The sequence below is a fragment of the Rhopalosiphum maidis genome, chromosome 4, assembly GCF_003676215.2.
Source record: "Rhopalosiphum maidis isolate BTI-1 chromosome 4, ASM367621v3, whole genome shotgun sequence".
NCBI classification, from domain to species: Eukaryota; Metazoa; Arthropoda; class Insecta; order Hemiptera; family Aphididae; genus Rhopalosiphum; species Rhopalosiphum maidis.
In genome coordinates, this window is record NC_040880.1 from 29,193,391 (window position 1) to 29,265,479 (window position 72,089).

At 26.0% G+C, this 72,089-nt stretch overlaps 10 protein-coding genes across 15 annotated transcripts in view; 5 read left to right on the forward strand and 5 right to left on the reverse strand.

Annotated features, from left to right (window-relative positions):
- Positions 1-11,599: 11,599 nt before the first annotated feature.
- LOC113552575 (4-hydroxybutyrate coenzyme A transferase) lies at positions 11,600-17,907 on the reverse strand. The gene is made up of 8 exons (XM_026955436.2): positions 17,736-17,907; positions 16,115-16,267; positions 15,907-16,055; positions 13,326-13,416; positions 12,853-13,257; positions 12,643-12,780; positions 12,414-12,563; positions 11,600-12,352 (listed from the first exon to the last, which is right to left on the reverse strand). The coding sequence occupies exons 1-8, from the start codon at positions 17,905-17,907 to the stop codon at positions 12,168-12,170; spliced, it is 1,443 nt and encodes a 480-aa protein (XP_026811237.1). The 3' UTR covers positions 11,600-12,167.
- A 250-nt stretch (positions 17,908-18,157) lies between these two features.
- LOC113552553 (exosome component 10) lies at positions 18,158-24,442 on the forward strand. Of its 3 annotated transcripts, none has more exons than XM_026955427.1 (15): positions 18,158-18,363; positions 20,201-20,479; positions 21,023-21,156; positions 21,238-21,349; positions 21,410-21,681; positions 21,747-21,933; positions 22,003-22,146; positions 22,209-22,399; positions 22,509-22,665; positions 22,727-22,875; positions 22,932-23,094; positions 23,171-23,374; positions 23,456-23,659; positions 23,878-24,117; positions 24,299-24,442. In XM_026955427.1, the coding sequence occupies exons 2-15, from the start codon at positions 20,477-20,479 to the stop codon at positions 24,353-24,355; spliced, it is 2,217 nt and encodes a 738-aa protein (XP_026811228.1). In that variant the 5' UTR covers positions 18,158-18,363; positions 20,201-20,476; the 3' UTR covers positions 24,356-24,442. The 3 variants fall into 3 exon arrangements, with proteins under 3 accessions (XP_026811228.1, XP_026811215.1, XP_026811221.1); XM_026955414.1 differs by having other exon boundaries at positions 18,159-18,363; positions 23,168-23,374; XM_026955420.1 differs by having other exon boundaries at positions 18,159-18,363; positions 20,212-20,479; positions 23,168-23,374.
- Positions 24,443-25,554: 1,112 nt separating this feature from the next.
- On the reverse strand, positions 25,555-29,455 carry LOC113550299 (heat shock protein 60A). The gene is made up of 10 exons (XM_026952026.1): positions 29,286-29,455; positions 28,547-28,705; positions 28,142-28,394; positions 27,920-28,068; positions 27,713-27,836; positions 27,473-27,641; positions 27,139-27,346; positions 26,766-27,078; positions 26,517-26,695; positions 25,555-26,025 (listed from the first exon to the last, which is right to left on the reverse strand). Exons 2-10 carry the CDS (start codon positions 28,703-28,705, stop codon positions 25,852-25,854), a joined length of 1,728 nt encoding a protein of 575 aa, XP_026807827.1. The 5' UTR covers positions 29,286-29,455; the 3' UTR covers positions 25,555-25,851.
- A 5,364-nt stretch (positions 29,456-34,819) lies between these two features.
- On the forward strand, positions 34,820-35,748 carry LOC113550913 (60S ribosomal protein L32). Its single transcript, XM_026952870.1, has 4 exons — positions 34,820-34,936; positions 35,137-35,236; positions 35,332-35,484; positions 35,548-35,748. Exons 2-4 carry the CDS (start codon positions 35,144-35,146, stop codon positions 35,701-35,703), a joined length of 402 nt encoding a protein of 133 aa, XP_026808671.1. The 5' UTR covers positions 34,820-34,936; positions 35,137-35,143; the 3' UTR covers positions 35,704-35,748.
- A 36-nt stretch (positions 35,749-35,784) lies between these two features.
- LOC113549919 (MOB kinase activator-like 3) lies at positions 35,785-38,593 on the reverse strand. The gene is made up of 5 exons (XM_026951436.1): positions 38,413-38,593; positions 38,171-38,321; positions 36,914-37,141; positions 36,721-36,836; positions 35,785-36,059 (listed from the first exon to the last, which is right to left on the reverse strand). The coding sequence occupies exons 1-5, from the start codon at positions 38,452-38,454 to the stop codon at positions 35,925-35,927; spliced, it is 672 nt and encodes a 223-aa protein (XP_026807237.1). The 5' UTR covers positions 38,455-38,593; the 3' UTR covers positions 35,785-35,924.
- Positions 38,594-38,736: 143 nt separating this feature from the next.
- On the forward strand, positions 38,737-41,208 carry LOC113548118. Its single transcript, XM_026948803.2, has 3 exons — positions 38,737-38,771; positions 38,985-39,134; positions 39,253-41,208. Exons 2-3 carry the CDS (start codon positions 39,021-39,023, stop codon positions 39,958-39,960), a joined length of 822 nt encoding a protein of 273 aa, XP_026804604.1. The 5' UTR covers positions 38,737-38,771; positions 38,985-39,020; the 3' UTR covers positions 39,961-41,208.
- A 3,825-nt stretch (positions 41,209-45,033) lies between these two features.
- Positions 45,034-51,744, forward strand: LOC113548348 (sedoheptulokinase-like). Its single transcript, XM_026949189.1, has 7 exons — positions 45,034-45,461; positions 49,629-49,870; positions 49,947-50,212; positions 50,271-50,396; positions 50,464-50,601; positions 50,972-51,164; positions 51,462-51,744. Exons 1-7 carry the CDS (start codon positions 45,243-45,245, stop codon positions 51,658-51,660), a joined length of 1,383 nt encoding a protein of 460 aa, XP_026804990.1. The 5' UTR covers positions 45,034-45,242; the 3' UTR covers positions 51,661-51,744.
- Positions 51,745-51,896: 152 nt separating this feature from the next.
- LOC113548349 lies at positions 51,897-58,033 on the reverse strand. Of its 2 annotated transcripts, none has more exons than XM_026949190.1 (4): positions 57,678-58,032; positions 54,655-54,740; positions 53,514-54,588; positions 51,897-52,037 (listed from the first exon to the last, which is right to left on the reverse strand). In XM_026949190.1, exons 1-3 carry the CDS (start codon positions 57,751-57,753, stop codon positions 53,515-53,517), a joined length of 1,236 nt encoding a protein of 411 aa, XP_026804991.1. In that variant the 5' UTR covers positions 57,754-58,032; the 3' UTR covers positions 51,897-52,037; position 53,514. The 2 variants fall into 2 exon arrangements, with proteins under 2 accessions (XP_026804991.1, XP_026804992.1); XM_026949191.1 differs by having other exon boundaries at positions 51,933-52,054; positions 57,678-58,033.
- On the forward strand, positions 55,109-56,480 carry LOC113548350. The gene is made up of 2 exons (XM_026949192.1): positions 55,109-55,919; positions 55,996-56,480. The coding sequence occupies exons 1-2, from the start codon at positions 55,789-55,791 to the stop codon at positions 56,393-56,395; spliced, it is 531 nt and encodes a 176-aa protein (XP_026804993.1). The 5' UTR covers positions 55,109-55,788; the 3' UTR covers positions 56,396-56,480.
- A 3,773-nt stretch (positions 58,034-61,806) lies between the features above and the next one.
- Positions 61,807-72,089, reverse strand: part of LOC113553044 (transcriptional activator protein Pur-beta-B) — an 11,725-nt gene continuing 1,442 nt past the window's right edge. For 2 of the 3 annotated variants that reach the window (XM_026956167.1, XM_026956183.1), the window contains 5 exons: positions 63,848-63,966; positions 63,587-63,689; positions 62,420-62,538; positions 62,096-62,335; positions 61,807-62,017 (listed from right to left, as the gene is read on the reverse strand). In XM_026956167.1, coding sequence (XP_026811968.1) covers positions 61,862-62,017; positions 62,096-62,335; positions 62,420-62,538; positions 63,587-63,689; positions 63,848-63,966 — 737 coding nt within the window. In that variant the 3' untranslated portion in view covers positions 61,807-61,861. The remainder of the gene's footprint in view (positions 62,018-62,095; positions 62,336-62,419; positions 62,539-63,586; positions 63,690-63,847; positions 63,967-72,089) is intronic. The other variant, XM_026956175.1, reaches the window with a different exon arrangement.

Consider the following 72,089-nt stretch of genomic DNA (forward strand, 5'->3'; position numbering starts at 1 on the left):
CCACATATATGTGTGAAACGGGGTTCTCCACCTATGTATTAACAAAAACAAAATACCGCAATAGACTTGATGCCGAACCTAATATTATAATACAATTTTCATCAATAAAGCCCAATATTAGGAATATTTGTTAAAATAAAAAGCAATTTCACTCATCCCATTAAAATGTATACTTAGTCTAATTAAAGTTATTATTATTAAAATATTATATATATATACAATTATTATTATTTTGATTTCTATTTTACCATGTTTTTTAAATTAAATATCTTTAACATAATATTATTATATGATTATAATTTATTTACAAAAAATCCTAAAAAAAGATGAAAAAAAGTAGGGGTTCCACAATAAAAGTGGACATCAAAAAGGGTTCCATGGATAAAAATAATTTAAGAAACCCTGGTATAAACTATTATTGCACTTGGACACAAATCGCGAATTCCACCGACCACCGCCAGAAATATTGCGATCTGCGGAGATCATTATTGTAGAATCATTTATCATAAATCATAATGAACTCGTTGAAAATTTTCATTTTATGCTCTACCATTAAACATCATTTTTATGTTTAGTTAATGTTTTTACTTGATGTATAAAACCTGAATTCAAAATAAACAAAAATACATAATCACACAAATACGGGATAGTTAAAAATTTCAAAAATTTCAAATTCATCACACAGGCGTTCAAGCAAAATAAAAGATTATTAGGTAAAGAAAATATAGAATATTTGGGTATATACTTAACCGTTAAAGTGGAGTAGGAATTATACCAAAATTCAAACCTTAACGCACCATATTATACTTAGGTACATCAATCTAATAGGTTTACTCTGGCTTGGGGCTTCATTTATTAATCGAAATTGAAATTTCAAAGTCGGCATATAAAACTCAGTTGTTTAGGATTTTATTTGATCGTCATTATTTCACATATGATCTGAAAAATCGATCTCCGACAGTTGCGTATTTAGGGGCGAGCCGCTAAGTGGTTCGCCCCCCCCCCTTTATTCGTGTTTATATAATATAACAATACTATATTATAATTTATAATATATCAATGATGTATATTTTACCAAAGGAAATAATAATATATATGTTGTTTTACGATAACGAGAATCTACAAACAAATAACAACAGCTAGTGCATAATATGTATAGAATTTTTTCACAAGATGGGCGGGCAATTGATAAAAACGTATTTTTATCATACCTGTGAAATTATAGGATTATTAGGATTTGAATATGGTCTTGATGAATTTCTTCTCGAATACGGTAAACAAAGTAAAGGATTTAGGCTTTCTCTGTATTCTTTCGTTTGATTTTCAAACTCACAGCAATAGCTTTCATACTCATTCATTTTTAAAGCGTTACACCTTCGTAATTTAATTGGATAACTTTCGTCGAATTTTAATCTCTTAAATGTTTTTCAACGTTTTATAGAGCTTTAGTCAGGTTGTTATTAAAATAAAGACGTAAAGGAAATGTGTAATATAACTATAATATACACTTTTAAATTGTACGATATTACAAAAGCCAGAAGGCTCTTTAAAAAGTTCTATACAAGGAGTATAGCTGGTATATGAAACTTTACAATGCTGGTAAAAATAATAGATCAATAGGTACCTACAACTTATTTTTTTAATAATATTTTTACAGTTAAATTAATATGTTTTTTTTTATTATGATGTAAATATATATATTCAAATGCAATGGTGTCGTTTATATATAATGTATATCACTAGTGTGCACCGCCCTCTTTTGATATTTCTACATAGCCGCACCAATGACCCCCAAGCCCTCATACATGTCGCAGAACGCAGCAGTAGGACAAACCCGCCAAGTATAATATTATAGTATTATTATACAAAACGTCAATACGATTTTGTTGACAAAACGTTTTGTACTAAAATCCGCACGCGTCTTGTATGTTTGTCCTACAGCGGTCAACAACGTAGGTAGGTATAATATAAAAAGCATATATTATAATAATAATATAATAATAACGAAGTACAATCAAATATCCTCACATTGTGTATATTTGAATGTAAGTATATAGTAACTGATGGCGAAATATATAATATGATGTATACAAATAACAAATATACGGTGTGATTCACCAAGCATGTGGTAGTAGCGACCGGCTGTTTCTTCTTTATAATATATACCATACGTACGTATGCAAATCGGAGTGTAAGATAGTTTATGAATTGTATGACTAAAAGTTTTTTATTGAAAAATTTGAATGTTTGATTGGCTTGATATTTTTGTAAGTTATCAAAAATATAAGTAGACATTAAACCACTAGAATACATTCAATATAATATATTATACCTAATTTTTGATTTCCCTAACAACGTATTACTTTGTGAGGTAAAAACTAACAGAATGACATGTTCCCAAGTACACATTTAAACATTTCCATGATGAACAATTATATTTCGTACCTTTTCTATCATAAGCCATAACGCTTACATACTTGTTGATATAAATAAACCTCAAGATCAGGATGTAAGATCAATAATATGTTTTATTATCTGCCATAAGACATATTAATGATTTTATGTTTTTCCTAAAAGGGAGAAACTAAAGGTTTTGTGTAAAATATTATTATTAATAAAGATTATAGTCTTATTGATACTTTAATACTTGCATTCGGTTTTATAGTTGAGAAAATATTCGTTAGAATATTGATTAAATGCATTACATCTTCAAAAAAATCGTCTGAGAAATGATTTATTGTAAAACAAGCGCAGTGGTAATTGTTTGAAAAAAATGAGTTTGATTTCACCACCAGACACTTCTTAACTAGTACAAAAAAATCTAATTATTTGGAAATATGATTTTTTAGAAGTACCTATAATAAATACTATTTTTAAAAAATCGCAGAATTTGAATAAATCAGTGGCGTATTTACGCGGGGTCCAGGGGTACTGGACCCCCCAGAACATTTAAAAAAACTAAAAATTCTTACATATTAGCAAACCCCAATTTATGTAGGCACGCGCGGACGATGCAGTTTTTTCCGTGAATAAAATATTTATACAAAATATAGCTTAAAATTAGCCAATGTACACGGTCGAACACTCAAAAACCCGCCTCCGCGCGTAACTTTTAAATACAAAATCATATTATTTATTCTTAAAAAATCTATCTGTAGCTTTATCTGTACATTATGTCTCTGTGATATGTGTCCGTTCATAAATGTCTCTGATAGAAAATGCATAGGTATTCCATAGAATCGTCTTGCAAATCGTCAAATGCAATGATTTTTTTTTTAACTAACCTTTTGTATATAATAGAATATTTATTTTTAAATAAATTGGTGTCTGATTTGTGATATTATAAAAACATACTTGACAAAACTTAACATTTAATAATTATTTAATAAATACTTTCAAATTTATTTTTTTTTATAGTTGTGTACTCGTATTTATTTATTGTTTGGAATTGAAATAAATATGTCTTCAAATAAAAAAAATAAAACAAAGTTCATTGAAATCATTTATTATTGCACCAGTTGCGTGTCCATCAGATCAGACCGTCTAATCTCCAACAATACAAATTCTTCAACCTCATACAACAAAAAAACGTTCTTTATCGCCCAATATTGATAAATCAAATACATTTTTATCGGATTTATTAGACCCCTCCTAGAAAAAAATGGAAAATACGCCACTGGAATAAATTCATTATTGAAGATACAGTACGGGAATGAGCATATGTTTGGTGAATCACCCTGTATGTAGGAAACAGTACACGCACACGGATGGTCTATGCATACGACCGCTGCAGCGGTATATAACTGCAGTTTGCAGGTAACGGGAGTGACGAGGTGACCCCTTGATGAATCTTTTGTCGGACTCGGACGCGCGTTCGTAAATATGTATATAATAATAATATGTATTATTATATTAGAGAAATATGAACAGATTATCGACGGACGACCATCGGCACATACAGTGACGACACACAAAAGCCAGGTGTGACATTTCGTCTTGTCCAAAGCTCTTTTGGTGTAGCGGTTTCGGACACGGCCCGTGGTCAGGGAGCCGATAGAGTCGTGCTGGGAATCGGATACAGCGCACTAGCGTAAAGGTAAAGGTAGTACTGTATTACTACATACACATACACATACACAAACACACACGGTAGTACACAAATCCTTTCTTTCTCCCTTCGAATCCTTTATGTTATATTGTGATGTGTCCGTCGCCGCCTTGCGCCGCTGCACGCACAATAAACCGCCGCCGCGTGTCAATAATACACACGGATCGACCACACCACGCCACACCGTATACCGTGTTCGCGGTGTGAACCATCTGCGCGCCGGAGGGTGGTCCGAGATGGGGCTTGACCGGTCGATTGACTGACTAATGACCGCGGCGACCGTCCGTCAGGTGTGTACCTATACCTATCTATAGATATTATAATAATATACGTACAGCACTCGTATGTGTGTGCGTGGTACGGCAGCAGATGCTTGCGCGCACTACATTACCATAGATCGGGGTCAATCTGCCGTCGACTCAGTTTTCTTTACGGCCGTCAAAACCGTTTCAAAGGGTTGTCAAATCAACAAGCCGCCCGCCCGCCGAGACCGCGGTCTGTAGATCATCGTCTGCTGCAGCGCCGTCGATGCCCGGTGTTCGAGGAGCGCACGCCCGTCTCGTCCTGCACGTATCTATTATATAGACTGTAATATACAAAACGATTTAACGATATGTGACAATGTGACAATAATGTTGTATAATATTTAGAGTTAGGACGTGTATGATCTTTAACTCTTAAAAATCCACGTGATTAATAAGTTTAAAAACAATTATTTAAAAAAAGATTATTATGTCCTTAATTTGGCTTAAGAGTTAAGAAAATAAAATAAAATTAGACATTATAAAATGTATATGATTTCTTAGTGTTATAGTGTTGATATTATGATTTCATACTTGAATTTCAATTCGGTTAAAAATAAGTAAATTTAATAGCCAATTTGCGTCCAACTAGCACTGCAGCTATTAGCTAATAATTAATTTAAGTTCCTGGTTGGGTTTGGGTAGCCCTGTTGTGAGTTATGACCATTAATTGCATTATTTTTTTCATTTATATATTTTAGTCATGATGTATTCACTATTGTTCACATTTTATTATTGTAAATCCATTTTTAAATAAAGTAAAAAATATTATGCTATATATGTAATGTATATGAAAAAAATATGATAAACAAAATACCGATGGCGCAAATAGTGTATGAAATGGAATGGCTTGGCCGCTTGGGAAGTAAATCAGACAATCTCAAAACTATGATAAGTCCCTCGTGCCAAATAAATTCCTCATCAAATAAGTACCAACTACGCCAATTATCATATTTTTCTATAATTTTTAAATTAAGTTCATTATAATTAATTTTAAATTTTATTTTTGTAGTACAATTTATTACTGATAGGTATAGTGTCAGTCAATAAGAATTGTTATTGTCTCAGTAGAAAAATGTTGTAAGAGAATAATACCCAACCACATACAATTTTACAACAAATATCACCACATAGATATACGTATACTTGTCAGCTACTTTGTTTGTTTAATAGATATATATTGAATGTAAATTATGAGACTTGATTAAATATAATAATTTGTATTTTTATGTCAAAAATTATAGTTTTTATTTGTATAGACAAAATGCTCTAGGTTTTTTTTTTTAATTTACACTCTGAGAGATTTAAGTCCCTCTCAAAATTAAATTTAAAGCATGTTAGCAGAAAATACGAAATGTGGAGCAATATTCAAAATAATTACTCATAATTTAATTTTTGTATGTTAAGATTAGATTTTCTTTAAAAAAAACAACAAAAACCATAATTTTTCGATAACCATAATATAGGTAACATACTTTCATACATTTCACATGCGATCAGTGCCCGCCGGATATTTTTACCAATTCATCGGAATTGGGTTTCAATAATATCAGCCGATGGCCATTGACTTCAAATATAAAGCATTCGGGCATCGATTTCATGTGCGGGAGGTTGAAATGTTGAAAACTATTTATCGGTTTTCTCGAGTACCTTACCTAATACCTATAGAGGAAAAAAATCAGATCATCTATATATTTATCTCTAATTATTATTCATATCATGCCATAATTATATAATCTAATATTCAGCTATGTAACTATGTATATACACGTAAATGTTAATTGAATAATTTTTAAAGCATTTAGTATTTATACTGCAGTATTAAGTCAGTATATCTGCTTAATGTAATCTTTATATATTTATACAATATTAAATAATTAACATGTGTAACTATAGAATATATAGAAATATATAATAGGCATAGGCGTGTAGACTGTTGTAGACATTATGACATTATATAAATACATCGCTAGACGTATAGCGTTGTGTATAGTTTCATCAATATGACGTTTTATATACAAGCTGGTTGCATGCAGGTGATCGAATAACGGCAAAAAGCCCATTATACATATTTCTCTGCGATTATTTTAATGTCTATATAGCTTACTTATTATTATAACTGTTACACAATCAAATACGTTTGTGTCAGTAAAATACTAAAAAAAAATTTATCTGTTTAGATGTATATAAAAATCACTTACCTCGTGGTTCTCGAGTCCAATATTCCGTTAAACATAAAATAAACGTTGGTATACACGAAATTCGCACGCTGCTCCGTCTACGATGAGAAAGAAAAACCGTTACTCATTAGAGTCACATTTAGTCTCATTAAGAATATAAAAAAAAACTGTCAAATCATTCGGCATAAATAAAATAAATAGCTATCAGAGTTGTCTGGCGTGTCCGGTGATTTTTTTTTTAACATTTCAAATGTATGGCGAGATTGCAGGTGCATATAATAGAGGGTTTTTGCGTCAATAACGATGCAAATTTAAACGCCGAACTGTGAACATTGTTCGATTATTAAAAGTCATCTACTCGTTTTGCTCGAGTGCAGCTATAGTAGCTACTGCTAGTTGTTGTGCACACGTGTGTAAAATAAATACTTGTATGACAACTGAGTGTCATTTGCAATTGCAGTACTATATAGTCATAGTCTATAGCTCTTGTTTAGTTTATGCTAGTTCAGAAAGTTTATTTGATGACAGTTACCGCTGCAAAAACACAATTACCATTATTAAATTAGTAGCAGTTCTTGTTTCGACTATAATATACATAATATTATAATATAAAAACATAAATAAAACAAAAAAATTAAATTTATCATTTATAATATATATTTTAAACAATTTATTAAATTATGCATGAAAATTGTACAAAAACTTTATACAACTTACTAAGGTATTAAGCATTTATCGCTAAGGGTGATATATAAAAGAATTATTTTTGTTAAAAACTAAAAAGATATTATATTTTATTAAATTTTATTAAAAAATTCAACGTAAAACTAGAATATTATAATAAGTAACTAAATAATAACACAAAACATCTATTCAATTATATTTTTACTATAAAACAATAATAATTTTATTAAAACTTTAATTTTACTTTAACAACTAATTATTTTATCCGAGTCTCCACCGTTTTATAATCGACAATTTCGGGAAACTTTATCAAAATTAGAAATAAAATCAAATTGTATTATTCTCAAGCTTTTTTAACTAATGAAAGTTTTATCAAGCATATAAATTGAATAAAAACTAAGAAAATATGAGAATTTAAAATCTGTTTACTTCAAAAAGAGCTTAAATATTTTTTTAATTGAATTATACATATCTAGAAAATTTCTATTATGTGAAGATTTTAAATCTAAGAATATTCAATTTTTTATCTTGTTAAAAATATTGGTTGTAGTTTTTTTTAAAAACACTGAAGAGTCTATAGTTTTATTCTAATGTTCAAACTAAATACTGTAGTAGATCCAATTCGCTACAAAAACCTCCGTGGAAGCTGAAAATTGTTTGACAATGAGGACATCGTTGTTGAACATTTTATTCATCCCTCCGATTAAAACAAAAAATAGTAATATTGAATACTGAGTACCGACATAAACATTGCGCTCAAAAAAGTGGAACCATATTTATCGATTCTGTCATAGATTTCGGGAAAATAACCACAAAAAAGAATCATTTTAATTATTTTTTTTTATGATTTTTTTTTTAATATAACACTATTATATACTTACCCCATCTGGCCCATCTGTATTATTTCTGAGGCAGATAACCTGTTGGCACTAGGTCAGGCCATGGCCTGTCTAGCCCAAGTGCTTGACCCATAGTTTCGCTTATGGATATTAGTATATTACTAATATTAGCATTTTGCAGTTTATAAGAATGTGTATAATCATTATAGTTTATAATATATTATTTTCCCGGTAAAAAAGGCAAGTCGTTGGTAAATATAATTTACAGAACATTTATAATCTGAAACATACAATATGCAATAGCATAAAGAGATTTACGTATATATATATAAGTATAACGCGTAATTGGTAATTACACAGTGACGACGGTGTTCGTCTATAATCTATATACATAATTTATTATATTATTACACAATAATGAATAAATATATCTTTACATAATATTTAAGAGAATAATATTTTTATTGTTTTTAATGTAGACATGTAGATACCTACTACATTTTTAATGATATTATTCAATTTTTTAAGATTTTTTTTCACGAAGTTCTAAATTATTCATAAATGTCCTATTTTCCATTTTTGGATAAGGGAGCATATTTCAAACAATTTTTACAAAAACATCTCCTACTAAAAAAAAAAAAAATTTCATATAACGATTACCTATTTTCATTTTTGGTCATGACTCATGGGAGGCTGTGGAGGTTCACATATATTTAAAATGTAATTATAGGCATTTGCAGCTTTTTGATGAAGCATTTTATAATAATTTCACAATTTTTTTTTTATTTTTATCACTAGAGTTATTCAATTGGTACATTTCAACAATCTATAAAGAACCAAAAATATTAGTTTTTTAAAACATACAACTATAGTAATAATACTATAAAGTATTAAATATCAACAATTATTTATTTAATCCTAATTCGTGCAAGGCCATGTTATAGGTAGAGGTGCCTATAATCCGGTATTTATGTTTCAAAATATTGCAGTGTACAACATATATAATACATGACATTCGAATAAATATTTACCCGATTAGGAGGAGTATGCTCGTTACAAAGGGTGTTATTTATGCACACGTATATTATATAATATAATATGGTTCAAGTGCGAGCCAATAAATCGTGTGATACAAACGTGAGAGGGACCGTCGCGTCAGTACTCAAGACCTCTCGAAAACCAACCCTCAATCCCTCCGGTGCCCGCCACCCCCGCGTAATCGTGTACATGATGTATACAGTATTATATTAATAATATACGCGTTATTTTACCTATACAAATATAATCATATTGTGGGTAACTAAGATCGGGTACTTTAAACATATAGTCATGTACTCATATTACTATATATGTATTATACCTACCTATATATAGTTACTATACCATACAATGTTATTATACAATTCTGTGCTTTATCCGTTGTATTCCTTATTATATCCACGAGAAATGCAATTTTTGTTCCACGTATAGGTTACTACGTTAGGTTAGGTAACCTATAAAAGACCATAATATTCCTATTTATATAATATATAATTATCAATATTAGGTATATTATATGATATTATTTTATTATATATATATATTACCCATAATTTGTGTTGAAGCCGGACGCTTAAATATATGATTATTAATTATATTAATTTAACCGCCATACCATTATTTTAGCTTGAGGAAAGGTGTGCTGATGACTTATTACGTAGGGGAGGTCTTACTGGAATCTCTCCTAAGTTTGGTATGCTGATGGGATGGGTATAGAACGAATCACCAATCATACTCGATCCAATGATTTACTTATTAATAATTAATTTTTTTAAATTTTGATTATTTAAGTAGATATACATTAAAATATCCAGTAAACAATCTATACAGACAATATTTTCAAATAATTAGATTATTTACCTGGATCCGCGCCTAATAGTCCTGTATGGGCTGTATAATAGTCGTGCAATTAATTATATTGCACAAGTATGATACATAAACAAATAGGTTAGGTACTCGGGAAAAAAATGTAGACTAAGCAAGTCTGCAAGAGTTACGAGGGTCCACATCGAGTGGGAACCTGCATGTTTATACGAAAATAATCAAGATGCGTCGTTACCTTAAGGTTACTATTTATAAGAAACCCCGGGTTATTACTTACGGACACCCTAAAACTAAAATCTCACCGTTAATGTTTGTTTTTATATATTATATTAGGTATTAAAATAGGCCTCCTGCAAAAACTAGCTATACTAAATCTACCAACCTATCTTTATAATATAATCAGATCATTCATCACAAACCGCTCCTTCCAAGTCCGAATAGGCACTGATACTTCTAAATACACCCAGTAAAAGCTGGAATCCCACAAGGATCAGTCTTAGGACCCATACTGTTCAACATTTTCTGTCATGATATCCCAAACCCAAAGCCACAGGAATGTCATTAGCAATGTACGCAGATCATACTGCTATCATAACGCAGAATAAGAATCTTGAAACCTCTATCGTAGACCTAAAAAACTCACTAGACCAAGTATCAAACTGGTTTGCAAAATGGAAACTAAAATTAAATCCCGCTAAAAGCGAAGCGAAGATCTTCACCTTAAAAAGATATAAAAACCCAACCGAGATAAAAATAAATAACCAAACCATAATATGGAACAACAAGGATCAGGCAATCAAATATCTTGGAGTTTTTTTTGATGAAAAATCTACGTATGTATAGATTTAGTTGTTCAAAAGTACCTATAGGCTATATTATAACTATTTATAGTTTATTTTAGTTATAACATTAGATTAGTTTTATCTAATAAATATTATGTGGGATCATAACAGTCACCAACCAATTTTCAAACTCCAAGTATCTAATTCTGACTATAAATAAATATGGTCAAATGGTGTACTGTTGTTCTGAGATTATCCATGCCTAAGCGTTTGTATGCAAATAACATACTATTGGGTCAAGTATTATATCATTTTAGATTTTTAGAGATATAGTATTCTCTATAGTAATGTACTTATGTACTTACTACGAGTTACAACCATAGGCACAATTTGAGTTTTAAATTTGGGAGGGCTATTATAATTTGCATATATGTACTGTGTGTATGCTCCCTGGGATATATAAAGGTGGAAAGGGATACAAACCATTTTGTGGGGCTATGGTTGATTTTAAGAGGGCTTAATACCCCCAAGCCCTCCTCAAATTGTGCTTATGGTTATGCCGCCAAATGACTTTTTGGTAGATCTTCTAATATTTATTCTCTTTCAGTTGAGTTGAATCTAATAATGTATTACATTTTATTACTTTATGAAATTGTATTAAATATCAATAATACAAATCTTTATTGTTACCTTAATCCTTTAGTAATGATAAATAATATAAATGAATATTATTTCAAGAAATATACAAATTTTATCTTTATCTTTATTAACTTTAATCATTACTTGATAATCAATTTTTGACAAGCACTGAATATATTATTTCAAGAGATATGTTGTACAGAAACATCCATCATACTTTTCATTTAGGCTATTTTTAATACAATAGTGAACATTACAATTTTAATTAATGCTTTACACATAATAGTCAAAATAAATTTATTACATATCTATAATTATTTGTTTATATGAAAATAGAATAATTTACTCCTTGATTATAGCAATATACTAGGTATAATCTGTATAAACAGACAAAATTATACAATTTTAGATTTTTTTTTAATAACATTATTGAGATCCATAATACTATTTCCATACTACATAGAAATATACATCATGTTTATAAAATAATTTTTATCTCATACATTTCTTTATGGACAATATTGATTTTTAAATGAATATTATATTAACGATTCAATAACAAATGTGTTTTGGTAAAAAAAATAATTAAAAAATAAACCAATTACGAATTACAATGTATTATCTATCAATTTAATCTTGATATGAGAGGTATTAAGCAAATAAATAAGAATAAATCATGTATTAATATGATTAATGAATTATTCGGATAATATGGTTATTAATTAAAAAAAAAAATAGTAATACATTGAAATTTTAAATACATATTATACTCATGCACTCGGCATAACTTTTAAACGGTTAAATGCTTCTTTTTCTAACCATTCTCTATGGTCAGGATGGGCTATATTTATCAAGGCATGTGCTCGTTGTCTCAAACTTTTTCCAAATAATGAGGCAACACCAAACTCAGTTACAATATAATGGGCATGTGCACTAGTAGTAACAACCGTAGCTCCTATAAAACAATTTTATTAGATCAATGATAAAAACTTATATATAAAAATCTAATATTTTACCTTCTTGAATTTTTGGCACAATTTTACTACTAGGTAAGCCTCTGGCGTCTTTAGTTTTTGGATTTACAGAACCTAGGGCAATAATAGGCTTACCCTTACCGTCAAAACCTTCAGCAGCTCCTCTAATGAAATCTACTTGACCACCATACCCTAAAATAAATTTTAGTTTGCTAACATTCATTAATATGTATTAGCTAATTTTCCAATAACTAACTTAAATTTTATTTACCCGAGTATAATCTATATCCAATAGATCCAGACACAATTTGTCCAGTCAAGTCTACTTCAATACAGGAATTAATTGCGGTCATTTTAGGTTGTTGAGATATTATATGTACATTATTGGTATATGACACTTGCCTCATACCTATAAAACATTTATAAAATTAGCTATATACATATTTTATTTAATTAATTAATCAACTAAAAAATGTATTACATATTAATGGATTGTTATCAACAAAATCATACAACTTCTTGTTGCCCATTAAGAAACTTGTTACAATCAATCCTTTGTCAAATGTTTTATTATGATTGGTTATAACTCCTGACTTTACTAGATCAATAACACCAAGACTGAACATTTCTGAATGGATTCCTAAATCCTTATGACCTTTAAGACAGGTGAGAGTGGCATCTGGAATTGCACCAATACCCATTTGTAATGTGGCACCATCTTCAACAAGATTATCAGCAATATGTTTGCCAATAGCTGTTTCAGTAGGATTTGGATCTTTGTGTTCATGAGCTGGTAACTCACGATCACATCTGACGGCATAATCAATATGTGATTGATGGATAATGGCTTCACCAAAAGTGCGTGGAATACAATTATTTACTTGTGCTAAATTAAAAAAATAAAAATACAATAAAAAAATTGGAGTTAAAATATAAAATCAATATTTGACTTACCAATAATTACTTTTGATTTCCCTAAAGCTGAACGAATGCAATCCACACTTGTACCAAGACTGCAAAAACCATGATGATCAGGGGGTGATACCTAAAATAAATAATTATATTAAGCTGTTGCATTAAGAAGTTAAACAATAACCAGCATATAGTTATTAACAGTGGCGGCTTCAGAGATTTGGTTGGAGAGGGGTCTTAGTTATAATTTTTCTTATTATTCTTGGTATTTCCATATAAAAATGCGTGCTAAGCAATTAATCTTTTAAATATAATAAAATAATATCATAGTATATTTTATACTAATTTATTAATATAGTTTATTTATAGATTCTCCATAATACATAATATAGATAGCAAATATATACCATTTACCTCTATCTACATACATATCTATGATAGTATATCCACTATCGTATAATATGTGTTTTTGCTTATAATTTTTTAAAAATACAGGTATAGGGATGTACGGCCCTTAGGGCCTTCCTTGGATTCAAGGGGGCCTTGATAGTTATATTATATATGTAAGGCTTAAAATAAAATCATAAATATTGTGTTTACAAAATGACAATATGAAAAATTTTGTCCCCCCAGAAAAAATTTTTAGATCCACCACTAATTATTAAAAATATATTTGAATTTGTTTAAAGAAACAAATAACCAATATAATGATAAAATTATTACAGAAAAAAAAATTGTTGTATAATATTATAAACGTCTCAACAAATTTACATCTGCTACTTAATAGAACTAAAATAAATTCTTTATTTTATCTATAACATACTACTTGACTAACAAAATATATTATAAAAAATATGATTGAATGTATAAATCTATCAATTTTTATATTTACAATAAATAAGCTGGGTACAAAAAGAAAAACTTTAGTTTACTATAATTAATTATATTTTACTTGAACTTAACTTAATATTGAAAATCAAAATATATTATACTATATGCACTAACAAATTAAATAACTTTTATTTGAACAATCCTATTTATTAAACAAAATAATATTCCTTCAAAAGCATTTTTAAGTTCTTCTTAAAATAAAACTACTACATAAATCTAGTTTTGATTCACACTAAAGAGAAAATGTATAATTAATTATTGACTTGAAATTTAAAAAAGCAGTACTGTTGTATACTAGTAAAATTTTATATTCCGACTTACGATCATTGTTTTTCACTACCTATATCAAACAGGATAGATATCAAAAATTAATTATTGGTAGGGTGGAATAATAAGATATGTAAGATACACATAAAACAAATATAGAAAAAAAACTTTTTAATATTGATAAGTTGTAATGATATGGTTATAATTAAAAATGTATAACCAATTATTTAAATAATTAAAACGATATTGATATTATTTGTAATTACATAAAAACGTTTTTATAAGTATTTATAATAATTAACAACTAAAAATAATAAGATTAAAAACGTTTCTGGCAAAGCAAATAATATTGTTCTTAACAATATTATTTGACTGTACTATATTATTGTAAGACAGGGAAAAATGTTTTACTATTACATTCTCTTAGTCTAAGTGAATGAATAAAAAAAAGATGCATAGTATATTGTGTAAAAAGTAGAGTTCATATATCAAACAAATACGAATATACAATATACATTTTATTACTCATTGAATTTCAAGTGTAATAACAAAATTTAATTTAAAACCATAAGGTGTTCAAAGGTTAATACTTATTATAAGGTAATCAAAAAATTAATTTGAATTTGATAAAAATGTGCATATTATTTATTTTAAATAATTAATTGACTATTGTTTATGTTTAGTTTTTAACTAAAACAACATTTATCAATATTTATGGGTTCAATGTTTAATTTTAAAAACTTTCTCACATTTAATAAAGAAATATCTAAATCTATAATAGTCTATCTGGATAGTAAAATTAATAAGATAAGTGTTTACTATAGACTAAATATTATATTGCACTATCAGTTATTACTTCACCTCCAATACAATGTGTATCTATTTTTTAAGTTAGATAACTTTTCTAACCTAACTATTATAATTATCAAATTATTTAATAATTTATATTAGATTTATTATAAATCTTATATAACTATATAGTAAATAGTAAAACTATTTACGTATTTTTAATAATTGATGTTTGTCATAACAAAGTAGAAAGATGGATATTTTTACTTTTACAGTATGCAAATCAACAGTTATTTATAAAAATAAATTGATAAAATCAATAGAATACTAAAATCAAGAAATCACTTTCAAATGAATCAAGATAACTTATGTAAATATAAATAATATTTACTAAACAATCATACACGGAAAAAAATCTTCCAACAACATAGTATATTAAATTATACTGAAAATAAATATAATTATTATTATGTTAAAATAAACAGGTTTTAAATTCCAAATACAAAATAAAGTAATTTTCTTTAGCTATACAAATAATAACTATAACTAGCTTTGACTATTGATACTATTTGTATAGCTTATTAAGGTTATAATTAAATTATGATGATTGGTTAAGGTCAAAATGGACAATGAATAACACTATGGTCGTTGAATAAAAATTAGTCAATTTCCTTACCGAAATAATTGATACATCTACTGGTATAACATTTCTTTCAAATACATAGGGTATATCATGTAAAAATATTGGCACAGCATCACCACGACCTTCATTTATACACTTCCTCATATTCGAACTAATAAAAAAAGCCATTGGTCGAAATATTCCTAAAAAAAAAATATTTGAATTTTTTTTTCAATTGAAAAATTATAAAAAAATTGCACACCTTCACATTCTGGAGATGAATAAGGTGACTCAAATTCAGTGTGAATGCTACATACGCGTATATTTTTTAATTGCTTTTGTTTTCCATGATCAGTCATACTACGGAGAATTTCAATTGGTGTAGTAGCAGCACCACTCACAAAAACTGTATCATCTGTAAATAAAATATTTCTTTATAACTGAAATTACCATAAATATGTAATTACTACAATTTACATTATTGTTCTCGTTTTTAATCTATACTATAAAGTAATTAAAAATTAATATTATTTAAGATAAAAATATAAGTACTTACAATTGAAATATTTAATAGCATACACTAACTATTTGTACAAATATACAATAGCCACTCTAGTACTTTACTACATTTTTCATATTTGTAATTTCTATTTTTAATGAGAAAGTAGAATTATATCCTTATTATAAATCTTGATAAATTTACAGAGGAATTTATTTATTAATATCAATATTTTTCAGGCATCTAGTAGTACCATACATTTTATTTTAATTAAATGCAAATTATAAAAAGCAAAAATAAACTGTATAGCTATTAATTTTATTTACTATTTTTTTATTTATAATTTTGTATACTTAAGTTTAATTTTCAATTATCTTCATTAGAAAAAAGCATATATTTCCAGTTTAAATCTCAGTATATATAATAATTTCATATTGAAAAATTTCTAATTTACACAATACAATTTTATTGTTTTAACTTAGAAAATGTATAGATCCGACCTTAAATAAAATAATTTCAAACTCAGGATTGAATTAATAAATTTAACATGTATCAATTTTGAGTCAATTAAAAAGTCTTGAAAATATAAACAGGTAAAACACAAGTAGGTACTTAATAAGTATATTATCTATAAAAAGCATTATCTAAATATTTTTTTTATAATAAATGAATGCCCATAGGATGTTTTAAAAGGCAAATTATTACATGAAAAAAAGAATATTGCTTATATAGTCTCAGAACCAAATACTTTAATTAGCATATGTAATAAATGTGAACCTTTTTTTTAGGTAAGGTACTTGTATAACTACCAATGTTACTTATTATGTAAAAGTTCAAAAGGGCAAGGAATTAATATTTTATCGTGAGCAATATAGTTGCATGGCTGGTAAGTAATATGAATTAAATAACTTCTCAGACTTTTATAAACATATATTGTCCATTGCCAGAAGAGTTTATGTGTTGGGAAATACCTAAAAGCCTATAACTTAAGAGTAATATAATTTAATATATTATCTTAACTTGATGACAATTGAATTAATTAATTTTCAGATACACCTCTAACCAAAAATATGTTGATTTCAGACGTATCTGTGCGATAAGCAGTGCCTCAAATTGGGTGGTACTTACTCATTCTTTCCTTGCCAATTTTAGCAAGCCAATCACAAATAATATAACAATAGTATAGTTACTATTGTTTACTTAATACATTCATCCTGACTTACTTCTCAGCGGAATCATAGATATTACTTAAACTTAAATAAAAAAACAGTAGATCAAATCGTCCCCCCCCCAGAAAATATTTGCTATTTGCGATATTTATGTTGTGACCCATCGAGTTCACTAGGCGATAAGTAATAGTCGAAAACGGAAAACACTCAATTACCGGACTTGATACATTGGACGGCTTCGTCGGCAGACACCCACTTCGGTTCTCGATCCAACACCTGCGACACTTGAGGCGTATAGGTGAAATACGTCTTGGGACCAACCCGTCCTGTCAGTGTATTCCATATCTTGGCCCTGAGGCCAATCCTGTTGACGACCGAAACCGACATTATTTGTGATGTGTACGGTTGAATAAATGGAACGATGGACAGATAGCTAGAAGACGATCAAAACAATCGAAGGTTTGGCAATAATCTCTATAGACAAACGTTATAAGACTGCTGTGGCGGTGGGTCAGTAGGTAACGACGACGCGACGGTCAGCTGGTGCGAAAGAGCGGACGGGCGGCAGTGGTGAGCGCGCGTACGTGAATGCGGAATTGCGGACACAAAGTAGTAAAGTACTATACAAACACGATCAGCGAATATTACACAGCCGGTTCGGGCGACACGGCGCGATTAAACGGATAAAACGATAAACGACTATTGTGCATTTATGCGTTATCAGCTGGTTACTCAATTTTCGCCACCACCAAAGACAAAAGCGTGCGCACTAACTACGACTGAACGACTGACGACAACCGCTGACAAAACGTGGCAAGCTTTGGTGAAGGGGTTTAGGGGAAGGTAATTGTAAATATGTAATGATTATAATATATGACATATTAATAATAATAATAATATTAAGTCTCAGCTACTTTTAAGTATTAATCGACCGTGTATGTATAGTATGAAACTATAAACGCGCAAAAGTTTTCGATTGAACGTCGGTAGCCGTGAGGTTAGTGTTAGTCGGCGATCAAAAAAACCCATATTGGTAGTCCATAAATCAATAAATAATAGCATTGATTATAAATACTATTATACTATTTATAATCAATGATAATAGTTTTGCGGAGGCATACAAGACGCGGACGGACGCGCGTGATTTATACCGACCAATTAATTGTACCAACTACCTAAGCATCCCGAACATATTAAAATCCCGGAAATGAAGTATGAACGAGACGTGTAAACAACATGTTAATTTATTATTATTATTATATTGTATTATAATAACAATAACAACAACAAACGCCTCGGTGGCTGGGCGAACCCGGCTGTAATCGGATCGATTTAGGTCAATGTGAGCACAGGGGAATACGTATTACGTTGTGTAATCGTTTCGTATTAACATGCGCACATGCACGCAAACACACAACACACACACGCACTGCTTATTATAGAAATAATAATAATAGAACGCACAAACACGTAATTGGACCGATGTGTAGGAATAGTTCACTATTTAGTTTAAAGTATAGGATAATATAGACATCCAATTAAAAGTGATGACGATGAGAGGGTATTTTAAATTATTTTTTATCTACACGGTACAAAGTACAGTCACCGAATAGATTAAATAACTATTATATTATTATGTATTCGTTTTTACTTTATAGACCACGTAAGATAAAACATTATATCTTCTAAAGTTCTAAATGTGATCCATAGCAATAGCTTATACTGCTTATAGATCAATCGATCAATGATCATTGCATGAGTGCATGACAAATTTGTCACGGATCACTAACCTCTGTACCGGTGTATGTGTGTAATGCATACCAATTAACGGTTTACCATTTAAGACTTTAAGAGGATGCCGCAACTACATGTAATGCAATGGCGTTATTTATACCGCACGTGGTGTACATTTGCTTACATAAAATCCAATAGTTTGGCTTCAAAAAAGGATAAATTCCAGAAAGGGTTTATGCTGACATGCTGTTTATGGCTTGTATAGAATAAGTATAAAAACAAAAATTTTAATGTTGCTATTGATATGTTGTCTCCGTCTTACAAATGTACAGCATAAAAAATTCGCGTTAAGTAAAGCTAGTTTTATAATGTTAGCTTTTATATTAGAGCACGGTCTTATATAAGACTGTGTATTAGAGTAAATATTGGCCTATGATCAAATTTAAAACAGATACCAACATAATCTGTGATCTGTAGTTGTTTTTTTTGTATTTTAATTTTTAAACTATTTATGAGTATGTAAAATATTAAAATGCACATTATTAAAAATTTAAATTTCGTAAAAACCCAATCACAGACCCTAATATACATACCGAACTACCAAAGGTAAGTTACCTTAAAGTTTGGACATAGGCTGTAAGACATCTCTAATATTAAAACTATATGATAATAGGAAATTGGTTCTACAGAACACAAATTTATCATATGACCTACTGTTTGTAAGACAACACTTGCGAGCGTGGTGTGTTATTAAAGTTTAAAGTTTAAACTTAATTCTGAAGGTATATTCATTTAATCTGTATTCTGTATTTCTTCGGCTGTAGAATATTGTTTACAATTATTAAATAATTGTTCACTCATCCTACACTGAAACGTATAAAATTTGTTAACCTGTAATGGGTCATTGTTATCATTACACGATTTTTATTGATACTATAAATTATAGTTGATAAACAGACTAATGCACACTGCACAAGGCACAACACAATCTATGACTTGAAAATTTAAATGGTGAGCACGCGACTGGTAAATGGAAATCGGATTTTGAAGCATTGGTATGGATTATGGAATATTGATTGAACTTTCTTGAATTGAAATTTATCAATTGATTCTTTTCAATAAATTTGGAATTTGCAAATTCTGTGGTGAAATCTCAAGGAATTGTTATTATATTGTATTGAATGTTACAAACTACAATTCACTTATTCACATCTAAAATAAAATGGTAAGTTAATTAACCACAAACAATACTGTACATACTTATCTTGTATTAATACAAAATATGTGTTTTATTCATAAAAATGGTTCTATTAAAAAGTTTGATAATTATATAAAAGTTGCCATTTATCGTAATATGTAGTAAAATTATTAATTTATAACATAGTCTAAACAAACTAGCATGATAAAAATTATTATATATCTTTTTATTCAATCAATTCATATCTTTAAATTATTTTAAACTTTATTTTGTTTATTATCATTGTTTGCTGAAGACAGTTTGGGACCATTCTTTGTGCTGAAAATTAAGTTTTACGGTTTTTAGTCATCTTTATATTTAACTATTGTGTAAAATAAACAAAAAATATGATAAAAAACATATTTTTCAACCTTATGTCAACTAAATTAATATATTTAATTCATTGTTAATGTAGTTGTGACAATACCTATTAAAGATATTTAAAGTAATTGTGTAAAAATCTACTGTCCGTAATTTATATGTAATATAACAATAAAATTAATTATGTGAATACTTACATTACTTTTGCAGAGTGATTTTAAAACAGTTATTGAAGGCACTCGAGCCTCTAACAATTTGCCAAATGGAGTGAACTGGAATTTTTATAATAGTTACCCTAAATTTAAAAAAGCTGTTTCATCACGTCAAAATCATGTTCTCAAGTTGTATGTACATATTATATAATTCAAATGAATATTATATATTATACTACTTGATACAAACTAACTTAATTTATTGACTTACAGAATATCTGCGTTATTGAAAAATCAAAAAATCCCTGGTAATATTCGAGATAAAGACGAAGATCATCAATTTGAACTTATTGAGGAAGGAAATGACACAATCTTAGACCGAGTGGTATACCTAATATGCTAAATATTTATTTTGTGACTAGTCAATAATAATTTTTTTTTATAGACTCACAATATTGATACATTAAATGGGTCTTTCAAGAATGTGGGTGTATCTGTCACCCCCAAAACTTTTGTATCAGAATCTACTGATAATACACAAGCAGTAAACAAAAAAAGAATATTAGTACATGGACGTAATATTGAAAGACCACAAATAAAATTTAAGATCAAAGTTGATAATAGACCAGTTCCGTTTAAACCTCTTCTTACTAGTAAACCAAACAGTAAAACACCATTAGATATATGTTTGGAAACAAATGAAGACGGAATCATGTTGTAAGTAAATTTACTTCACTGAAATATGTACAAAAATAAATATTTTGAAATCTCTTTTTCTTTAGTTACAAACATCCATATCAATTAGAATTAGAAGAATTTAAGGTTTCAGCTGAATATTTAAAAGTTTCAAAAGCTGTCAAGCCTGCATCACTAGAAGACACAAAATTTGTCGAAGTATATACTGAAGAACAATTGAATTTAATGATTTCTGATTTAGAAAACGTCAAAGAATTAGCTATTGATTTAGAAGTAGGATTTAAACTTTTTTTTGATTTAATATACAATAAATCAAATTATTTTTTTTATTTTTTTAAATAGGCACATAGTTATCGAACATATCAGGGATTTACATGTTTAATGCAAATATCTACTAGAAATGCAGATTATATTATAGATACATTACATCTTCGTGACAAATTGCACGTACTCAATGAAATATTTACTAATCCTGATGTAGTTAAGGTAATAAATTTGAACTAAAATAAAAAAAATTAAATACATTATTAATTTGTGTTCATATTCAGGTATTTCATGGAGCAGATAGTGATATTCTATGGCTGCAAAGAGATCTGGGTCTATATGTTGTAAATATGTTCGATACATATCAAGCTGCAAAAATATTGAACTTTTCTAGAAAAGGGTTAGATTTCTTACTAAAACATTATTGTAATGTAGATGCTGACAAAGCATTTCAACTGTATGATTGGAGAACAAGGTAACAATTATCTTAAACAGATAAAAAAATATTTAAGATCATCTATCGATTATCACAAATGTTGTTCTGCCATTCAGAAATGTAATCATGTTTTTGTATTTCGGTTTAGACCATTATCGACTGAAGCCATATTTTATGCTCGTTCTGATACTCACTATTTACTTTATGTGTATGATATGATCAAAAAAGATTTAATGGCGATATCTACTAATCAGTGCAACTATATTGAATTAGTATTTCAACGAAGTGCTGATGTGTGCAAAATGGTAAAAATTTACTGGTTGATATATTTTTATTACTGATATTAATTATTAAGTATCACTTTAGAGGTATGAAGTGAATATTTTAGGCGATGACAGTCACTTAAGTATGTATAAACGGAGTAAAAAAATGTTTGACATCCAACAAATGTATGCATTAAAACATATATATGCTTGGAGAGATAAATTAGCCAGAGAATTAGATGAAAGTCCAGGGTAAGATTAAAAAACTTTAAAATGAATAACTCATATTTTTATTTTTATTTTTGCAGATACATTTTACCAAATCATATGTTACTTAAAATATCAGAAATGTTACCCAAAGAATCATTTGGCATACTGGCTTGTTGTTCGCCGATACCGCCATTGGTTCGACAATGTCTACATGAAATCCATTACATAATTAAAAAAGCAAGGGAACAAACTTTTGAAAATGTTAGCAATATTTTTGGTTTTTGTTAAAAATAATTTGTATGCTCGTGTGTTAAATTTAATATATTTATTTTAGCAGACCGAGAAATTGAGTGAAGATAAAAGCTTTACACAAGATGTGGTCAAACATATAGATGTTGACATGATTAGCTTACATGATTATTCTAAATCAAAAGAAAATGCAGGAGACTCATTACCAACATTATTAAATGATTTAAATAAATTAGTTGACGACGAAATTGAAATTGTTTATTTTACACCAAAGGAAATTACTATATTCCAAGTACTTAATTTTTAGATTTTAATTTTCTTTAGTTAATTGTTATATGCCCCGTTAACATTATTATTATTATAAAAAATTTAGGAAATAAACAAAAAATCAAGAAAGCATACTGGTTTAACAAATATTGTTTATAAACAGCCATATGAATTGTATTTGAAAACAATTAAGTATAATAATGTTCTTAAGAAGTCATTAGAGATAAAAGAGAAAATAAGCGAAAACAATGAACCAATGAATGTTAGTATCCCGATGGAATGTCCGGACAAACTTTATTTAACCACTCAAGTGAGATTTACTTTTAAATGATTTTATTTTTCACATAATATAAGTATTTAATTATAATCATACTTAAATATTAATATTTAATTCATTCAATTATGCATAATAGTATAATACTAATATTTTAATAGATATTTCTAAAAACACATTTTCTAAACATGATTTTAATAAATTGTTTATATTTCATAATTTTTATCAAAAATATTTTATTTTTTTATTTTTAGGTTAAAGAAATTAAAAAAGAAATTATTGACCACACAAATGTAAAAAAAAACATTCCAAGCACAATTATAAGAGAGATAACAATCGAAAATCAGAGTTCTAGTACGAGTTCAGCTTCCCAAAACTCAACTAATAATTCAAGACAAACCAATTTTAAGCCTCATAAGTATGAACATACTGATTTTGCCAAATTCCACAATCAATCAAAAGAGGTTATGTTAATTTCTAAACGATTACAAAAGGTAAACACATATAATTATATTGAAAATAAAATTTCATTTCAGTTTTTAATATTTTTATTAATATATTAATAGAAATATTGTCAGTATTTTTAATTACCAGTGTGAAACACAATTCACTAAATTTATAATTAGTACAATAGATGATCATTCAAATAAAATTGTTTAAATTTTTTTTTTCCAGAAAAAGAACAAAATAAAGAAAAATAAAAAGCCAAAAAGATTACAAAAAACTGTATAAAGAAATAATTGTATAGGGGATATTAAATTGGTTGTAGTGGTTATACAATCATTTTTTATATTAAATTAAATAACTTACTGAAACTTATGATGTGTTTTGTCTTTCTCAACAGGATTCCTTTTCTATCCTGTTTTAGTTTAATTTCACCACTTTCATACATGTAAATGTGGTTTAAAGATAATCTCTATGATTAATGCATAGCAATCATTAGAGATGGACATACCATATCATAGCATTATCCATGTTAGATGCTCTTAATCTGAATAATATATAATATACAAAAAGTATTATAAAGAATAGTCTAAATTATACTCTTCAAAAGTAGAAATTTTGGGTTTAGAATCACCATTTTGTTTAATTTCCTTCTAACTATCTAACTAGTTAATCACAAGATTGGTTCTACTGAACAAACATTATTATGTGTTGGTAAATTCTAGTGTACTAATATTTTCTTAAGAGGACGTCTCACCCACATGTGTAGTCACTGTCTTATACACATACGATATAGTACATTTTCGTTCAACAGTTTCAATAGTGCTTTTAGTTGTAATATTAGAATGAATTGACCTATTATCAAAGAACATTATCTACGTTCTCTCGTTGGCTTTTTAGGATATTTTAATTTTTAGGTATGAAATTATTAAATATTTGAAAATAACCATAATTATTAGTTAATTATATCATGATCTCAACATTACAAATTAAGATTCATATCAACTTGCAATAAATTGAACAATAATTTTATCAATTTACTTTATGACAAAAACACGACTAGAATAGAATGCAACACCACAACAATTTGAGTTGTACATTTCAATATACCTAACCTAAAATCTTTGTTACTCTGTGATTAATATATTTCCTCCTTTTTGTAAACCTGTTCATGCTGTTTCTACTAAAAGAAATAAGAGTTCCATTCTATTTCAAAAAAAAGAAGTTATTAGTTTTGGATTTCAAATATTTAGAGCTAGAAGGAAAAAGGGCATAAACAACTTAATATAATGATATAAATTCATAAAACATGATGCTGCGATTTTAAAATTATTAAGTGTATTCTAAATATAACAGGCGGACAACTAATTATGAATCATATATTAATGATTATGTATTTGACGGTACTTAATTTGTTATAAAACAAAAATTGTAATTGCAACATCATTTTTTATTACTATCAAACTAAATAAACAAAAATATGCAAATGACTTTTGGAATGAGTTTTATATGATCTAAAACACTTTGTACAATTTCCAATTATAACATCTATGCAATAGACAAAATATCTCTTAAAACATGTGTCTAATGAAACTTACAATCCATTTGTACATAGAAACATATGAATTTAAAAAATATGTATAAAAAAAAAACTAATAATGTTACTAATAATTAATAAATTTGATTCTTATAAAATAAAACATCGAGAACAACACATAACTAGGATAGAAAAATATTTATGCCACTTGCGCGATGTCAGTCTTTGTGATTTCTAAAACAAATTATTACATCATGCCACCCATTCCTCCCATACCACCCATACCGCCCATTCCTCCCATACCGCCCATACCACCACCTGGTAATGGCTCATCCTTCTTTGGTAATTCAGTGATAACTGCTTCCGCTGTAGTCAATAATGATGCAACACCTGCAGCGTCAGTTAATGCTGTTCTGACAACCTAAAAAAAACAAACGTTTTAAGGTGAATGTAAAGTAAAATATTTCATAAACTGAAAAATACATAGAAAATTTGATCTCTAAGGTTAAAAAAATTCTTAAGTTTCTAATATCCTTATGTAAAATTAAAATACTAAAAATAAAAGTCTGAAGAAATTATATACAGATTACAGTCTGTAATGTAACTTTGCTATATCTACTCCAATATGTATTTTTGCTAATTAACATCATGATAATACATCAGAAAATAAATAAACTAATTGAGTACATAATATAGTGATATGGAGACGAAGGTTTAGGAAATTATCAAGAATTTAATGAAAAAGTGTACCATTATATTCAACTGAAATTAAATGAATAAAGAACTGAAGGTCTCCTAAATAAACATCGATATACTCTTACACAAATTGATACATTTTGTATGGTTAAAAAGAACAATATGTACTATATATTTGATTTACTATAATAATCCTTATTAATTAATTTAACTCACTTTGGTTGGATCGATGATTCCCTTTTCAATCATGTTAACATATTCATCATTCAATGCATCATAACCAAAACTGTCTTTACCTTCCAATACTTTAGCAACTACAACACTACCATCAACACCAGCATTTCTAGCAATCGTCATACAAGGCATGGTTAATGCTTTGCGTACAATTTCAATACCTATCAAACAATTTGTTTATTAAAATTAATTTTACAAGCTTCGATGTTTTAAAGACTATCAAATTTTTACCAATTTTTTGATCTTTATTAGCCACTTTAATTGTGTCCAATACAGGTGAGCATCGAATTAAAGCAGTTCCTCCTCCGGGAACAATACCTTCTTCAACAGCTGCACGAGTGGCATTTAGTGCATCAGTAACACGGTCTTTTTTCTCATTGACTTCAACTTCACTGCTACCACCAATTTTCAATACAGCAATACCAGATGCTAACCTTGCAAGACGTTCTTGGAGTTTTTCTTTTTCATACTCTGATGAAGTATCCTTAATCTGATCTCTAATTTGTTCAGCCCTTTGTTCTACGTCAGATGGTACGCCATTACCCTAATAATTATTTTAAGTTTAAATATAACAATAAAAATATGTGTATATTAATAAATTTACTTTTAAAAGCAAAGTATCATCTTTGGTGATAACCACTTCTTTCACTTGACCAAAATCACCAGCTTTAATATCTTCAATTTTCAGTTCATTGCCTTCTTGTCCGAAAACAACACCTCCAGTTGCAATTGCCATATCAGTTAAAGTAGATTTACGATTATCTCCAAATCCAGGTGCTTTGACAGCAGCAACATTTAGACCTATTTTCAATCTGAATAAAAATAATAATTTATTTTTGATAAATCTAATTTATTAAGCACCATGAAATATTCATATTCACCATCAAATATTTAATATCCATACTAAATTTCTTTTAAATAATATTTGTAAGCAATACCTATTTAAAACTAGCATTCCAATAACTTCACCATCAAGGTCTTCAGCAACAATAACAAGTGGTTTACGTTGTGCATTAGCTAATTCTAAAGCAGGAATTAATGATTGAGCAGATGAAATTTTTTTCTCACTGAATAATACTAAAGCGTCTTGAAATTCTACTTTGGCACCTTTAAGAGATTTGATTAAATATTATTAAGAATAGTTTTAAAAAATAGTATGTATTATATTTAATATTTACCTTTAGCTGAGTTGATGAAATATGGAGAAATGTATCCTCTATCAAATTTTAAGCCTTCAATGACTTCCAATTCATCTTCTAAGGTTTTTCCATCTTTGACAGTTATTACACCATCTTTTCCTACCTATATATAATTAGTAAAATCAGTACAAATTATAAAAAATTAGAAGATAACTATAGCTGTTATATCAGAAGTAAAAGTATTACCTTTTCCATAGCAGAAGAGATAAGTTTTCCAATACTAGTGTCACCATTAGCAGAAATTGTGGCAACTTGTGCAATCTCATCTGCAGACTGAACTTTTTTTGATAATGTACTTAAATGTGTCTTAACTGTGTCAACAGCTAACATTACTCCTAATGATAAAAATATAAGATTGTTAAAATTTCTTAAATATTTTACTCCTATAAAAATTGTATTCCCAAGTACCTCGTCTAATTTCAACAGGATTAGCACCCTTAATAATTTTTTCAAATCCTTCTTTAGCTATAGCACGGGCTAATACAGTGGCTGTTGTTGTGCCATCACCAGCTTCATCATTGGTATTACTTGCTACATCTTGAACAAGCTTAGCACCAATGTTTTGGAATTTATCCTGCAATTCAATACCTTTGGCGACAGTTACACCATCTTTGGTAATTTTAGGAGAACCCCAACTCTGTTCTAAGATGACATTACGACCCTAAAAAATAAAATATACATATGATATTATATTCTATAAATGAATACAACATAAATACCTATAATACAAATAACATAATGATAAAATATTTTATACTAGTATAAAGTATTTTAATAATTTTTGAGACTTTAATAATTTATTAATTTACTCACTTTTGGACCCATAGTTACGGCAACAGCATCAGCAAGGATATCAACTCCTTCAAGCATAAGTTTTCGCACTTCAGGTCCAAACTTAATGTCTTTAGCATAGTTTCTGGCAAAGTATTTGGGTACATTGTTTCTAGCAAGAGCAGCAGAAATACGGTACATCTAATAAATACAAAAACAATCATAAATAATATAAAACAGATAAGTTTATTGTATATAAAACATTTAAAGAACTATATAAATTTTAATCATAAACTGTAAATACTTTCTATCTTAGTACCATTATTGTAGATAACTATACAGTCAAATCAAAACAAAATATTCTGGTTTTAAATTATACATTATTGAAAAAAAACAAATACTTTTAAACAAGTAACAGTAATGATTCCAATTTCACGAACTTTAGAATATTTTTCTCCACTTTTATAGAATGATAATTTAAAAAAAAAAACCACATGGGTAGTTCCGACATGAATTTAACCTCTTAACAGGTTTTAATTTATTCTTAATTTCAATTAGTAATTATGTAAAACCGGGGGAATTTCGAAAATTTGGAGATTTTCATACTTCCAAATTCAATTGGCTGAAACTTGTCGACGAATTAGGTTACACAGATATCGAATTAAGCCGGCCGGGTCGCGTAAAGGTTAGAATACGTGTTGTTGGTTTTAATTATTGTAGCATATCGACGTCCAAAAATACGCCTTTATCCGCAATCGGACGAAAGTAAATTTTATCTTACCTTGAATAATTTCAACAGTCCGGCAAAACAAATATGAAATTTATTGTAGTTGATTTAACGACTTAAAATCAAACGAAAATAATTCGTAAAACTGTACCACGCCGCAAAACAGAACGAGTTGAACGTAGATATAAAGCCGGGAGCCGGGACCAAAGTGAGCAATCTATGGAAATTTCTAGAAGGAATAATGTAAAAAGTTCAGCCGCCACCAGTGTAGCCAATAAACCAACAGAAAATATTTCAACTACAACCGAGATCGCGTCGTTGCATCCAAAAACAAAAATTTACCTTAATGGCTTTATACGTCTGTGGACCGTGATTTTGACTATTTTTGTATTTCAGAAACATTTATGTATTGTACTATTCTGAATCAAAAGTTGTGACTTGAGACAAGATTTGTAATAACTAATACCAAATACTGTATTGTCTCATTGTCTGTATATAGCATTATATTTATATGTATATAATTGTATTTGTACATAGTATATACATATATATAGCACAGAATATAATATAATATAGTATATTATAATTGCTAGTAAAATAGTAAGTAGCTAGGTACTTATTACTAGGTTAGTACGACGACTAAGAACCCGAAATTGATTATTTGGTTTTTTTTTTTTTTTTTTATGAATATTATTTATTAAATTATTAATATTATAATATAAACTATTAAACTCATACCATGTTAAAATATTTTATTCACATAAATACAAAATTTAAAGTTAATTAATATTTACACATAATATAAGATTTAGGTATCTACCTGTTATTATAGTATACTATTATTTAACGAGTATAAGTGGAAACCAGTTGCCATTAAAAAGAGTAAATGTAACTAATGTAAGTTCCCACGCGAGATATATTTAATAGGTAAAAATCACCTAATTAATATCGGTATGGCCACGTAAGTTCCAACACAAAAAATAAAAATAAACCAAAAGTAGACATGTAAATTTTTACAATTTTACATGAATAATAGTTTCCTTCCCAGTGTATTCAGAATTAGGAGTTAGAACTATCTAACAATTTAAATAGTTGAATGTAATTGCTGTAGTTATTTGTTCTTGTTTATTTCATTTATTTTAAAAAAAACTAAAAAGCAAAACATAAATAATAGTAAAAAATAGTATTTCTAGATCCATGAACTGTAAAAAGTTATGTAAAATGGTTATCGCAATAATTAAAAGTGCAGTCAGAACATCATACTTATACATATTTCCAATTACTTCGAAAATTCTTTATAAACATCACCTGAAAATTCAAAATATATATAATAGAGTATTCTATTTAATTCGTAATTTGTATACATATAATATGTAACATATTAGTTTCTTCATCAATTGAACTCAAAATATTATAAACTTATTGATTTATACTATAATTATAAGTCTATAACTGAAACATATTTGTACTATAATTACTTACAATTTACATAGTTATTATATAACTGCTCGCCTGCTATGATTTGTGTGAGAACTTACCAAACCCTATTAAAAAGTATCCATTGACCATTGATAAATATTATTTCAGTGTTATACACCTACTTGCATAAATACAATATGTATAGGTAACTTATCTATAAATAAGTAAATTGATATTATAGTGATAGTTAAAATTATAATTAAACTCCTAAAAATTTACAAAACAAACTTTCTCTTTTGTCTATAATTTACGTAATAAATTTCACTATAAAAAAAAATAACAAACGTTTTCGAATTGTATTAAAAATTATAATTACTTAACATTCAATAACTTATATTTTGAATTATAGTACTACGAGTAAATATTCTGCAAAGATGATCGCTTAAATAAAAATATAATGTTATTTTTCCTTAATTTAACTTTTGTATTTAGTTAATTTTCTAATTAACTTAAGAGGTAGCATGAATCTTAATAGCCGTATTTATACTTAAGCAATATGCCAATATACTAAAGGTATCTCTCACCTAAAATATTTATTAATTAATTTTTTTTTTTATCTAATGACTTTTTATATAAATGATTTTAAATAAAAATATTCTTATTTTTAATGATTTTATTGCCTCCAATATGTATGATTTCTGTGAAAAGATTGTTAAACTATAGCCGTGGTGCAGTAAAAAGAAATACAGAATTTCAAGATTAAGATTTAGAATGCACTATATGTCTATATACCAACAAGTTGTTCAATTATTATTCTAATTAATTTCCAACTACTTAAAAGTTATAAATTAATAATTTATTTATTTTGAATTGAGTTAAGTTTATATATATTTCTCAATATTATCTTTAAATTAGTATAGTTAAATTTATTATTAGTTAATTATTGACTTATAATCATAGGCGGAGATTTGATTGAATTTTAGGGGGGACTTAAATATTTTTTTGGAAAATAAGCCGTGGGGACTTTGCCCATACACCCCTTCACTAATATCAATGTATACAAGGGACGCCGTTTATGAGACACTCACGGTTATAACGTTCAGTAGCTTATTAGACTTAACATCGTCTGAAACGATCCGGACGTATCCAAATACATTATAAAAAAATTCGGTTATAAGACTCACCACTTTGTTTATAATACTTCAATTTCATAAGAAATAAACATTTTTGGTTAAAATTTAAAAATTACATATTTTTTGGGTTATTTCTGGTTTTAATTCATACTTTATAATGTGTGTAATTACAACAAATTTTATCGCATTTCACATTTTTTGCAAATATTGTTATTGTAATATGAGTACGAGAAATATATTTTCCAAATATTAATACTCAAAATAAAATTACAATTTTTTTTACATAAATAATAAATACATCATACATCTTTTATAATTTTTTATTAATATGTAATAATGTTTATAATATGTATACCTATGTATTATAATTTTAATTTTATCAGAATTTTTAAATGTATTCAATAATAGATATGCAATATGTAATATTATATGTATTAAAGTAAATAAAAATTAAAGCAAAATATATAATAAAATAAAATTCATAATTATGTAATACAATTTTTTTCCCCATTTCGCCTATAAGAGTCATTCGGTTATAAGTCTTACTTCGTATTGGTCCCAAAATGAGTCTTATAAACGGCGTCAGTGGCGTCATTTGTGGGATGCAAAAGTGTGCAAATGCATCCCATGAACGAAATTATTGTTATTTATTTTGTTTTATACTATAATTTCTATAAAATGATCTACATATACACAAAAAATGTGTTGAAAAAAATTCATGGAATGACTCGACTATGCGAGTGACTGGTATTACTTTAAATTTTCAATATTGGTTTTTCATCCCATGAAAAAATGTGAAATGACGCCCCTGAACGGCGTCCACTGTATATTACATACCTCCAATACGCATTAACTATACTAAATAACCAACTAATAATTACCAACTAAAAAGAAAATCTATTAAATACGCATTACTAACTACATATGTACTTTAAAATCATTAATTTATAATACAACAAATATTTTATTATTTTAGTATAATAAACCTATTTTGATTAGCAAATATATTAAAAATGTTCTCAATACTGATATTGATATTTTTTTCATTGTATATTATTGAAGAGTTATTAAATTTTTCAATCCGTCGTGACTATAGTAGGTATAATATGTTGTAATAATATTATTATATTTATTTAAATTTCGAGAAAAAAAATATTTTTTAAAATTTAAGATTTTGGCAGTTGTTATAAAATCAGTCTGACGTCCGGCCGGCCACATGACTTTGAAAAATGTTCAATAATTTTGGGGGGCTTTAGATCTTTTTGGGAGGCTAAGCCCCCCTCCCAATCTCCGCCTACGCTTATAACTTAATGTTCATAACTTTAACATGACTATAATTTAAAAATAAAGAATTAACTATAACTCTAATTGATTGTTTTTATTAACTTGATCATGTTTACTGTATTCTATTAACAGAATGAATGTTATACATTTTAATTTGAAAAAAATCTATTAAGTACCTATACCTATTATATACTATGTAATATTATAATATATTATTATATTATAACTGGCATTTAATATTCTAACATTAATACATTATCTATAAATTGCGTAGTGCTACATTCTATACTGAAAAGTAAAACAAATCGATTAGCTACAATAATATTAATAATAATATTTATGATGAGAGGCTTAATGTAAATTATTGATGCCATTGACGGAATATTTTCTTCACATACCTATCTTATTTATGTATATACTATATAACTTTTATCATTCTATTATATAATGTCATAAATAATAATATAAAACTTGTAGTATATTTTTTAATAATTTATTGAAATCGTTTTTGATTAGCAAATATTCCAATGACCTGCAATAGGTATGTTTTCTGTAAACTTCGATTACAATAATTAGGAGTTACTATAATAATAATTTGACTTAATGAATAGACAAATTAATTTTTGATTGTATTTGTCAAATAATGTAAATTTTCAATGAATTTTAATATTAAAAATAAAACGTATAGGAATAATGCTTTTGAAAATTAAATTTTGAGTGTTTATTTCAATAAAACACAGAATAAATGGTAGTGTTGAAACCACTTGAAACTATAAATAATATTGTAGGTATGAAAAAGAAACTATACCATTGACCTACCTACTTCTAAGTTCTAATATACATAATTTATTGATATTTCACAGTTTTTAGTGTATTCGATTAATAACAATAACCCAGGACAATGCTATATTCATAAATGGTAATTTGCCACATCATTTTTTCTAATTTCATTCTACATTGTGATTCAGGAATTGAGGATAGATAATAGATATACTTTATACTTATATATAATCACAATAATAAATAATGGTAGAGGTATAAGAAATTATAAGATGAGCACTTTTGCTCATGTTTAGTACAGGTATTGCACCTGTAAATAATTTCTCACATGTGCCTGTTGTTACTGGCAATACTGCTAAAGTTAGTAAAAGCAAATTAATATTTGGAATATGTCCCACGGAGATCTGTCAAATGTAAAAATGAAATAATTTTTGTTCTAATTTTTAATAAATGATATTCATATACTATATGTACAATCAAATAATAAATAAATAGTATGTATAATATGTAATAATGTGTAAAAGTAAAATAGCAAAATAAAGTTAATAATTAATTAAAAAATGTTTCCCTTGCTTTCCTCAGTTCACCTATAAGGTTTATTCGCTCATAAGACTCACTTTATGCTGTTCCCAAAGTGTGTATAATAAGCAACGTCCACTGTTATGCAATATTTTGGTTAAAAATTAGTTGAACATAGTACGGTTCTCATAATCGTATTTCGTATTTAATGATTTATAGTTAAATTAAAATGTAACACATCAATTATAGTGATCTATTTGATGCCGCACTCTGAACATGTTACAACATAGTTCGTAGAACTGCATATAGTGACTATCGGTTTTTACTATAATCACATAGTCTACAACGATTGCATTCAAATTTAGGCGCCAATAATTGATAACAAAAAAAAATATTGTAAGCTAACTTTTTTGTAAGAACCGTGAGGTTGGTATACGTTTAATGAGATAATGTCTTAACGATGATAACCTCAAAATACGGTTAGCAGTGTCTGTGTTGTTTACTTTTATTCGCTGTATGTACGACACTTCGACGTACGTCTACTTTTCCCGTAGGTCAATCCTATAAAATGTAAGTATATTTGTAGGATTTTAATCCAAATTTATCAATTCGATCCTCTAGAGTATCAATTGTATGATTTCATTATAAATCGTACCTAATATTCTTTTTAATTGAAATGATAAATTATTAATATTTGTAAACAATTTTCTTTTCGTAAGATTAGTTGAAATCTGTAAATATCGAGATTGATATTTATCTAATTATTTTAGATTAACCATGTCGATCAAGCCTAAGTATCGCCCACAAATCATTAAAAAACGTACAAAGAAGTTTATTAGACATCAAAGTGATCGTTATGACAAACTCAAGGTAAGTTTATTTAAACAAATATAATAGGTATGCTATTTACTAGTTTTATATTTGATCTTGAATAATATAAAAACTTCATTGTTGTTCTTTTATAGCCCAACTGGCGTAAACCTAAGGGTATTGACAACAGAGTGCGAAGACGATTCAAGGGACAGTATTTGATGCCCAATGTTGGTTATGGTAGTGACAAGAGAACCAGACACATGTTGCCTTCAAAGTTCCGTAAAGTTCTTGTACACAATGTCAGAGTAAGTACAACTTGCATTTTGAAACTAGAATATATGGATTCAAATGAAATATTCAAATTTTAGGAATTGGAAATGTTGATGATGCAGAACAGGAAGTATTGCGGTGAAATTGCTCATGGTGTTTCATCCAAAAATCGTAAAACTATTGTTTCTAGAGCCCAAGAGTTATCTATCAGATTAACCAATGGAAACGCACGCATTCGTACACAAGAGGGTTAAGTTTTGTAATGATTAATTAATAAAATAAAAAGTTCTTAAAATCCATTTTCTTGTTTTAATATCATATATTATTCAACTCCTGATTAAATTAACAAAAGAATATTAATTTAAAAATATACATTTTTAAAGGTAACAAAATTGTAAAATAAATGCCACATAGTACTTCAAAAAATATAAACATATTTTTTTTTTTTAAATAAAAACCATTTGGGTTAGAAGAATTATTGATTCTGAAGACAATCCTGGCACATTTTCGACGTCATTTCCATTAATGGCTCCAATTCTTTATTTATGACTAGATCAAACTCTGTTATAAAATAGTAGAAATGCTTATAACACGTATTCACATGTGGTTCCTGCAAAATAAAATTAAAATACTAAGTATTTTGCTAGGGTAAAAATATTTTATAACTGGTCGGTCAAATTGAATTTGCTTCAAATATATCAAAAACTATATGTTACTAAAGTATAGGAATGTGTCTACAATCTTGAATACATTTATTTTAACTTGGTACATCACATGGTATAATATGAATTAGTTTTTGTTGTATAAACAATAATTTTTGATTTAGGATTATTGTTAATTATGAATTTATAAATGTTATGTACTGATTTATGATAAAGAAATGAAATAACTATTTGTTTCAAGTTGGTGAGCGTAGGAAAATCCTGATAAGGTGTAAGACATGCTCAACAATTTTAACACTTATTCTCTTGACTTGAAAAAAATACAAAACATTTACAATAATTCATATACAGTTTTAAAATTAAAGTTAAATACATCATTAACTAATAACATCATATAGCAATGAAGACGTGATTAAAATAGAATAGATATTGTTAGTAATTTATTATTTATATATTTAATTTAACATATTCAATATTTTTGAATGACGATTGTAATAAAAATACAAAATACAGTTTATCACCACAATTTAAATAATTAATTAATATAAATTCACTGTAAGTTAAATATTTTATTTCCTTTATTGTTATAAAATAAACCATAATACTTACTGCGCCTATAGATATAATTCGGTCAAAATGATGTATATAAACATGTACAAATACTCTAAATAATCGAGTAAGTATTTTTTTGCAAAGTGGCATAAAAGTCTTTGGAAATGGTACATCTAATAACAAATCAAAAAGTACAACAATTTTAATAATGTTATGTGTTTTCTTGTTAAAAGACTTCATTCAAATATACCTGTTGATACTGGGAATAAGTTCTCATTGTTAATTTGTGTTTCAATCCAATCCATAAGCAGTGAAACATACTGAGGTGCTGGTAATGGTGTTGGTTTTTTGTATCTTTCTTTATCAGCCCATAAATATTCAAACTTTGGGCCACCACTCATGGTTGGACAAGATGTATCTGTACAATAGTCACAGACTGTACCATATATCAAATTTATTCGATTGAAGAAATCGACCACTGAAAATAAAAATGAATTATGTACTAATGTTAAAACGGTATACAGAGATAATATTTAAGCAAAATAGTATTATTGAAAACAATTTAGATTGTGTTATTAATGGAAAAGTTGAGTTATTGTGTGTACCTATCATTGCAATTTGTTAAAACATAAAATTACCCATGTGGCTATCTATTCAAATCCTTACTATACTAGAAAATTGTCAATTAACATACTCATGATGTTTATTCCTTAATTCTTAACCAATAAGTCATTGAAAAAAAAATATAATATACAAATTATTCATACAAAATAAACCAATTTTAATCCAACATGATTATTTTCGGTGGGTCAACTAGTTACACAACAGCTATATTTATGAGTATATTCTATAGTTCTAGAATGGTGTAGTGGTGATGTCATGATCCACAACTAACTATAGAATTAAAAAAAAATATATATATATAATTTGAAACAAAACAAAATAAATTTTAAAATAATATACTCATTGCTTGTAATTCAATTTACTATGTACAATAATGATAATGTATACTTATAGTGCATAATATTATCTCTTCATAGGCTTGTATAAGGGTGTTGTATGTTGCTAACAATGCTAATAATAAGCTATATGAACTATCATTTTTTTTTTTTTTTTAAGTATAGAGTATAGATTATGACCCGAGTTCTAAAGCCTAAAGGTTATACATTGTAAAATATTTTAATATCATTTTCACAAACAGTATATAACTATGTAAGTATAAGTACAACTGTACTAATTCTTTGATTTGCGTCAGTGACTAGTGTTTAAAATGAATGAAAATTATTTGAAAGACTTTTATAAAACATTTAGGACTTTAGCAAAACTTGCTCTTAAAGTTTAGCCACACTTACATGCATATTGTATACAAGTATGTGAAAAATTTGTTTACATTTTCAAAATATTGAACAAATATAGTTTTAACTTTCTATAGAATGTTTTTAAACTTACTGCTAACATATGATGTGTTTTCAATAGTAAATACAAGCATAGAATTTAATAATAATACCGTGAACAGCAATCCAATCATATAAGTCTTCGCCCGGTGGCAATTGCACTGCATTCCTTAAATTGATGCCGGAGTTTAATGAAGCTTGTGCATGTTTATACAACGAATAACGAAGGGTGCCCGGTGAAAACTTCTTTTTCGGCCTAAATGTCTGAAAATGTATTTTAATAAATAATTGGACACTGACACACTGTATACAATAGTATATTATTTGTAATAAAATGCAATATTTTGTAACTTACTTTTCCTTTTTGAAAAAAATCAATAAAACCACCAAAAGACATGTTGAATTTATTTAATACTCTGTGGATAAATACTGTTCCAAAAAATTAACACTAAAATTAAATTATAATTAATAGTAATATACACTAAATAATAATTAACTTAAATTTAAGATATTTAAGTGGTTTTTAGCTTTATTATCTTCCCATTTTAATACAATGATATACAAAAACAGTACATTGGGATAACATTATCAATTGTAATTTTCTGATATGCGATAATAAAAATCACAGCAGCTTACTATTATTATTGCTATTATCTTTATTTATTATATATAGTTATATGTTTATTTAGTTCTTGTTAAAAATGAAACATCAAAGTAAGTAGATGTCAGTTGATCTCACGATTTAAGTATTATATTATTGTGATTATTAGTGTATTACCGAGTACTGATTAGAATAATAAATTATAGATCGTGAATCGTAATTTGTATTCAAAAATCGAAATATTAAAAATCAGTTAAAAATTTGAAATTATATTAAATTGCAATGAATCATTAAACCTCATTTGATTTTTGTTGCGTGTGTTGCAGACTGCAGTACTTTAAAGAAATATGTAAACTATTAAAATGGAAATATCAAATTTTAGAAAAATAAATAAAGATCGTTTATCTGCATTTTTGGAACATTTGGAAAACAAAAAATTATCTGACAATTCTGATGAAATATTTGGAAAATGTCTAGTAAGTCACTATTTATATACATTTCAATAATTAATTTATTTAACTTTAAAATATTAAACTTAAGGTTTAATATTGTGTAATATTTATAATTACATTTTTGTTTTTTTTTTGATTTTAGATGATTTTAAAAACATTATTATACACTCCACTAAACTTTATACCGGACAATAAGCTTAGCACACAGTCTAACATTCAAAAATTTCTGTATTCTATTAATTTTGATGTAATAGAACCTGATCACATGATCAAATTAAAATCAATACTTGATCAAGGGGCAGACTTTGATATATATGCTAGATACATAGAATCTATCTTAAATAAAAACAATAAGGCATTGAATTCAGTTTTAATGACTGTTTGGACTCAATTAGGATCAAATGTATTGAAATTGCCTATAATTATTCAAGAAAAAACCATCAAGGTAAATCCTTTAATTTTTGAAAAAACAATTTTGTCTGCAATATTGCTGTGGGAAATCAACGACTTAATTGATGTATGCTCTAAATCACCATTGATATTCCAAACATGCTCAAGTATATTTAATGAATTGCTCATTAAGTTAAACTTTAGTAATAAGTTTATGGAGTTGTTGAACTACTTTGTGAACGGTGTCAGTTCACGTTGTATTAACAATAATATTGATATTGTTAATATCTATCCTAACAAATGTAGAAGTATATTAACCTTGAGAGACATTAAAAACAAAAATTCAACTTTAGTAACAGATCATGATTTAAATGATGAAGTAAAAAAATTAGCTTTAACTTACCCTAGGCAATTTATTTGCTTGTTAAGTCATTTTCCAGATTTATATTTATCATACTGAAGAATTGTTTGTCATTTACTATTACAAGCTGTGATCGTTTTTTCATTTATCTCAATTAATTTTGCCTGTTAAAAACTGTGCTTAACAAAATAATAATAATTTATATTTTATAGTACCTACCTATATTTACCAATACATACTAAAGTACAATAGTACTCATACAATTTACATTCCTATGTATTATACTAACATATTATAATGTTTACATTTATTTTTAATTATATAATTTTTATAATGTAATTACACTGTTATTAATTTATTATAATTTGTATTGTATAAATATTTAAAAAATGTCTATTTTGAAAAGATTCAAAACTTAGTTAAGCAATGAATTTATTTTCATTTTTAAGTTATTGTAATCATTCACCTAAATGTATTCCGAATTCAATGTGGTGATGGAAAACTTCTCCCTTCAGGCTTCAGACAGTTGTCAAAAATCATTAGATTTATCAGCCCAATGAGCCTTTTGTAATGATTCTCACCTGCAAACTAGTAATTACAGTGGTTGTCCAATGTAGAATCTAAAAAAAAAAAATATTTAACTCGCTTAATTAAACTCTCTAGTAATAACATGTATATTTAAAAATAATTTAAACATTACTTCAAATTCTATCATTGTTTCTTCTAAGTCATGTGCTCAGAGTGTCAGACAAACAGAAAATAAAAAAAATGCCAAAATTAATCAAACGCTCATAGCAAAACCAACACAGACAAAAACTATCGATCCAATGCCACAGAATAAATTTAATATTTAATTTTAATCTATTCTGTTCCAATACTTTTGTCCTTTCTTGATTAATCCATGCACATACACAGGTCTTACTGGTCTCAGACACCCTAAGCCATTAATCTCTAATTTTTCCTCTGCCATTATTCCTGATAATTCACCTCGACGTCGAACATGAAAGTGTATTTGGTTCACTCGTATTATCTCATCTCATCACTCCTCGCCTCATGTGTGTGCTCTACTACGAGTCGATGCTGTAGTCGCGAGACAAGGATTCTACAGGCACAAACTACTATCCCGTGAATCTCGTTCAAATCACTATAGTAGTGTTTATAACTAGTAGTGTTAAAATAGTGCAATGGAGCATGGACGACGCCATCTTCGGTCATGCTGCCACGTCTATTTTACTATTTATTTTTATCCATTTTGCTTATTGTATTATTAATTAATTATTATGTATACAAAATACAGATTGTAATGTTTTACTTTTATTTAATAAAAAAGGAAAAAAATAAACCTGATATAGTTGTTAATTCTTTTACCTATTGTATAATGTGTAGAATGACTGTAGTGTAATACAGATGTATAACTATAAAAATTTATTTCAATAATACAAAAAAACTAGTCAATTTTATAAATTTATAATGAACTTACCGTAAAAAACCTACTATGGCACTATAGTTTAATTTATTTATCAATAGGTATTAGGTATATATTTTTTTTTTGAATAATCTAAATTTGAATTTAACATGCAGAAAATAAATATGAAAACATTTTTAATTTGATTTTTTCTATCGCATAACTTTGTATTTAACATTGACATTTATAATTGGTGGTTTATATAAATATTAATCAAAGCTAATTATGCAATAATATATTTTTTTTAGTAAAATATTTAGATTTTTGGATAATTTCAATATCGTATTTTAATATTTTATGTTTTAGGATAATAACTACGCAAAAATAAAAAATACATTTTTGTTAATTTAAGATTTAAGTAAATTCAGTTATATAATCAGCTTAGTTTAGGTATATTATTATTTATTGTGTCAACTTCACGTTAAATTTGCTAGTCTGAACTTATTATTTATTAATATGTTATTACTAGGGCTGGGATTTATATGTAATTAAAATAGTCAAAATATGTAGTACCTATATAAAATAAAAAATATATAATAAGAAAAATTTTAAATTATGTTAATGTGTAGAATTAAAATAAATTTTTGAATAATATACAATCAATTGTTTTTAATTTCTAATCAATTTAATTTAAAAAATATAGATATTTTCACAACCACGCGAACGCAAGTACTGACACGTCTGACACTGTTGAAAATTCGTAAATATATTTTGTCTATAACAATTAATGAATATAAAGTATAATCTAATATCATTAATGTATCTATAGACTATAGTTATTGAACAGAAAAAATAAGATAAACTATAATCAAATTATTAATATTTAACTAATACAGGGGCGTCATTTCACATTTTTTAATGGGATTCAAAACCAATATTGAAAATCTAAAGTAATACCAGTCACTCGCATGGTCGAGTCATCCCATGAATTTTTTTCAAAGCACTTTTTTTGTAAATGTAGATCATTTTATAGAAATTATAGTATAAAACAAATAAAAATAATTTTGTTCATCCCACAAATGACGCCACTGAATTAATAGATACTTTCATATAATTATTTCCTTTATGCATTATACACTTAAGTACAATTTGTATGAATACTATTATCGAAGTATAAATGGATAATACTACTAAACCAACCACCGAAATCGTCAAAATTTACGAAATATGTAAAAAAAAATATGTAAAAACATATAAAATAAAATATGTTTTATTTTATTGTAAATCACGTGAAATGAATTTATCATTTGCAATACTTAATTTATCATATTTTAGTAAAAATATTTATTTAGTACTTACATACAAATTCCAGCCCTAGTTATTACAGATTATAATATATCAGCAGATCAGGTTACTTAGATACGTGCAATTATTGTAATCCAATTTTTTGCATTTTTTTGTAATGACATAAATTTAGTTTTCAAATAAAAATGTAATTGTATTAATATATTATTTAAATAAAATTAATTTAGAAATTTTTTAGCTGTTTCACCTGTTTCCAATTATTTTTAATTTAAAATCCTTAATCTTGGGACTTTGTCTTTTTTTATTTACATAATTGCCTACTTAATTGTATTTGTAATTTTACAATCTGGTTAAGTCAACTTTGTTTAAGGACTTTGAAAGGGGTGCGTGACCCTTTTAAAAGCGGTGAGGGACTACGCACAACAAACTACAAAGTGTAGGTGTTAGGACTTTTAGTATGTTTATAAGTGAAGTATAACTTAAATGTGTTATCTACAAATCTATCAAAATTCAGCTTTTGATGATTTTTTTTTAGTATATTGTAATATAATTATATTTCTGATTTTTATAATTAGTAATAGTCAACAACTTGTTCGATTAATCGTCACCACCGATATAAACAACATTATGACTAACGATATCTAATTAAAATTTATAAGATAATTTAACGTGATATAATATGAAATTATCTGTTTGTTAACTTTGGTTATAGGTAGGTTCTTTTGGTTTATGATTAACAATTTTTGCTCAAACAGAACAAAAAAAAAAATAATTTTATCTTTTTTTAAAATATAATACCGCAACGGCGCAACATATATAAATGTATGTATATATATGTATTAAAAGTAAGTTTATTCTATGGTAAATTTTATAATTTATAATTTTAGTCATTTATTATTAATAATATACAGTTGAACTTGGTTATCTCGATTCTCGAACTTCTTTAACTCGAAATTATCGATACCTCGAACATTTTCTGCGGTCTCTAGAATTTTATATTTAAACAATGTGAAAAAATCTTGTTGCAGAAAAGGCTTTTATTGATATCTTAATTTTTAAGTGAGTTATAGTCATGTTAAATATTAAAACTTTAAAATGCTCGTAACTCGCTTAAAAATTAAAAGATCAATAAAAGCTTATGAGATGCCCTAGGTATGTAATATTATTAGTTATTACCTTTAAAGTTTAGGTAAATTGACTCTAATATTAAAGCTAACAGCATAAAATTTAATCTGTTGAACGCAAAAATTTGCTATGTCTTACCTATATTCGTGGTTCGTAAAACATGGAGAACACACGCGGGAATGACGTATTGACGTCCTCTTAATATTATTATTCGTCATTTTAATCGACACTAGTAAATTATAGGTTGTTGACTAAATTAAATAAAAATTCAATCTAATGTTAACTAAATTATATAATCTTAACAAATAATAATTTGCATATAAAACTATTGTGGTACCTAATATGGTTTCTGAATATAGCTAATTCATTATTATATATTTATATTTTATGTTCGTTTATTACTTATACCAATCTAATAATTACCTATTCATTATTACTTCATTTTTAATGTTTAATAATTGACATTATTGTATGCGTCTAGCTGAATAATCGTGATCGTATAATATATAAGTAATAAAGTATAAATGCTGTATTTCTGTAGTGATAAATTGATTTGAATAATTTGATTGCTTACTTGTTTGTCAATATTGTAAAATTGTAAAATACTACAATCTATGAATTATCTGTAAATTGAATTTCATTATTTATGAATAGTTTAAGGCAAGTCCGTCAGTCCGTGGTTTAAAATGTATCATACTATTTATATTTTTGATTATACCGTATACCTTGTACTTACTTCCAAGTTATAAAATTATAATAATTAATATTAGACCTAGTTTAAAGTTATATATTTACCAACTATATTATCTACGAGTATATAACAGGTTTAGACGGTTTAGTAAGATCAACTCTTATAAGTAGGTCTTCACCATGGTCCATGGACCATGAGATAATATTACTTATTAAACAAGTACACAAATATACAATGCAAATAAATGTCAACCTATTTTATTTATTTACAATAAAATGTTGTCCACTGTTAGTGTAAGTAATGCAATATTCATCAAGTATTTATCTGATTTAAACAATATATAATCAATGGACAATAGCTATTAGCTATATACCTATGTTGTACACTTCAACAGTAGATATATTACAAGTACACACTACTATAATAGTATTATAATACTATAATTACTATATGGCTAAAATATAAAAAACGAATAATTCGATAAGGACGTGTTTCGTTCACCTAAATGAATATGACCTCAAACCAGTTATTTGACCTAAGAGTATTTACTTTTTAATACTGATATAGTGATATTGTAGTTCGTATGATAAACTGCATATTATTATATGTTTATGTACAAACATTTCAAACAAATCACCCAACTATATAATTTTAATTTAATATTCGGCGTACGTATAGTTCACTTCACTGTATTTACATATATATAGACATATAGTTGGTTCTAATGTTAATATATTTTTATATTAATAAAATTAAATATTAGTATCGTGTTAAAAAACATTTATTATTTGTACACAAATAATAAGTTGATTACCATCAAAATTCAAAGTTATTATTTTATATTAATTTTAAATTATGGATTTCGAAAAATTAATACTAGGAATAGACATAGGAACAAGTTCAGTAAAAATTTCACTTTTAGACAGCTGGACTTCAAAATCTGTTTATGCGAAATCGGTCCCAACCAAAGCAAAAATTAATCCTAGTCATCAAAATGGTGATGAGCAAGATGTTTTCAAAATTTTGAAAGCAATGCGAGAATGTTTAAGGTCACCAGGAAAAATTATGGAAAAGGTAAATATTTAAATAAAAAAGTGAACTATATACCTATATACATAGATAGGTATATCAATATATTGTATGTTGAAAATATATATACAGTATATGGTTTAATACTATAATATAATATATTATTATATTTTATATTATATATAAATAGTATATTAATATAACTACACATATTAGGAAATTATTCAATTACGGAATAAGTAACATTGTTTTTATAGATATCTACTATTTTACAACTCATTCAAATACATTCTATGCTGTTTTATAAAAATAGTCAAATTCAATAGTATTTGGTAATAAATATTAAATAATAATTATAGAATACAGATAGTAAGTAATATATAAGTACTAAATATAATATATTATACTAATGTATAAGTAATAAAATAAGTTATATGCATTTATTTTGCAACAAAATATAGTTGTATAATGTTACATTGTTGCATATTTTAGATATTAATTATTTTTTCTCAGTCGTTCTATTTTAGCTTATTAAAAATAAATTATTTTTTTTTTTTTAAATTATATTATTATTTAGTATTGACAATGTAAGTTACATTAAAAGTAAGAAAGTAAATAAACCATTTTCAAGCGTTAGCTATACAAATTAAACAACAATTTTTGTAATTTTACGAAACTTGCCAAAATTTAATAAGATATTGTTATTTTACGCATAAATATCCAATTTCGTCAAAATTTAAACTATAGACGCTTACATAAAATATTACTAACTAGGTACACTCAATGTTTTTTAGTAAATTTTTTAAGAAATACTTTTATGGAACCTTGTATTAAAATAATTAAATTATCAAATCTTTGGTACCTATTGGACTATTGGAGTATCAAACATTTTTATTTAAAAAAATTATTTATATAATATATTATTGGGATTTTACGATTTTTTTCAGTTCTAAGTAGAAAGTTTATAAAAACAAATTGTTTTTATAAACTTTAAATATTTTTAAATAATAATAAAAAAAAAATAGAAAAAAAAATGTTTAATGTCTATAAATAGCACAAAAAATAAATATCAACATAAACATTCGGGGAACATTTGAACTTTTCTACAGAAAAAGTATCTGCGGTTATTTATTTTTTCACCAAAAATACAAAATCGATTTTGTTGAATAGGATTTTGAGTATAATTTCCTGTTTTTCCTTAATTTTGATTGTTTTTCAGGTTATCTTGAAAAATACTAAGAATATTTTGACCTTCTCATAGTACAAACTGGATCAAATTTTCTATCAGAAATCGCCTTCCAAATCGTTTTATTTATTTCATTTTCTTATTGTTTAATGTTTATACATATAATTTTGATGATATTTCAAGATTTATTAATATATAATTTTATAATACACCCCATATTATAGTTATTTTTAGCGCTTTTAAGTTTGAACTTTGGTTATAAGTATTTTGTATTCAAATACATTTTAGTTATAGTCATCATGAATTATTTAAAATACATTTTAATTTAAATAATAGTTATAGTATAATAAATTTATCTTTTTTGTATAAATGTAGATTATAGCCAACAAATAATTTCTAATACTTATGCACAGGGTTATCATTATTCACCCAGTATGCTCATTCCCAACCCTATACTCCAATTTTTTCTCTAATAATGAACTTATACAATTTCTAATATTTTGTATAATTAAAAATTATATTTTCAAAATCTTGTATTTTTGTACATTGTACTACTTCAGGAATATCTTGTGTTTTCCTTTTAATAAAAATCTTTGTTTTAACTGTAAGTTATTCAGTGGTTATAATTTATTTGAACATTTTCATGCCCTAATTCAAAAGTTTTCAATTATTAAAATAATTTTATATCTTTTATTAAGGATTATAATCCTTAAAAATAGTTTATTAAAACATAAAATAGATATAATATCAGGTCTAGTATTTATTATTCTTGAGACTTGAATCATTCTTATACATTATAAATATTAATTTAGCGAGTATGAGCGCAAGTTAAAAAAAAATGGCATGATATAAGAATTAAAAAGAATATAATACAATAATAAATAAAAACTTAAATATTAAATAAGAAATGACGGATCATTGTTAACTAACTTTAGTCCAGTATGGAAAATGCTTAAATATTGTGGGTGTATCGAACAAAAACCATTAAATATATGGAGAATACGAGTATATTCATAAGAATTGTAATCTATGTTCTAGGCACATTCATACAGCTTAAGAACTTACTATGTACCTTCTGAAGTAGGTAGCTTACACACATCAGCTGTCTGAGGATCCCATATAACTGCACTTTACCTACTCAACAATATTGATCTAACTCTAACAAGTGCACCATACAAAAAATTCAGAGAGATAGTTTGTTGGGTACTGGTTGTTATAGCCTCGCCACGGCGAGTGAAAACTTTAGAGCCCCACCATCCATATAACAATAAATAGATCCATTGATACCTATCATTAACCGATATATTAGTCATAGTTCTACAATTTTTTCTGACAGCTGGAAAGATTATGCTAATTTGATAAAACATAGATTTCAAAATAATTAAGACAATCAAGTTAACCATAGGTATAATTTCGTGGACCCTAACTTAGGAGTCCACACACAAAATGTCGAGAGAATGTGGGGTTCGGCCAAATGAGGCAACCAAAAATGTAGATGTACTGACAGAAAATTTTAGCCTCTTACATGGTGGAATTTATGTGGCGATCAAAACTAAACAATAGTGATCTGTTTGACACCATCTTAAAAGATATAGCAGAATTTTAGGAATCACAGAAACCATAATTTTTAACCTTATAAACATTTGTATACATTTTTAATTTATCATTGTTTTAAAAGTATTATTATTCCATTTTCTAATTTAAATTTTTTTATATTATATCAATATAATATTATCTATTATTGAATTATTAGATTAATATTAATAAATAAACTCATTATTTCATATATTTACGATGTATTTATTGTTATATGGATGGCAGGGCTATAAAGTTTACACCCGCTGTGGCGGGGCTAGAACAAACCAGTACCGTTTTTTGATAATCTAGATATTCTTTTAATGAAATGAAACCCACTACTTAAAGAGCTTTGCAGGTAACTTTATCAATGTGGGCAAAAGTTCTTTTCTATCTGTTCAGATAGAAAGAGTAAAGTAAAATTCAAATCAGAAATTTCAGTACCAACAGGGAGCAAGTTAAAGCTATTAAAAGTGTAGGAAAAAGTAGTAGGTGAGCAACTTTTGGTAAATATCATTAACTGGTATTTATTGACAAGGGTGTAGCCAGGGGGAGGGTTTCAGGGTTCAGACCTCCGAAATTTTTTCTTGAAATGAGATTGAATAGGTTTAAATACCTATTAATTTAAAACTTGTATAATATGACATATTTATACTCTAAACCACTTCCCTACAAAAAAAAAAAATCTGGCTACGGTCTTGTTTATTATTATCTATTGTAGGATCAATTTTTTTAGTCTAGGTAAAGAAACTATTAAGATCGTTCATAATTTAATACAATCATTGACAGAGTTAATTTTAAAGAATATTTTCATGTTATTGGTAAAACCAACTATGAAGTACAAAGAATAGTTAACTGTGCCTAAGAGAGAAACATGCATCATTTACAAATAAAATGTATAAATTAATAATATTGTTAGATTAATCCATAGACCTATAAACTAGTTTAAATTACTAAAATTTTAAAATTATCATGGTCCCCATATTTTTAAAACCCATTAACATAGACCTGTTATTACTCTTAGTACACATGTAAAATAACTTAAAAACTACTAGTTTAAATTTGATTTGAATACGTTATAATAATAATAATAATAAAAAAAAAATTAATGAAAATAGGATAATATTTATTTTACTCAATAATTTTTAAGTAACAAAAAAATTCTCAAGAATTTAAAATTAAGGTTTTTAAATTTATTTGAAAATACCAAAAATAAATTTAAAATAACTTAATATATTATTGATAAAAAGAGAGTATGTGTATTGTGTATGCTTGACAAATCATTCCATATTATATATTTGTTGAAATGGAAGTACATACATTCATTATTATAATTACAATTTAAGTGAATAGTTTTTTAAATCCATAAATTAAAAATATCACTTGAGTATTTTTTATTTGAATAATTATCTACATAAAAATTTGACCAACTATCTGATTCTGATAATAAGGTAAAAGCGATTGGTATTTGTGGTCAAATGCATGGAATAGTTTTTTGGAATGAACAATTTGTACAAACATTTTGGAATAGTGAGTTCACAAATGAAACAGAAAAATTGGTATCTAATTTATATACATGGCAAGATGCACGTACAGATTTAAAATTTTTGACTAAGCTGCCGAAACCTCGTTCTCATTTAAAGGCATACTCAGGTTATGGATGTAATACCATTTTTTGGTTAAAAGAAAATCAGTAAGTTTAATAAGAGCAACAAAAGATTGAATATTATTATTTAATAAAATAAAATATTTTTATACATCAATTTTAGACCAGAAATATTGAGTAATTTTAAGCAATGTGGCACAATTCAAGATTTAATTGTATCAATACTTTGTAATCAAGGAAAACCAATCATGTCTACTCACAACGCAGCAAGTTGGGGATATTTTGATGTAATTGACTGTTCCTGGAATACAGATATTCTGATTGAAGCAAATTTTCCAGTTCATCTATTACCATCAGTTGTACAGCCTGGAATAAATGTTGGGACATTATATGAAACAATTTATCATATACCAAAAGGCGCAGTAGTTGGTAAATGATTGACATTTAAAAAATTATAATATGTGTATTTAATTAAATAACTATTAAGGTGTTGCTCTTGGTGATTTACAATGTTCAGTAATAGCCACATTAACAGCAATGACAGATGCTGTGATAAACATTTCCACTTCTGCTCAAGTTGCATTTGTAGCCAAAACAATTGAAACACAATGCGGTAAAATTAAAAATATTTTGAATAATATTATTGTAATTTGTTGTATAATTGTATATTGTTAGATTAGATGGTGTTGAATATTTTCCATATTTTGAAAATCAATTCTTAGCAGTAGCAGCTTCTTTGAATGGCGGAAATGTCTTAGACTTTTTTGTTAAATCTGTACTTAACTGGGTATCTGCTCTTGGATTGACTATAACTGAAGGTAATTTAAAATATTAATACATATTTATTGATGAATACTCAATAGCATTAAATTAAATTCATAGATTAAAATTAGGTTTTGAAAATCAATTTATAATTACCTTGTAGCCAGATAAAACCATGGCTTTTTATTTTTAAACACTATAACCAAAACAAAAAGCTTAAAAGCTGATTTATGCTGTAAAGGATTTTTTTTTTTTAATTCTTAAACTTGTTACAGTTATGATGTTTTTTGACAATATACTTTTAACTCCTGCTATTGATACATATGTGATATGTATAATATATTATTTACCTATTTATTAAATATTAGAATATTATATTTTATTAACACATGTATAAGTAATAATTATGTATTAATTTTATTTCAGATGAACTGTGGAATCGATTGTTACAGTTACCATCTAATGAAAATTCAACACCTCTGATAGTAAACCCTTTAATTTTTGGTGAAAGACATGATCCAACAACATTTGGATCATTAATGAATGTTACAAATAATAACCTCACATTATCAGAAGTATTTTCAGGTTTTTGCAAAGGACTTATTAATAATTTACTTAAGTTAGTATATTAAATTATTTTAAAACAATGCATTTAAGGCCATGACTGGGAGGAAGGTCCAGGGGTCCGGACCCTCCTAAATTTTTTAAAATTAGTAACATTTTAGTGGTGAATACAGCTTATTAGCTATACATTTTCAGTATTTATATTTAAAAATAATATTGGACCCTCCTCCCCCCTGTAATTTTTGTCAGTTACAGCATTGATTATAAATAGTATTTATAATTAATAGTTATGGTTAGGATCTTGAATGCAATAATAACATAAAATCATAAAGATTAATTTATTTAAATTTAGAATGATGCCAAGAGAAATGTTGTTAAAAGCTGGAATTCAAAGAATCATAGGATCAGGATCAGTCATAACTAGAAATCATATCATAAAAAAAGAAATAGAACATTGTTTTAATCTCCCACTAAGTGTAAAAATGCCAGAAGATTCTGCTTTTGGTGTTGCTTTAGCATTATTGAAGAATAATCCTTATTTATTTAGTTAATAAATATTAAAATTTATTTTATTATTAAAAGTGTTCATTAAATTATAATATATATTATAATAATTATACATAAAATACATAAGAACAGAAAAGAAATGTTTGGTATATTTATAGATGTACAACATGGAATTATCAATTCAAAAATGTATTTAACACTACAATATTGCAGTCATCATGGCAACTATAATATTAATTTATATGTAAAAATAATAATAATACAAAAAAAAAAATATTATTAACATTAAAAATAAAATTATATTAAATACTTGAATTGTTGTATAAAAATAATTAAACGTCACAATAAAAATTGAAGACTAACAAATTAAGTTCTTTTAATAATGTTAGTTTTATCTTTTGGATTATTCACAGGTCAAATTCTGAAACATAACGTAAACTAAATATATACATAAAATATATTAAGATTAAATATACAGATTAATAAGAATAAACATGAATAGAATATGGTATATAAAGTTAAATAAAATACAGTTTACACTATTATATTTCATAATAGCTCTGAAATTTTAATTTGTGACAATATTCATTAAATTTTTATTATTTTTAATAATATTTAAAAATACTATCAAATTGTCTCACTATATTGTTTTTATTCAAATAATAATTTTTAAGGTAATATATTATAATAAATACATCTACATATTTTATAGGTAATATTAATATTAACCAGATAATATGATATTAGCCACAAACTTTTGGATAATATCTGAACAACTATAAACATGTATCATGCAAGAGATAAAATAACTTTATAAATAGTTTAAATTATTAATAATATTAAATATATTTAAGACAATTAGTAATTACCATAAAAGACATAATATTAATAATAAAATATTATATTATATTACTATTAAACAATTTGAATTTATTTTTAATGAGTTATCTAAAAATGATACAACATTGAATTGAGTACTTTATTTTATATTTTAAATTATTTCTTGAAATATTATTTAAAAATAAGGAATTAAAGTGTTATCATTTATTGTTATATGGCATGCATGACATTTTGAATTGCATAAAATTTTAGATGATGATTACATTTAAATCAATATTAATAATTTCAAACAAGATTTAATGTTGCCTTCAGTTTATTTATTATATTTAAGTATTTTTTATTTTATATCATCTACTAATATTTTGGACAAAAGTTTCACAAATGATTGATAAAATTTTGTTTTTGTTTTTATTTTATTTAAATAAAAAATTAAAACACTTAAAAATTGCACTAGCAAATATTACGTGCAAAAACAGGCCAACTACAAATCGATGTTGTATATTGTATAGCATATTATATAACATTATAGTTATAACAAAATTATCATCCACAATTGACATTATCCAAAAAACATAGATAATATCAACATTATCCAAATGTTAATATAATTGGTAACATAAAGCAAGCCCAAAAGGTTGGACAACCACTGTTTTGCTATGCTTTTTTTTTAAATAATGATGATCATGGTATTAATCAAAATAGATTTAATACTCTCATAAGAACTATTTTGACATAGTATACTATACAAATTAGTGCTAAGATGAAAACTGTTTGATTGATCAGTTCACAGAAATATTGAAAATTTTTATGTATAGCATTATACTTATGTTGATCGATTGATCACAAAATTTAGTTAGTTTAAAACAAAATAAACTAAAGCATAGTACTTGAAAGATAGGAACTACCAAGAATTATTTGTACTTTTTATGCAGTAAGTCTGATAAGAAATTATGATAAAACTAATTATCTTAAGTTATAAAATTACAAAATATTACCAGTAAGTAGTAATTTAGAATTAATAGTAACAATATGAGCTTTTAATAATATATAATATTACCTTAAGAACTGCTATTCAGGTGCATTAATTGTTCTTGTAAAACAAATGACATTGTACATGGTGTCAAAACTCCTTTATTTAACATTTCTTCTCGAGTTTTGCCTTTAGTTTTAGGAGTTTTCAAAAAACTGCAATCTTTATTTAAATTATTGAAAATTCCATATGCACCAGTCATTCTAGTATAATTTTTTTCCTTCACCGTTTCTACAGTAATATTTGATGTTTGTGACTCACTGTCATTATTTCCATCCTGAACTTTTTTCAGCAATTTATCATAGTTTTCATTAACTTTATTTTCCATAATGCCAAAATGTTTTTCAATTTCTAGTTCAATTTCTTTGAACCGGGTCTTCATTAAATTACAACATTGCAATTTAGTTTGGCGAATATCATCAATTTCTTTTTTTTTTAATTCCTCAATATCTTCAACTAATAATGATAGATTTAATGTTTGAGTTTGGCGAATATCATCAATTTCTTTGTTTTTTAATTCTTCAATTTCTTCAACTAACAAAGGCATATTTGATGTTTGAGTTTTGTAAGTATCATCAATTTCTTCATTTTTCATTACTTCATCTAGTAAAGGTAGATTTGATGTTTGACTTTGGCTAAGAGACTGACATATGTCTGGCTTCAAAGTAACACTTAAGTCTATTAAACTTGGAGTTATGAGTTTATTAGAATTATTTTCGTGGACAGGAGTCAAATTTACATCAGGTATTGAAACATTAAATATGTCTGCATTTTTTTGGACAGATTCTAAGTGGCGATTTAATAAATATTTAGAGGCAGATGATAATGCATTGTTAAATTGTACCTTTTCATACTTAGTACAAGGTGAGTCAATTAGGGTGTTAAAAAGTTCTTTTGACTGCAATACAGGTTCATAAGGCTTTTGGCGAGATTTTCCCATTGATGATTCAAGAAGTTTGATTCTACTAGGTGGAGATAATGGAATTTTATTATGGTTATTAAACATGTCCATATATGTAGATTTAGGTATGTCAAAAGTATTTTCTGTATAAAGTTTATCATGACTTTTAGATTTTGATGAAGTAAATTGAAAATTGTTAATCTGAAAATAAATAGAAATATACTTATTATTTTTATTTTTATACTGTATGTAAATATTTGTATATACCTCATGTAATGGCTTCAATGTACGTTTCATAACAAATGTATCATCATCAAATAAAGCTTTTTTTGGTCCCACTGATACTTTTTCTTCTAAAAAATACAAATAAAGACATAAAGTATTTAATTTTACATATACTTAAATTGGATCTAGAATAAAAGCCACGGATAAAAAATCCATGGATAAAAAAATAAAACTAAATGGTTAGGTTAACTAAAATTAAACAAAATATTTTGAAAATTTAACTATATAACCCTTTTTTGATATAGGTATCTATAACCACATATAATAAGCATAAAATATTTGTTAATTGTTTAATAATTCTTACATACTTTTATATTATAATAATATTTAACAAAATAATACACCAAATATTTTAAACTATAAGTATAAATAGGGCCAGTGGTCGTTGTTGCCAAAATTAAAAAAAAATTTTTTGTGGAATCAATAAATATATAGATGTGGCCAATCTAATTCTAAATCCTGTTGACATTTTTTATCCCAGTCCGCCCCTGGGTATAAATACTATAAATATACATTTAAAATATGAGAGATTAAACTGATTAAGGTATATAGCAATAAAAGTCATTGTCATTTGACTTTATCTTAAAACTGGTGTTGGTATCTTAGTATCTAAAATATTGTATTATGTGAACAATATATATTATGTGATTGTCTCTATAATCCAATATTATTATAGGTTGACTGAAACATATTGTTGGGAAATTGGTAAAATTTTATCTTTTATGCACTATTTAGTCTCCGTTATGCTCAGTCTGTGTACAGTGTAAATGTTGTGAAATAAAAGTGTAAGGTGTTAAAACTTGTGAACAAATTTTAAATTTGTGAACATTTCTTTATAAGTTTATTTACAAACTTTTTTTGAATTTTCATAATGGAAATTGTTAAAACAAACAAAGGAGGTAGCAAAATTTGTTTTAATGGTCATATGTACGTCATTAAGCATTTAGGGAAAAATAAAATAACATGGCGTAGTACATGGTGATGTATGAAAGCAAGTTCTTTCAAGTGTACAGGGACAATGTACACTGAATTGCAACATGATAATCCTATAGAAAAAAACCACATAATCATCTACCCGAAAAAAAAGAAATAAAAGTTACTGAATGTATACAAAAAATGAAGGATCAAATAACTTCTTCTAGTATAATGAATCCTGTAGAAGTATTTACGAAAAATGCATCGCAAATAGAAACAGCAACTAAAGCTAGAATGCCCACTGAAGACACCGTAAAATGTATGCTAAGAAGGTAACGATAAAAAAACTGTCCAATTAATTCTACTATGATCGAAGGTAATTTTAGTTCATTTTAGTATATTTTGTAGAAAACTTGATAGTCTAGCATTTTTACCAGAAAAAAAAGTTTTAGAGGGAATGGATTTTTTAAGAACAATTATGCCACCGGAGGCAACAGGTTTAGTCAATTATTTTGATACCACATATGTCCACGGGTCTTACAGAAGTGTTCAGCATAATCCGAATAATGGTATCAGACTTCGAAATATTGCACCATTCTATCCACCATCAATATGGAATGTCTATCAAACTATCCTTGATAATGGACATCGAACTAACAACGAAACAGAAGGGTGGAACCATTGTTTTCCAAAATTAGCAGGCCACAATCATTCTTCTATTTGGACATTAATAAAGAAAATGAGGTTAGAGTTGTCTTCTGATGAAACAAAATTAGCCCAATTCGCAATAGGCAATTTAAATAAATAAATAAAAAAAAAAATGTATGAAAAATACAAGAAAAATTGTATAAAATATGTAGTTATGGCTTAACTCAACGGACAATAGACGAATATTTGACAGCTATTGCTTACACAATAAGATTATTGTAATTATTTATTTTTTATATTATGTTTTTAAATTATAAATTTTTAATTTTACAATGATTTGTGTTTTTTTGTGAAAAATTTTTTTTTCTTATATTATTATATTATTATTTATTATATAATGTACAAGTAATTTTGTAGTTGAAAATTTATATGATACTTGATTTAAAATTTGTGTCTTTTTTATCAATGGATTTTTTTATCTGTGGCTTTTTTTGTCAGTGGTTTTTTTATCCGGTTACCACTTAAATTATGTGGTGATATTTATAATTAAAAATTAAAATTCTTAATTTTAAGAATTAATAATTTTTTTTTAAATCATTCATTATCTTAAATAATATTATAAAATTGATAAATCCAATAAAAAAATATTGATATTAATAAACAAGAAAACAATATTGGACACCTCTGGTGTTATATGTCAAGTATTATGTATATTTTAGTTAATTATAGTTGGGGATGACATCAGCATAGTAATTATTGATGTGTTAATCAAACAACAATATTTATTCAAGTTTAACCATGACATTTTTTAAAAATAAAAATTTACTTTATTTAAATGTTATTTATATTATTTTACATAGCTACATTACATTAGATCAATTAATTTATTAATACAGTGCAAAGATTATATTGAATAAAATATGACGGAACAAAAAATATATATTTGTTTGTAAATTGTAGGTAACCCGACTATAGTTATTACATTATTTCAATATATTATATAATTATACTTAATATATTATAATTTATGTAACCTAACCAAGAATTCAGAAGATAGTTGCAGTTCTTGACTGATTATTATTTTAATGTTAACGGATTTTGTCACAGTCATAATGTTGCGAGTAATTAGTCATCCCCAGTTCTAGGACTTATATGTAACATGTAGTTATTTTGTATTTAATAAAGTAACCAATATCATGTTTATTTTAAATTACCTATCGGCTATCATTCTCATAAACATTCAAAGATAGCAATAAACATGTTATTTAATTTCAATAACTTTGACAAGCATAGTTCTATAAAATACAACTATTAAATAATATGATGCTTTAAGTTCATAAAACAATTTAATATATAACATAGAATGAGTTATAAATAATATTACGTTTAAAATAAAAAATAATAAATAGGTACAGAATTATATTATGCTACTTAGTACTTACCATTATCATATTCGGGAGTAAGTTTAACAAGATTTTGTACCACACTACGACGGCCAACGCGCCTTTCTTTGTTCATTTTAAAACTTCAAATCTATTAATGTACACGCAAATTAAAAAACAGAAGGATTTAGAAAAATCCGAAAAAAGATCGATTAGTAGAGGAAATTCTGACAAAAGTGACAACATTCAAGTATTTAATAACATCAAAATTCAAAATTCAACACTTGACAGTGAAATGTTAAATTGATAAAACTTTAAAAATTAAAAGTAAAAATTCCGTTAGTATACAACTGTACCTAAATAGTTGATGTTTATAGATAATAGATAATAATTTTTTGTATTACATACATGAATATGATTGATATTTAATTTGAATTTGAATCTGAAATTCAGGCGTCGCGGAAAAATAACCGATATTTTAATGTTTGATACCATTTATCAGCTGCTAGCGAAGATTTGAAGCAATTTTCGTGGTGCATGGAAAAGACGATGTGTAGTCAATATTATTCCCCGCCAGTTTTTAATTAATTATACGTCTAGCAACTATCACTAGTTTTTGTTTCACAAAATAATTTTTCCAAAATAAATTTATTCAAATTTAATAAATATATAGTCAGGAATGGGCAAGATACTCAAAAATCAGTATCGCGATACTTACATTTTAAGTATTTAGATACTCGCTACTTACATTTTAAATATTTAGATACTCGATACCCGGTACTACATAAATTTGAAAATATTAGTATTAGCCTGTGATATCCTATATGCATAGGATTTTTTTTAAAGTTTATTTATACACAATAAGGTAGGTTGTGAATCTAGACAAATGCATTTAACTTTAAAATTCCAAATATTAGTTTAAGTTTAAATATTAATATATTATAATAAGTCAATTGTTAAATAACATGAATAAATAATAATAAAAATAAATTATAGATATTATATCATATTCTTATTTCTTTTTAAAAATGTTAATTTTTCAAAAGTATAATGTCTGGTAAATTATGAATAAATCCTGCCAGGGATATACAAATATAACTGAATATGGCTCATAGGTTTCGTACAAGTTGTACTGCAATTAAATTATGGATTCATAAAATTATTTTTTCTAAATATCGCAATAAAGTATCGAGTATTTTTCGATAAAATTATTGTATAAAATACTCGATACTGCCCAATCCATGTAAATAGTACCCACCTACTGTAGCACAATACAATCCGTCCAGTCGATTATGAATGATCATGTGCATTTGTGCATTACATTGCTCGTCTTTAGAAAACATACAACTATAAGTATATATATATATACATATTTATAGGTCTATGTTAGAAAACCGTTTATTATATTTTCAAATCTTAGGTAGTAATATTAATAAAAAAAAACCATAATTTACAAATTTTCATGATTTTATAGAATTTCACAAAAATTTTAAATTCAAATACTCATAAAAAAAATCGTAGATTGACTACCGACAAAGGATTCAACATTAATATTTCTATATAAAAATATTTTAGATTCTGAGCAGAACGATAAGTATAAATATTTTGTGTATACAATATGTTAGACAAAAATTAATTTAATCTGTTATATTACTAATAATAGTGAAATAAATAACTTTGATGGCAATATAAAAATATTATTAAATATGTTTAGTAATTCTATTCTATGGTACAGCCATTTACTTTCCATCTTTTTAACTTTGGAAAGTAAATTTACCTATTAGATGGCCAGATTTTAAATTTTATGAAATTAAAGACAAAAAGTTTAAACTTGACCTATAACCATTCATTTTTTATATGCCAAATGTATTATATGTACATAGTACATACTGTAAAGTGTAAATAAGGCGTTTTAAAAATTTTATGGAAATGTACACCTAGCACCATCTTCTCAAAATGATGCTCCTGTCTGTTTACATTGAATTATGAAATATAACTATTAACTATATGATGATAAACACCAGTAGCTTTATAAACAAAAAAAAAGAAATTGAAAATTTAAATTAATTCTTTTACCAGTAACACAAATGATGAACTTTCATGTGAAAATTGGGACTTAAGTTCTTAAACACCAAACCTAATTGCTAAGGGTGCTACATTATGACTAACTTCTGGCATTTTTAAATTGCTTTTGATTCTTGTCAATTACCAATATTTATTTGTAAATTGTAGACCTTGACAAACTGATGTAATTCAAGTTTGATTTTTCAAAATCTGTTATATAACTTTAACAGAAAGATACTCATAATATTTCATATTATAATATCAAATTAATAATGACCAAAAAATATTCACAATTACGCATATATGTATTATGTATATTCAAAGGATTGAGGTTAAAAACATTTAAATAATAAATAAATACATTGGATATTTATTTTGTGGTTAAATTTTCCAAAAACTCAAACATAATTTCACAGAATAAATTTAGTTTATTATAGCTTATATTAAAAAAAATAAAATAAATAATTACTCTGTAAATAAATATTAGGACAAAATTGATATTCAAGAAAACTCGTTATTATTATTATTTTTTTTTATGATAAAGGAAATAATTGGTACAATGAAAAGTTCAAGTCCAAATGTCTTTTCACGTTACAATTACTTTATTTGCTCCAGACACAGATAATGTGACTTGTTTTATACAAAATCATAATAATCTGGTAACAAATTTTGTACAAAACAAGTACAAACGGAAAAATAAATATTTATAATGTAAAAAAAAAAATCTAAAACAATCAACAAGGAATATAATATATAATATAATTAAGGTACTATTGCATGTGAGATAAAATACAATTAATCTTCAAGTGGGAAAAGTAATTTTTAATTTGTTATCTAATAAATACTTTTAATTTACAAATATTTTAAATTATTTAACATAGTATAAATTTAAAATTTGCTAGATTTTTCCACGATTATGCAATATAATATGAAATGTTAACAAAGTAATAACTAAAAAGAAATTGTTTAATTTGGGAAAATTTAGAATGGCAGTGTGTTTGCATCCTTTAACTTAACATTCCCATAAATCTTTTCTAATTGACTGAAAAAAAAATAGATAACCGCTTTGAGCATATCAATTTTTTTTATATGTGTAACGCGTGCCCAACATGATAAAGAACCAAACATAACAGAGAAAAATATATATAATTTCCAATTGTTCTACTTTCAAAATCACAGACCACTCAGGACAATGTCCTCTCTTCACTATCCACACCCAACAAACTTTAACAATTCATTAGAAATTTTTTCCAAAATAAAATTTTAAGTACGTGAAAAAATCTTAATTAGTAACATTAAATTATAATTTTTTTGATAGAATAAATATTTTAAATTTTAATAGACTAGAAAAAAGATCTGTAAATAAAATAGGTACACATAAAGCTGACATACATAAAATTGTTTTTTTTTTCTTTAAACCTAATAAACACATATTTTCTTTGAATGTCTAACACAAAATTAAACATTTATATTATATACATATAATATTGGTTATATAATTGTATATATTTTAATTGTTTTTAACTTTGAAACTTTCTTATGTTATGGAAAATTTGTCTAATTTTTGTACTCTCGAGATACTAAACATTTTAAGCACTACATGAAAAGGCAAAAACAAAAGTAAATAAATAAAAAATAAATTATTTACTGTTAACTCGAAAGTATTAATAATGAAATTATTGTTATAAAATGTCGAATAATAAATAATACATATAACTGAATAAATTTTGGAATGATTAATAAGCTAAAACAAAAATAATTAACAAAATAAATGTCAACTTTTGGGATAAAATTTAAACAACATTTTTTATAATAAAATATAAAACAAAAACATCAATCTGGTAGTTACTAGAATTTAAATAAATGTTCAACAAACATTGCACTAATGGAGAAATTATGAGATGGAACAACACTTAAACAAGCTAGAAAAGACTTTAACATTGTACAATCAGTTGGTAAACTCATGTGCAATTAGAACATAAATCAGATGCCTCAGTAAATTCACATTCCTATAGGACGAATTGAATATCATCCCCACCACCTTGTCATATTATACTATTCGTTAGACCTGCTAAATTAATTTAAAATATTTTTTAAATTTCATTTGTTTGTATGAGTGTGTGTGAAAAAAATTTAATTATATATTTTTTTTTTTTATATAACTTTTTATACATGGAGGTTTATTGTGGACTGACACTTTCAGCTGGCACTGAAGTTGCTGTAGTACTTTTTTCGTTGCACTCAGCCATCTTTTCACAATAGTCCCTGAAATAATCGCGGAAGCGGGACCATGACTTTTCTGGCACAGTGATTGCTGTTCTAAAGTTTCCTTTAACCTATTATTTAAATTAATATTAGTTTACAATTAAATTTAATCATATAAGATAGTTTAATGAAGAATAATTTAGACTTGCCGTAGTTGTTACCTCCGATATGCGCATGTAAATGCCACGATTATTTTGCCCAACGTCAAAATAAAAATTTTTGTTATCAACCCTCATGTGACGACCATCAGGCAAGTCACCTTTGAAGCCACCATCATCTGTACCAAATTCATCTAGTAGATCTGTCAAATTATCACGGAACTCAATCATCCCTTGCGCTGGGATAGCAACTTGAGAACGCGGGCCACCACGAGTAATGGTCTGGGAGACCTAAAAAGGTAACATAAAACATGCATCAGATATACATTCTTAATTTGGTTAATTTATTTTAGAAAAATAAAAATATTCACTTACACGAAGAAATCTTCCACGTGCGTTTTCCTTTAAGTCTAAATAATAACGACGGTTGTCCTTAATCATCATTTCAGACTTCAATTTTCCATCTTCAGGAACTGTATCTGAATTTGGCGGTCCTGTAGAAATATGTTTATTTATGATTTATAGGGTTTGGAACTTCTAGTATTCACATAATTTTTTTGTAACATTCTTTTAGGTGAGATGGAAATTATTTATTTGAAGTATCTACCTAAATAATTTTAATAGAAAATTTTATTTTACATATTTAGTTATATTTTAGAGAAAAAGTATACTAATTGAACATTTTATAGCATATTGCATTTTTCATTTTTTTCTTAACTCTATATGATCATAATTTTATTGGCTAATATTTTGTTGATATAATGTTCAAAAGAATTTTCTAAATATCTTGACATCAATTTTATGATTATCTTAATCCATAAGTAATTTGAAGTCTTGTTATCAACATATGACTATAATAATTTATGTTATTGGACAAAATTACTATTATAAACTTTAAAATCTTGACAAAATCAGTATGTGTATTGTGATTATTATTTTCGTTATGATACTAATTACTATTTAACTATATAGACTAATCTACAAAATTCAGTACAATTAAAAAATTACAAATATTTAGTTTTATTTTGCCAGTTTAAAAATGCCTAAAATATCAAACAATAGTGCATAAGTCAATACACAACAGAGTTCAGAGAAAATATGTTTTTTTTTAACATTTTATACAAATTTTACATTTTTTTTTTTTGAAGTAAAAAAATTTTAGCTGCATATTTTGATCATTTATGGGACAAACAAAATATATATTTTTTTGAACAATAATGCAGTATATGAGTAAGTAACAAAAATATTTTTCTTTTTTCAACATTTTAACTAAAACCTATAGATGATAAGAACAAAGAATTTCAGTTTTAAAGGAAAATTAATTGTGAATAAATCATTTCTATTTTTAATTTTGATTTAAATAAGGATTAAATATTATGTATACTGTATATAAAAATAAATGTTTAGTGGAAGCTCAGTTTTAAGACTTAGGCAGCATATTTTGTCATTTAATTATATACTGTTACTAGTGTTATTTACTAGGTTAATTTAATTATATTCATTATCTTACTAATTACTTAAAATAATATTAGTAATATTTACCTAATTGTGAATAAAACTCGCTGAAAGTACCAAGATGATCCCTGAAATCAGCCGCGGTGGACAAAGCCAAAAAGATTTGACTTCTTCTGCCATCAGCTCCAATCTATAAACATATTTAATAATATTAAAATTGACATAAATTATAACACATTTTTAATAATTATCCAGCACTACATTTTGTTTCAATTTAATTAAAAATTTATTTAAACACAATGATTTTCAACTTGAATGACAAATTATATTATATATATTTATACTTACTTCAGCAACTTTTATAAATTTTCCTCTTCTATTTTGTTTAACATCTAAGTAAAAACGTTTTGATTGTATTTGAAGCATTTTGGTAGCCAGTTCTTGCTCATTACTTTGCTGTTGTTGACCTATATTAAAAAACAGTTAACGTAAATGAATAAATTTGTATTAAGTTGAGCAAATATTACTTTACGAATAATTATTATCTACACATATACAAAAAAAAAATTTCACAAAAGATATAGGTTTATAGTACCAAATATAATTTCTCTGTCGATATCTGACATAATGAAGTCGTTATCGCGGTTCTGCATTTTATTTTAATGTCAGCTTAAATCAAATGATTTGCAAACGTAATTTTTTGTTAATATTAAAACGAAAACTAAAAACATTTAAGGTCATATTCCGCTAACAAAAGATTAACAGCAGAGCAACACGATTAAAGGGGTACAACACTCGGGGATGGCAACAACAGTACAACACTACTGGTAGGGATTAGGTCAGGGCGCTCAATAAGTGGGTCACGTCAGCTGACTTGCCGCATTAAGGGTTGTAGATAGTACCACGAGAAATAATTTATATTTTTTAAAATTTATTTTACATACTCGTTTAATGGGATTTTTTTAAATCACTTTTTATTAGGTTTGTAAACAACAAGTTAAAAACCAAACAAATTTCCAAAACAAATAATTAAGTACCTAGGTATTATGAATTATTTTGATATTTTATATACTACATACAATTTTTAATTGTATTAAGATAAGTTCGTTGTAGACGCGATTTAAAGTATTGAACATATAATATCAATAACCCATCATTAGATAAATAAATATACATTAAAACGTAAGTAAAAATTTGGTATTTAATAAAATGTCACTATTTGTTTCAAGATTAAGTAGCTTAGGTAGCTTAAACGATAAAAAAAATGTACAGCTTCACCTATTATTTGTCAGCAAGTATATAACATGAATGATGAATCAAAATCATGAAAAAATTTGTCGACAATTGTATACTTTAATACATGTATTTGTGTATAGTAGTTAATAGTAAAACACGAAAAAAATCATAATAAATTAATTATTTAAATGTGATGATAAAATAATTTTAAACAAACCATCTATGTTACGAGAAGTGGCCGTCATTACACTGCATTTTTGGTCGAATAGATATTCATTGTTTTATATTTAAGTAACTCATGACGGATGTAATTCGCGGTAGAAAACGCCGTGATAGCCCCAGCCATACACTTAAATTCTCATTTTACAAAGTCTGGCTTAGATCTATTAAATGTAGTCTGATATCTCAATAAAAAAAAAACTAAATACAAAAAAAATAATTCTCGAAGGAAGCAACAAATATAATAAATATGTATTCTTATTTATTATTTAGTTTTCTATTAACAAAGACTATAGAAGATGACAATAATTTAAGAATAGATTTTATAAAATAATTTCGCTATTTAATTTTGTTAAATAACTAAAGTAATGGGCACTATGCTAAAGACAAAAGAGGACCGCCGCAAACGATCAAACAAGATCAAGAAATAGGTACTTCAAATTATAACAATAAATAATTTTGTACTGATTGGCGACAGCTACCATGATCTCTTCGTAGTTGATACAGACTACCAATATAATATATATTTCTAAATAATTTAAGCAGAGACCTATTTAGGGGGAGGCAGGCGGTACATTTTGAGAGTATTTTTTTATAATAATACGGTACTTAGGTTTTTCTTATCTGGAGCGCAAAATTCCTAAACATGTCGCTGCATTTTTTCAATTATTTAATTAGTTAATTCGAAATTAAAGGTTTATAATCAGCAATTTTAGTACCTATTCATTAGTTTAATTTCAATGGCTATTAATTATAATATAGTAATTAAGTGTTGAGTAATTATTTTATTACATTCACATAATTGGTAAAACCCTGGGAAAACCACTTTCATTTTAAATGGTGATTGACATTTTAAGGAAAAACAAAACGGTTCCACTAAAACTGTAATCGCAGTTTTCGAAATTAATAAGAATGAAGAACTAAATTTTATAAAATATGCCAAATAATATATTACAAATGCATGTATTAGTACTATCTAATCATAAATTCATAACTAAAATTATTACTAAAATATTTTGTGATAATTATCCACAATAGTCAAATATAATTATATATAATATTTAATACTTATACATATCTATTAATTTAATAATTAGACTTAATTATGTAAAAGCAAATATCAATATATTCATAAAAAAAATAAAACAACCATCGGATTAAATTCTACAATTTATCGTTATTTTAAACAGTAGATATATTTAGCAAACAGTACGATTTAAAATTTAAAAAAATGTATTCCTGTTCAAATTTATTAATATGTATTTAGATATCCGTTTGTGCTAATTTATCTGAATTTTGATAAAATAAATACATTTTATTCCGTCCTCAGATACTTAAACACTGGATATTATCAAAGGGTGATTTTTTCTATCAAATGTATCACATTACTAATATATATATATCACAATAACATATTAACATGTGTGTACAATATACACTGTACATCGATTGTTTTTCTAATCTTCAATAATAATCATTGAAAAAGTATCCTTGCTTAAACATAGTTCTGTCTTTGTAGTTACATTACTTATATTATATTATTTATAAATTATAAGTTAATAAGTTATTATTGTAATACTTATACTTTTTCGTTCTATATTTTTAACCAATTCATTTAAACAATTATTGGTAACTTAACCACAAATGTTATAACTTTAAAGTTATAAAAAAAAGTTAATAGTCAAAAAATTAAATAAAAGTAATAATTTAAAAATTACGAATTATAGACGTAAATATTTACATATTTCATTAAAATATATAGTATCTTTTACAAATCGTATTATCTTTTTGTTTAGTAACACGATTTGACCTTTCCAAAAAGTTAATAATAGCACACGAATATATTTATGTATTAAATACTGCGTACAATATACATATAATGTTATTATTCATGTTTTTAAGTTGTATAATTCAAAATCATTTATTAAACAAGTACAAGTTTCTAACTTCAATATATGTTTTAAGTAATATAACACAAGAATGTCATTATAACATGAAAATATAAAACCATCAAGTTATTTTTGGCCACCCTCAGGTTCAAAATCACAGCTAGAGCTACAAGATAACAACCATTATAGTATTTATAATATAAATCATATTATACTTTGTAAAACGTTGAATTTCTAATAAATCAGGTATATTATGACAATATTAATTTAATTAAATTATTTATTTGTATAATTAATTTAAAAAAATTAAATAACAGTATATATTCAATACCCTCCCTATTTATAAAAACTTAGATTAGATCATCAATCAATGAACCAATTGTAAAATACTCATTACTATTATTAAGTGTATTTTGCAGACAAATTTTTCATTTTAAATTTTAAATTATGCATTCAATGATATATAATATACACATTTAACATTGTATCTAAATTTAATTAGTTACTTTTGCTTATTTTCAATTAAAATGTATAGTTAATTATTAAAAATTTATCGTTTAATAATAAAATATAATAACAATTTTTTTTAAAAAAGCCAATAAATTACCAAGGGATGACTGCCAATGTGATATTTTTCCATAATTCCAATTGGCATTATCTTCCGAAGTATATCTAGCGCTAACGCCACTCGCCCCATTTGATGAAATATCCATTCATAAATTACATTCACTGGTCACCAGTTATAAATCGACAACTACTTTAACTCGACAATTACACCAAAACATAAGACGCCGACTGATCACACAACAACTGGTGGCTGGTTCCGTGTATACCCATTCCCATACACAACCATGTGCCTGGAAATAATTACGAATCTTTTGACTGTGGTGACGCGTCTCTTGTGGAAGACCGAATGACTCAGTATATTATGTCAGTCATCCCCACCCACTTAAATACAGAATGACAAACGTGATCCACAAATAAATACATATACACAAATTGCATAAATAATCGCATGGGGTTAAACTAGTGTTCCTATTATTAATGCATTTAAACAGTGTAAATTCAATAAAAAATACGAAAACAATAAATTATGTAGTTTTTAGTTGTTAGATTAAAAAAAAAAGAAATGATTGTTTAATTTAATGATTTTAATGTTACGATAAAATTTCGTTTTATGAAAAGCGCTATAACCGAGTAACAATATTAAGAAATCATAGATAATAGATAGATAAATGATAAATAATATAAATGGCTCAAAAATGAACGAAGAATGTACATTGTATTTTATACATCACGTGAGAAACGATTATCTTTCCACCTTTTTTTTTAATACCAAGTACAACTATAAAAAGTGAGTAATGTTTTATAAATTAATACATTGCTAAAATTATTTTTTTTTCACTGATAGTACAAAAAATATTAGACAATGTAATGTAAAATGGTTAAATGTTATATTGTACTAGCTTAGTAGATTTGAACTACAGTAGTTCAACTATTGAAGTGTAATTTACTTGATTTAATAAAGCCAACCTATCGATAGACTTAACTCAGAATTTAATTTGACAAATTGTACCTAGTTTTTATTTTATTTTGAACATGAATTATCAAAATGAATACAAATTTAATTTTTAGTTGATTCTTATGTTTGTTATAAAAGTATTATATTTCTATAAATACCTAGAATTTTGATCTTTTGTAAGATTAACTTATTTTGTAAACAATTTGTTTAGCTTTTAATTAAGAACTAAAAAAATAAAAATAAATTAATAATACTGTTTATTTAATATAGTAACTAAATAACCCATAAGGCCATAATTATTATTTTTTTGACAAAATTATTTATTAATTATAATTAAGTAATTTAAATACAAGATTTAAGATAATATATTATGTTATTTTACTTTGGATTTTTAAATTTAATATAAACAATTAAATTATCTAGGATCTATATTAATTATTTTTAATGAATTTAATAATAATCTAGTAATGTTGACTAACTTCAAAAAGTTGTTAAGTTACTTCTTAAATATAATTGAAATGAAATTATTTTACTTTTCAAGAAGAAAATTAATTTAGTTATTATAAAGAAAATTGGTACTTCTGATATTTTATCAAATATTAACCAATATAATTAGAAATAGTAAATAGATTAATTTTTAGACAATGAGTTAAACAAAACATGATATAATTTTACATGGATAATGGTTTAGAATTATCATTTAATGTATATAATTATGTTGTCAAAAAAATTAAAAACTAAATAACGATGGCTTTAAATAAAAGTGAATATGTATCCATAATGGATATTTACAATATCATTATTTTTTATACTTTATAATGCAGTGGTAACCAAACTTTTTTTTACCAAGAGCTATGAAAAAATTAAAAAATTCCAAGCAAGCCAAGAATTTAAACTTTTTCTTTGAATTGAATGCTATATTTTATTTTAGGCATATCTTAATATAGGTATATTAATAAATTTAATTATTAATTATTATAATGCATGTTATAAAATTATATACAGTAAACGCCGCCGCTTATAAGACTCACTTTGGGACCAGCACAAAGTGAGTCTTTTAACCAAATGAATCTTATTAGCGAAGTGGAAAAAAAATAATTTATTACATATTTATAAATTTTATTTTACTACATATTTTGCTTTAATTTTAATACTTTAACACATATTAAATATTACATACTCATTATTGAATAAATTTAATAATCCTGATAAAAAAAACTAAAATTATAATAGGTAAATATTACATAAAAAATATTATAAAAATTATACATTAATGAAAAATTATTTTTGAAAAAAATTTGTAATTTTAGTTTGTTTTAATATTCCAAAAATATAATAACGATAATCGATGCGATAAACGTGAACTTATATCTGTGATAAAAATAATTATACGTTATAAGGTACCAACAGAACCTAGAAATAATTAACACGAATATTATTTAATTTTTCAATACCAATTTATTTCTAAATTATAACCAAAAAAGTTTATTTTCTACTATTTATTTTACAAAATTTGAGTCTTATAACTGATTTTTTTTAAATGTATTTTGATTGTCCGGACCGTTCCAGACAATTTTGAATCTAATAAGCGACTGAACCTTATATCCGTGAGTCTTATAAGGGCGTCTACTATATAAATATATGTAATTGACGATAATACAATAACACATAGGAAATATTTTACAAACGTTACATTTTTAGAATACATATTTTTTTTAATTTTAATTACTTTGACGGGCTGGTTAATAAATGATCGTGAGCCAGATTTGGCCACCGGGCTATAATTGGTCACCACTGCTTAAAAGTATAGCTATTTAATTTTTAATACCTGAAAATGCAACGCACAATATTTTTTAAATTAAGTATCAAAAATAATCCCAACACATTTTTTTTATTCAGAAAAATATTCTAACAAAATTATGTAATGTGTTACCTATATTATATTACTACTTCCAATACTGTAATTTAGGTTTTATTGTTTTAATTGTAATACTATTTACAAGTTTATATAAATGTTAAAAATACTTAAGAATAACAATAGCAAAAACTGATTGGGACACTAGATTATTCTATGTTCTTAAATACAATGATCAACCTATACATTTTTCAAATTATGATTGTGTTAATAATATTTATTTTTTACATTAACTCAATACTTTATAACATTTCCCATACATTTTTTAATGATTTGATTATTATTTAATAATATTTATTTACTTTTACTTATTTGGCTGAGCCAACATAATATTTTATAACTAAGCTTTGATATAAAAAAATTAATTATATTTAGGCACTTGATATGATTACCATTAATCATTAATAAAGGGAAAGTAGGTACATTAATATTAATAAAGTTACAGAACTATATAATAATCTAAATTATTAATATTTAATTATATTGAGACGCCTGTTAACCATAATTTGTAGAACCATCACAATTTGCTACAGCTTTTAATTGATAATAAAATAAAAATTTAAATAATACATTTTTATATTGATACAAAATTAACAATTTCAAAGCTAACCAAACAAATTACATTGGGCCTTAAGAATAAAAAATTATTCCTTAAAAGTAAAATTATCATAATATTATGTTGAGTGTAACACAATATTTTTAATCGTTTTTATTGTACCTTATAATGATTGGATTTGAATACTTTAGACAGACACATATTAAATTATGGCCGTATTTAGTTTGCGACCCCTGCTCTAACCAATATACAGGGCCAGATCAAAGTATTTTATTGCTCTTAGTTATTATATGTTTAGCATCTCTCATTTTAGTGTTCTACTATAACTTACTTAAAAATGGAACTTTCACGTTAGTTTTCATAGTTATTTTCAGGAAAGTTCAAGAAACCATTTATGTGCAATAGCTGTTGTGACATAGCAATGTGACATTTAAATTTTGACAATAAAAATCAGCTGCTATGGTCAAGAGTCTAATTTGATACCATAAGTCGACTCTACTCATGTCTACCGCATAATTTAACAAAAATATAATAAATAACAACATACCAATTAACCATGAACGATCTTAAGTTTATTGCTGATATTCAAATAAAAATGAATATTTCCTTATCAATCAAAATATAAGAACTAACTACCTTAACAAGGATTTTTAAGAAAGTGCATTCCTTAATAATTCAAATTCCTTTGATATGATCTTAATAATAATTAAATACAATAAAAATCTATTAGATTTATTTGTAAACTACAGAAATTATTGATTTACATCAAATGTAATTATTTATAAAAAATTTAAAAGTTTACACTTTAGGAAACATTTGTAGAAACAGAGTGGATTGGAGCAAAAACATTGTTTTTCAGAGAGCAAATTATTTAGAAATATCAAGATTCATATGTATGTACACACACTATATACTATACTAAACTTTATGCAGGTATATACATTAAAAAAAAAAAACTATAATTAAATAAATTTCAGTACAAAAATACGATATATTTAATTATGCTCATTATATATAATTTAAAAATACAATTTTAGAACATAATAATAAATAATGATATTAAAATAATTTGATAAGTATTGGAATATATTATACTAATTATAAATAATAAGTAAAGGTACCTATAATAAAATAGATAAACTATTAAACGATAAACTATACCTCAACCTAGAGAGTTAATATAGTCGATATAGGTAATACATAGAAAATAAAACATTTGTTCAGTTTTCCAACAAATATTGCAGTTCTAGATT

Bases quoted from the DNA above. Each gene is read 5' to 3' on its own strand.
- LOC113552575 (XM_026955436.2), bottom strand. From the start codon at position 17,907: ATGTCGGTTTCGGTCGTCAACAGGATTGGCCTCAGGGCCAAGATATGG. The intron at 12,781-12,852 runs GTAATACATTTT...AATGTTTTATAG, and splicing joins TGATAACAATCCATTAATAT to GTATGAGGCAAGTGTCATAT. The intron at 12,353-12,413 runs GTAAAATATTAG...ATTGTTTTATAG, and splicing joins TGTGCCAAAAATTCAAGAAG to GAGCTACGGTTGTTACTACT.
- LOC113548118 (XM_026948803.2), top strand. From the start codon at position 39,021: ATGGAAATATCAAATTTTAGAAAAATAAATAAAGATCGTTTATCTGCA. The intron at 39,135-39,252 runs GTAAGTCACTAT...TTTTGATTTTAG, and splicing joins AAATATTTGGAAAATGTCTA to ATGATTTTAAAAACATTATT.
- LOC113550913 (XM_026952870.1), top strand. From the start codon at position 35,144: ATGTCGATCAAGCCTAAGTATCGCCCACAAATCATTAAAAAACGTACA. The intron at 35,237-35,331 runs GTAAGTTTATTT...GTTCTTTTATAG, and splicing joins ATCGTTATGACAAACTCAAG to CCCAACTGGCGTAAACCTAA. The intron at 35,485-35,547 runs GTAAGTACAACT...TTCAAATTTTAG, and splicing joins TTCTTGTACACAATGTCAGA to GAATTGGAAATGTTGATGAT.
- LOC113548348 (XM_026949189.1), top strand. From the start codon at position 45,243: ATGGATTTCGAAAAATTAATACTAGGAATAGACATAGGAACAAGTTCA. The intron at 49,871-49,946 runs GTAAGTTTAATA...CATCAATTTTAG, and splicing joins TTTTGGTTAAAAGAAAATCA to ACCAGAAATATTGAGTAATT. The intron at 50,397-50,463 runs GTAAAATTAAAA...TTGTTAGATTAG, and splicing joins AACAATTGAAACACAATGCG to ATGGTGTTGAATATTTTCCA.
- LOC113549919 (XM_026951436.1), bottom strand. From the start codon at position 38,454: ATGTCTTTTGGTGGTTTTATTGATTTTTTTCAAAAAGGAAAA. The intron at 38,322-38,412 runs GTAAGTTACAAA...ATACATTTTCAG, and splicing joins ATTTTTTTCAAAAAGGAAAA to ACATTTAGGCCGAAAAAGAA. The intron at 37,142-38,170 runs GTATTATTATTA...TTTTATTTTCAG, and splicing joins TGATTGGATTGCTGTTCACG to TGGTCGATTTCTTCAATCGA.
- LOC113548350 (XM_026949192.1), top strand. From the start codon at position 55,789: ATGAAGGATCAAATAACTTCTTCTAGTATAATGAATCCTGTAGAAGTA. The intron at 55,920-55,995 runs GTAACGATAAAA...TATATTTTGTAG, and splicing joins GTAAAATGTATGCTAAGAAG to AAAACTTGATAGTCTAGCAT.
- LOC113552553 (XM_026955414.1), top strand. The intron at 21,934-22,002 runs GTAGGATTTAAA...TTTTTTAAATAG, and splicing joins AATTAGCTATTGATTTAGAA to GCACATAGTTATCGAACATA. The intron at 23,375-23,455 runs GTACTTAATTTT...TAAAAAATTTAG, and splicing joins AGGAAATTACTATATTCCAA to GAAATAAACAAAAAATCAAG.
- LOC113550299 (XM_026952026.1), bottom strand. From the start codon at position 28,705: ATGTACCGTATTTCTGCTGCTCTTGCTAGAAACAATGTACCCAAATAC. The intron at 27,347-27,472 runs GTATTGCTTACA...ATTTTTATTCAG, and splicing joins GGAATGCTAGTTTTAAATAG to ATTGAAAATAGGTCTAAATG. The intron at 26,026-26,516 runs GTGAGTTAAATT...TGTTTTTTTTAG, and splicing joins GAATCATCGATCCAACCAAA to GTTGTCAGAACAGCATTAAC.
- LOC113548349 (XM_026949190.1), bottom strand. From the start codon at position 57,753: ATGAACAAAGAAAGGCGCGTTGGCCGTCGTAGTGTGGTACAAAATCTT. The intron at 54,741-57,677 runs GTAAGTACTAAG...TGTATTTTTTAG, and splicing joins TACTCCCGAATATGATAATG to AAGAAAAAGTATCAGTGGGA. The intron at 54,589-54,654 runs GTATATACAAAT...ATTTATTTTCAG, and splicing joins CATTGAAGCCATTACATGAG to ATTAACAATTTTCAATTTAC.